General features: G+C 41.3%; 2 long non-coding RNA genes across 2 annotated transcripts; both read left to right on the forward strand.

The window, feature by feature from the left end:
- Positions 1-21,632: 21,632 nt before the first annotated feature.
- On the forward strand, positions 21,633-37,740 carry LOC308473412. The gene is made up of 3 exons (XR_013984078.1): positions 21,633-21,773; positions 32,194-32,258; positions 37,723-37,740. It is a non-coding gene; the product is annotated as an uncharacterized lncRNA (long non-coding RNA).
- Positions 37,741-45,550: 7,810 nt separating this feature from the next.
- On the forward strand, positions 45,551-53,888 carry LOC308474079. The gene is made up of 3 exons (XR_013984495.1): positions 45,551-45,635; positions 48,929-49,231; positions 53,855-53,888. It is a non-coding gene; the product is annotated as an uncharacterized lncRNA (long non-coding RNA).
- Positions 53,889-72,089: the final 18,201 nt, after the last annotated feature.

The raw sequence follows: 72,089 nt of genomic DNA on the forward strand, positions 1-72,089 counted from the left end.
ATTACTTTAATGTACTGAACCCCTGGTGAATGGTACATGTTTTAGTTCTACTTTGGAGAAATGTATATATTTGTTTTAGCATCTCGGCTATTCGTTGTGCAGAGATCCTGGAAGTAAGACACAATAATAATAATAATAATGCACCTGAAAGTTTCTAATCATTGTTGGTGCTGTTGTGCACCTCACAGGGAAGCTTTTCGTTAAGGTATTGTACAATTGCAAGTTGATTCATAACTTCGGAAACAAAATAAGCAAAATGATTACTGCAGGGTGTCCCCAGCCTTCTGGGGACTGTGGGCATATCTGAAACTTTGTGGAAGTCATGAGGGCACCATTACAAAAATAAATTTAGTACAAGACAGAGGTGGAGCCAGAGCCCCAAAACACAAACCCACAGATTTTTTTTTTTCACAGAAGATAAACCTCAGAATGATTAACCAGGCAAGATGCTACAGAAAGCAGGAGGTAAGAGGGACGAGGGGGAAAGAAAAATAAAAAGTTCCAAAATGAGGTTGTGAAACTAAGGAGGTCATTTTGCCAAAGATTATCTAGGTGAGAACTGAAATTCTCCAACAGTTCAGGAGCAGCTGGGGGAAAAGGAACAAAAAACCATTTTTTTGGTATTTCAAAAAAACCACTTTTTAAAAAGCAATTTCAGTCCTACTCTAGATGAGTAAATACCCGAGCTGCTAATCGTGCTAGATTAAACAGATCAATAGTATAACGCATCATAAGGTAGCTTCATGTGTCCATTTGAAAATGGAGAACTTCGTGCAAATGTTGGAGAAGAGGAAACTGAGTTGGTCTACCAGACAATTCATAGGAGGATCTCTTTTCTTGTATACCTGTTTTGCTTTTTGGCTGTTTGTTCTCTTGGCTCTCTTTCCTTGTAGTTGTGCTAACTTTTTGATGGTAAAAACCAAAAAAGGCTGATAGAAAACAAGTTCAAATGCTTGGACAAGAAGATTGATTTTCAATATAACACTAGGGGCCTCTTGTTTACTGGATAAAAATGGGGTCAGCTTCTTTATTTAAGGCAGATCAAAAGTATGTACCTTGGTTGAAATGTCAGTGCAACACTAATTCCCTGCTGTTCCTCATCCCTCCAGCTAGCTGTGTTTGAGGAGTGTGCTGAGGCAATCTGTTGCTGATGCTGCAGTGAGAATGTGGTCTGCAGGAGGAAGTGTTGGATTTGCACCTCAGAAAGCGCGGTTCAAATTCTTCCTCAGAGAGGAACCCACTGCATGGCCTCAGGCAAGGCACCGTTGCTCAGTTTCAAGGGCTGTATCCAAAACAGGAGGGGGGGGAATGTTGCAAGGTTTAAGAGGAGACAGTGCTATGGATGAATTGCATTCTAGAGACATTTACTTATAATGTTTGTACACAGAAGAAGCAATTTCTGTGAAGTTTCCTCCCCAAGTAGTTTCTATCCCATCGATATATGTTTAGGGATGGTTCTCCCCCCAAAAATTCTCATCTAAATTTCTCTTGAGGTTTTGTAACTCCAAATTATTTGTTCTTGTAGAATCAGTAAAGGTAAAGGTAAAGGGACCCCTGACCATTAGGTCCGGTCATGACCGACTCTGGGGTTGCAGCGCTCATCTTGCTTTATTGGCCAACGGAGCCGGCGTATAGCTTCTCGGTCATGTGGTCAGCATGACTAAGCCACTTCTGGCGAACCAGAGCAGTGCATGGAAACACCGTTTACCTTCCTGCTGGAGCGGTACCTATTTATCTACTTGCACTTTGATGTGTTTTCGAACTGCTAGGTGGGCAGGAGCTGGGACCGAGCAACGGGAGCTCACCCCGTCACGGGGATTCGAACCGCCAACCTTCTGATCGGCAAGCCCAAGAGGCTCAGTGGTTTAACCCACAGCGCCACCCACGTCCTGTAGAATCAGTATGGTATAGTGATTAGAGCGTCAGAGAGTTCAAATCCCCACTCAACCACAAAGCTCACTGGGTGACATTGGGCCATTCATCACCTCTCAGCCTAACTTACCTCACAGGGTTGTGGTGGAGGTTAAATGAGGAGGTGGAGAACCATGTGCAACATTTTGCGCTCCTTAGAGAAAAAGGTGGGATATAGATGCAGCAAATAAATCGTAGTGAAACCCATGTATTAACAACTTTCCATGGGTTTATTTTTTACTTCTGAATTTGTATAGAGCTCGGTGCATGAACAGCTTGCCACAGCTTTTAATTATTTTAGTTCATTTGCTTCTTCCCACACTCAGATTATTACCAAGCTTCATGTGTGCCATGATAATAAACACTGCAACCACCACCCAAATATCTCAGTGGCATAGTGGACTAGGCCTGGAGAGACCCAGGTCTTCACCATCAGCAACAAATGAAAAGGTGTTCAATTACAACTGAACAGCAAGCCTTACACTCACTAATTTTGGGGATATAGTATGTGCATTAACAATCAGGGCTGTCTTTAGCATATGTGCCGCCAGGGTGCAAAGATCCGCCCAGTGCCCCCTAATTTTTTTTGGGGGGGCAGGTCAAAGTTGTTCAGCTTTTAAGGAGGGGAACAGCAAAAACTGTGATGCCCCCCCCAGAATTTGGCACCCGGGTAGTCCGCCCCCCTTGCACCCCTGGGAAAATACAGCCCTGTTAACAATACTGCTATTTTTCAAAGCCATGCTTCAACTGTGCTGTTTTTTGTCACCAGAAGCAGAGTGAGAAATACTCATTCTTCTCCTGTAATTACTGGTGTGTGGTGACCAATGGATGTCTAAATTAAACAAATGTTTTGTTTTGTTTTCAGCCATGGGTTTTGGGCTATTAAAGGAATTTATCATGGATAGCACTAACCTGGAAAATGATTTAGGGATCAGTGACAACTGATAACACAGTGCAAATATAGCAGAGGGCGATTCAGTTAAGCCTTCAAATAAAACAGATAATTAAAACAGAGTGTAATCATTAGGAACTCTGCTGCCAGCCTGCTTTCATTTGGCATAATTAAACGAAGGCTATATATTACCTTTGGATTTGTTGCTGGCAGTACCTTTCATTCTCTCGCATGCTGCTTCCTAGCAGTGGCAAAATAAAACTGAAATAGTATAATTAAATGCATCCCAGGAAGCTTAGGAATTAGGCAGCTTTAAATTTTCAGGTTACACATGGATTACATTTATGCATGCCACTGAAACGTCAATATTATGAGAAGAAAAGAAGTAGGTGAACAGTCACATCACAGTTTTGTAATTATCAAGTTCTGCCACTAGGGGCAGCCAAAGACATTTTGTGTCATATGATGCTGGGTGATTCAAATTCAAAGGAAGAATGCACAAAAAGTACCCCTTTCCAGATGTTTTGAATAGGGGACAGTAAAGTTGCAAAGGGCACAGCAGACAGAGAAGTGTGCTAGCATTGTCCCCCTCACTGTCTCCCAACTCTTTCTCTGTACACTGACCTTCCTCTCCACCTTCCTGCAGAGAGGGAGATTTACAAGCTTCAATACCCGCTTAACTGCTCTTCCTAGGAGTACGGATGGAAGCCAGCTATATTCATCTCAGTGCTCCTGAATATATTTATATTGCAAAAAAGAGAGGAAGACATTTCAAAGAATTCAACCACCCTTATGTGAGAGGAGTACATGTGGCTGTCAATTTGATGCAGCCGTTTTTCCTGAAATAAACCTTCAATCATAGCCTTTCAAACTTCCCTTGTTTGGAAAAGACCAGGCTGTTGCTTATTTCATTCTCCTGCCCACACATTGCAAAGGAACTCTCAATTAGGGTGGTAATTCGACTGATTTTACCTCTGGAGGAAAAACTATTATTGAAGCCCACTTTTCAAGGAGTCACTTACGCTGACTTGGTTTATGTAGAAATATGTTAGCGAGAAATTAAAGTACAATTCTGCCGAATAACAAAATTGTTCCATTACAGATCTGCTACACATCAGATATGTATTTTTTAAAAACAATCGAACGACCAAAAAAATTGTTTTATTCAACTTCTCTAGTCCACATGGACCTTGGCTAGGAAGATATATCTACAACAGTGGTAAATGACCAAGAAGCAAATTGGTCTTTAGTTTTCCACTATTCTGTTGATGTGATGTAATTTTTAACACTGAGGTTTATTGCATTTGTGATTGTTCTGTTGCTTTATGATTGTGTAAGCAGCTCTTCATTTTTTTTTTTTCATTTTTAAGTGAAGGATGAGGTGTAAGTATTTCAACTAGTAAATAAATGAATAACTATCCTCTTATGATACTAAAATGGATGTGAAAATAGTCCTTGGTCCAAACTCTGTATGAAGTTATTTTTTGCATTTATACATGGTGATTCCCACCAGTGCAGAAACCGAACATGTGATGCGCATGCAATTGCAGCCATTTTCAGTGTGGCATAGAGCCGTTTTGCAGGTGGAAATGGAAGCAGTGTTGCAGCCGGAATTAGTATTAGCCCTTTGTGCAAAACAAAACCAAAAAAAAAAGGGGTGGGGGAGGACTTAATCACCTAAATCACACAGATGCTTCTCATTTTAAAACTCATTAAAAACCTCTTAAGGGAGTGAGAAGCGGGAAGAAAGTGGAAGTATTGCCTCAGTTAATAACTCTGATAAAAATGAATATTTTCTCTGTGAAAGGGAAATAGGCAAAAATATTCTGTTGGTGATGAGATTAATTGCAGCGCCATTGAAGCAGCTTTGTAGCTAAGGTATGTTGCAGTTTCTATTCAAACCACAGGATTTATGTTTCTTATAACATTGCTATGATCTAGTCACTATCATATTTGATGCAGAGAACCTCCATTGGCAAGGAGTAAAAAGCTGCTTAAATTTCCAAGAATTTCAATGAAAGTGGGATGAATAACATCAGTTTGAAAATTATTAGCAACAAAATCCTCCCTCTGGATGTTGGCCACTGCTTTCAACACAGTAACAATTCCGCAGCATGAGTTGAATTTTTGTCCAGACCCATAACTAAAGCTGGATTTACCACATATCCACCTAATTCTGCTTCACTGCGGTTGTAGAGACCTGAGATGGTAGAACAGACTACTTCAGACTGCAGGAATAAAGGTTTGTGTTTTTGAACTGTATTAGAAAAACCAAAATCTCTCGTCTACCCTGACCATTGGCTACGCTTCCCAGAGGATGGTAGAGTTGGGTGTCCAACAACATATGGTGGCTTAGCAATGACTGGGTGAGATAGATAGAGCAGAGCAGGGTAAAAGAAGCCTTTGGGAGGCTGAAGAGGATGAAAGCCTAGCCTAGGTTGAAGGGAAATGGAATTTTCATAGATGGATGGATGTTCACAGAAGAAAGGGTGGGAAGTGGGTTCTTCTGGGAAGGGGAGATATTAGATTTGCATGCGTTGTCCCTGTCTTGCTCTTTTATTGTTCTGCCATTCCAATGATCTTTGGGTTCCACGCCACTTATCTTCTGGCAGGCTGAGAAGAATTATGCTCAAATTGAAAGGAGCTGTTGGCAACTGCGTTTGCCATGACCGAGTTCCATCAGTATGCGCTCAGCATGCCTCTGAAGGTTCAGTCTGACCACAAGCTGCTGGAAACCATCTGCACAAAAGCCTACAGGCAAAGCCCCGGGGAGGCTACAAGAAATGGCAGCACAGCACAGAAAATGTTCACATTTGAGGCAAGGGCATGTTCCAACACTGAGATGGCTCACTTTCAAGATCCCACTTTGCCCAAATCCAGTGGTGGTGTTTCTGCAGCCTGAGAGGAGGAGCTGAAGGACTAATGAGAAATAATTCCACTTGCTTCAGGCAGGGGGAGTTTAGGGTTGGTGCTTGTGGCACTACTGCATCTTTTATTTTACTTTAAAATTCATGCTTGTGGTGGCAACGACTTTCTTTTTTTAATTGGAGGAACACCACTTGCATTCAAGGAGGTTCAGGGAGCAGCTGGAGCTCTCTTCCAGATTCTGGTGCTGCCACAACCAGCGTTTTTAAATTGGTTGAAAAGAACGACAGCTGTCACCACCGCTGTAAGCATTTTTAAAAGAAAAGAAAGGGCTGCAGCTGCCAGTAGTAGTGTTTTAAAAAGAAAAGAAGAAAAGAGTCACTGTCACCAACACAACTGCCTGCCACAACCACCACAGTAAACCTCCCCCAGCGCTTCTTTCCCCCAGTCTTAGCCAGCAAAGGGAAGCCATGTCTCCCAATTCACTAGTGACTGGGAGTAAAGATATTGGGTCCTCACTTAAAGCGGGCACGTGTTGCAGTGAGATCTGGCAACCAAACCCTGTGCTGTGGGTGGGTACGTTTGGATAGCCACAACACCCGATTGGTAGGTCCCTTGATGCTGGGTTTAATCAGGCCAATGGGACGCAGGCTAAACAGATCAAGGGACCTATATATACCCATGCATGTGACCCAGAGCTTGCACGCTTGACCTTGCTATGCCGTCGTGTGTCGTCTGTCGTTGGGACAGGGGCACGGCAGGAATTTTCCGCACTTGGCTGATTGGCTGTTGCCATTTGGGTTTCACCAGCCACGTAGCAAATCGTCACAACTTGTAAGGTTGCGGATAGGCTCTGGTTCAGGTGATAGGGATGGGAGAACGCTCTCGCCATCCCTATGTGAAGGGTATTCCGTTAAAGGAATCCAGGGACTCAATGGTTTGGTCAACCCCTGTGAGGGGGTTGTGCCGTTACCTGAGTCCAGGGGGGCATTTGGATGGCGGAGATAGCCTGTTCCCAGCTTTCCGCTTATCCAGGTGTTCACCCTAGGCTGACCTATGCTGGTGCCGTGGATCAGCACTACCTGCAATGGTGCAGGGAGCTAGTTGAACCAGAGCCTATGCAACCACTCACTTGCTGTAATCAATAAAGTTGTGGCCTAAATTCTGCCAAAAACCAAACCAAAATTTGAGTCTGAATTTATTTAAGGGAGAGGTTTAAAGGTCTGAACATGCAAATGCAAAAACCACTTCCTGTCCCTTCTAAATCTCTCTGGATGTGCTTCTCTAACACTGTTTCATACCCTCCAACATTTCTCTGATGAAAATAGGGACATCCATTCTCATGGCTAAATTATCTGTAATGTTATTGAGATAGGTTGCATTCAATGTGGTGTTAAGGTGAACCAGCATGCAAGGGTTTTGCCTTCCATAACAGAATGTTCTCTCCCTCACCTCCTAAATCTGTTCTGGGGGTTCCCCCAAATCTCTGGAGCAGGTTTGGGGATGCCGTGGGGCATGCATGGGCAGAGGAGAAATCCCCTTGTAGCACAAAAAAAATTGAATGTTACCCATGAAGCACATATTTGAAAAGCATAAAAGAAAGTTCTTAGAACCACCATATCCAATAGGGAAATTAAAATTTCAAGGTTCTTTAAAGGGCATTTAGCTAGATTATGCTCCAAATTACACTGGAGAAGTGAGGTTTGTTGAGAGGATCAGTGTCTAAGAGTAGCAATAGGATGTGATGCTTCTCCCCCCCCCCCAAAAAAAATTAAACCAGAGGCTGGTGCCGAGATATTGCTGTTCCAGTTGCCAAGGGAAGCTTACAACTAAATCGTTTCATACCTTGTGCAGAGCTCTGAGGATCCCGAATGAATCATGTTTATTCTGATGATTCACACAGGCCCTGAAAGAAGGTCTGTCTCTGAATGGAATAGCTCTTCCCTTTGGCTTGTCTGAATAAGGGCTTGGTGTTTCTTTTTCTTTCTTTTAATATACGGCTAAGTTTCACTACACATATGCTAGTTAGATATCCTCACCCCTCCCCTTTTTGTTTAATTCGACACTGTAAAAATGCAGGCATGAGTACATTTTGTACTGTGCTGCAAAGCAAGGCGTGTGGGATTTATTCCTTTGTGGCTGCTTCCTTATTAGCCTTTTTATCAGCAGTTTCAGCAATGGATGTCATGGTCAAATTTCCCTGGAAGGATTCCCTCCTCCATGCAGAGGGCAGCAAGGCTGGGAGACTGAATGAACAGCACATTAGCAGCGGTCAATAAGAGTAATATATAAAGAGCCTCAGGAAACCTGATTACTGAAGGGCCCAGTGTTTGAAATTCTTTCCCTCTATTTGCACTCTAGACTCAATTCCTGACTCGGTTATTTTTCTGTTTATCTCATGGGTGCCAGACTGTTGCTGGAAACATTGGTAGTCTGCTGTAACCCACGGGGAAAATATTTTGATGAATCTGATATAGTGTGATCTGATAAAATGAATGTTCACTAAAGGTAGTTTGTAACAGCACACACACACACACACACACACACACACACACACGAAGAGAGAGTTTAACAGGGACCAGAAAGAGATAAACACATGCCATCGTTTCTGAGCAGGTTGTATATCGCATTTATGTACACATTTGTATGCAATGCTGAAACACAGAGCAACATTCAGTGGCCAGTTTGCAGTTCTCTGACAGGGCTCAAAACTTGGAACTGGAAACACTCTGGTATTCCGGGGATGTGTCAAAAAAGCTCTGAGGTCGCAGAATCCAGTAAGCTAGATTTGCTAAATCTGTCAAGTAACCACTTCAGGAAAAGGAAAGGAAATCCACCTCCCTCCACCCACCGCCTAGCTCCATCATAGCTCTCTAGGAACTACAGAAGAAAAACCCACAGCTAGATTTGCTGGGTATTCAGGCTTCAGTGCCTATGAGATGACTGGCTAAAAAACACATTGCATCCCTCTTGGCACTAACCGACAAATCAGTTGAATCAACAGGTTGCTAAGCAACCACAAAGATCGAAACTTCAGCTTAACCATTTCACATCTGCAGCACAAATGGGAGGGGGCAGATTTGGAAAGAACTGCAGCAGCACATCAGGGAGCGGGAATCTGTTAGGACCACAAAATCTAGGCAAAGCAGGTGCCTTAGGAAGGAGTGTGCAAGAAGCATAGGGCAAAGGATAGAGAATCAGGGGTAGGAGGACGAGGCCTAGGAAGACTCCTAGGAGGAGAAAGCAGAGGAGAAGCAGGTAGAAAGACGTGATGGGAATAGAAAGTAGTGAGTGATCAAAGAACCTGCCAGAGGAAAGAGAGGCTGTGTACACACCATATATTTAAAGCATATTCCCCCTCCCCAAAGCACTAGTGCTGGGAATAATAATAATAGTAATAATAATAATTTATTATTTGTACCCCGCCCATCTGGCTGGGTTTCCCCAGCCACTCTGGGCGGCTTCCACAAAGACCAAAAATACACTAATATGTCATACATTAAAAACTTCCCTGAACAGGGCTGTCTTAAGATGTCTTCTGAATGTCAGGTAGTTGTTTATCTCTTTGACATCTGATAGGAGGGCGTTGTAGCACTGTGAGGAATAAGCTACAGTTCCCAGGATTCTTCTTCTTCTTCTTCTTCTTCTTCTTCTTCTTCTTCTTCTTCGGGTGCTTAATGTATGGTATATATGCAGCCTGAGTCTGTCAAATGTCAGATCCTGTCAAATATCAAACATCAGATTCCAAATATATATGTGAAAAATGCTGCTTGTCAAACACTGCAATTTAAATCCATGCATTTAATATTTGATTATTCTCCTGCCTCAGAGTGTTCAGGAGATGATTCTGAGAATTTTGTGGTAAAGGCAGTTTCCCCCCCCCCCTTAGCTCTAGACTACTTGTATGAGTTCTTCTAGGAATTCCTTGGGGAAATCTGTGAATATAAAGTAGATACATTCTGAATAAACACATTTATTTCTGTGTGGTGCTCACTAGGGATGAACGCCATACATAAATAAAACTGTGGAGAATTTTAAACTTAGTAAATAACTCTCAGCACCAGAAAACTCAGAAGATATTTGTGGCCAGCAACTGTGTGCAATGTGGCTTCCTTTTTATTATTATTTACCTTTATTTGTAAATGGTATGTCTTGTTAAAATGTTTTTTTTTTCTTTTTTTAAAGGTACATCAGCTTTGTTTTCCTGATTTGTAGGCAGAGGAAAGTTCTTTTCATTTTTTACCAATAAATTTAGGCTTTATTTAGTAGTGGTCACAATTTAGGTTGCAACAAATTGTTTTAATTAAGCTGTTCTTATTCAGGACACAAGCAGACAGTATAGTTTTAAAAAACAGACAGATTCTACACAGTGGTGGTGAAATAACCAACAATGCTATGCCAGGATTAACAATTTCTGAAGGCAAAAGCCAGGTGGCTTAACACACAATGATGATTTATGTCCAAATTAGAGGGCCATGGCAAATGACACGAGACTTAGGGCTAAACTTACCAAATAATCAAGCGTTTTGGGGCCAGGTCCACCAAATTCAGACTCAAATGGTGTGTGTGTGTGTACACACCCACCCACCATATTTTTCCATGCATAGCACGCCCCTGTGTATAAGACGCCCCCTATTTTGGGGGAGTCAAAATTAAGAAAATGGGGGGAGATTGCACCCATGTATAAGACTACCCCCCTTTTTAACATTATTTTTTAGTAAAAAAACCTAGTCTTATACACGGAAAAGTACTGCCTGTCTGTCTATCTATCTATCTATCTATCTATCTATCTATCTATCTATCTATCTTATTCAGTTTTACACTGCACATTTAAATTCAAACATCAAACATCAACATCATCATCATCATTTAGGATTCCCTGAATCCTTACACTCCCCTCCACCCTTCCATGGTTACCATTTTCAATCTTTTTCAACTGCTGAGCATATGTATATTTAATGGATGCATGGAGGGAAGGTTGAAAGCTGTGTCACTGATGCTCACTGTAAACAAGGGAGCAAGTAGATATACTTCTCATTTTAGTGTGAACCTACCTAACTAATTCACACTTCCTGAAACAATGCATGAGCTGAAATGCAACTATCCTTCATAATTTGCATTTTCTCTGATGAAGCTTTTCAACCAAATGTCAAAATAATCCATGCAATTCAAAATGTATATACTCGCTGCTGCTGCTGCTGCTGCTGCTGCTGCTGTTGTTGTTTTAATGCCTTTAGTAGTATGGCATGGGGGCACATCCTGAAGAGAAATTGATAGGCAACATAGCAATAAAACATGGAAACATGGTTAGCTGGAGGTTTGGCTGTTTAAGAGAGAGTTCACCAAATCATAAAACACTGACATTTTAAGAAAAATACCAACAGCAACATAAACCTGTCACACTAATGAGTTGTGAACAACTGTGTGAATAGACTGTAGGGGCAGAAGTCTAATTCTTAAGCAACATTTCTCTCTCTCTCAATTCTAGAGATTTGCAGATTGCATTTGTTTTTCCATAAAAACCCTTAAACAATGAAAAAAAGAAAAAGAAATACTGAGTGATTTATGGGTGTTTAACTGTGTTTACAAAACGATGCGCTTGAGGTTTCCAAGGAATCCCAGCAGACCAACCCTGGATGTTACACACCCCAAATTAATTAAAGCATTTACAAGATAAGCCTTCTTATCATCAGAAACCATTGCCAAACTTACAGTTTTCACAAAGCCTTGTGTTTAAATTTGCTTTTATATCTCGAATCAAAGCTCAACTCAAGGACAAACCTTATTGTTTTATCAACAACAGAAAGGGGAAAGCTCACATTCTGTTTGCGTGACATATCACTTGGACTAGAACTGCGTCTGTTCCTTCTTCATTCCCCTTCCCCCCATCAGACAACAGACACACACAAACATTTCCTTCATGTAATTGCTCCTTTTCTGCTCTTGCAGTGTCATTTCTCAGAGCAAGATGTCTTCAGGTGCCAGAAAATGGAAACAAGTGAATGATTCCTTCCCTCGTTCACACACCATGCACCCAAAATATAAAACAAAAACAAATCCCTGGCAAATAAATTTGGCCAAGTTCCCTAATGCTAGCCAGACGTTTATATTTCCATTAGAGAAACAGTACAAAACTCTGAAATATTCTCAGGATGTTCAATTATGATAGATAAGATTTTCTTTTCTTTTTTTTTAAACAGGAACACAGGAAGCTGCCTTATTACTGAGTAAGACCATTGGCCCATCTAACTTAGTGTTGTCAGCATGGGCAAAAGCTCTCCAATGTTTCAGATGTGGTTTTTCCAGCCCTACTGGGGAATGCTGGAATCACACCTGTCCCCTAGCCACACCAGCCCCTCCACATATTCCCTCTTGGACAGTTCTAGCCTGAAGCTCAAACTCTACCAGTTTTGAATCATTTGTGTTAAGTCTGTGGGAGTTTCTGCGTGGTATTTCTCTATCTCAGACTCATATGGGTGAGATGCGAAAACGGCGTAAGCATAAAAACGTATACCCCACAAGCAACTTGTCAGTACTCTTGGCACATCTTGCGGGGTTGGGAAACTGATAGGAAATTGGATAAACAAAACCCCAGAATATGGAAGTGCTGACCTGGGTCTTCCTTGCCCTTTAACATTTGGAACAAGGTTCTCTGAAGGAGTGCCTTCTCCTCCTGTATTGTGCGTTCTCCTTCTGCTAAGGCCTTCAGTGGAGGCCCTCTCAAGTCTCCTACCCAATCCCAACTGTCAGCTGAGATGAGGGCACAAAGGAGAGAGTCTTTTCAGTTATGGAACTCCAAAGAGCTGTCAGTGGGTGTACAACCCATGGAATATCTATTATTTCACTAGTTCTGTGCTGTTTAGTCGAATGTTACTGTGAATTGAATTTTTATTGCTGTTATTGTTTCCTCTGAAGTTTGTAGAATTACTTTTAGGAAAGGCAGGACACTTCGTTTAAAAAAAGAAAAGAAAGAAAGCTAATAAATAGGAATAATTCTCTTCTCATTTGAAAATACTGGTGCCAAAATCTCATCTCAAATAGCTGTAATTTGCGCACAACGAGTGAGGTCTGTCCTAGAAAATGTGCTCATCAACACATAATATGGTTTTAAGAATTGTTCCCTTGGGGAGCATTTGTCCAGCTGGAGTCATGATGGGGAAAGTTACTGTTCTACTACAAATAGATGTCAGCTCCATTGTCCAAGCAATGACTTGTGCTCTCAGAACCGAAGAGCTGATCTACACTTCACTTGCGATCCATTATAATTTCTTAGGTTGGTGCCCATGTCAAAGTAAAGGTGTCCAAACAAACGTATGGGATTATGTACAACACATCAAAGGGGGGTAAGTGTGATGCTCCCCCCTTTTTACAGACCTGGAGAAAGTAGGGTAAATGAGATTATAGTTATGCATGTAAGAAGGTACTGATCTCAGTTCATCCTCATATTCATTGCAAGCAGACCGTTTCCACTCCACTGCAGTTTCACCTATGATAAAAACATTATTTGTCTCCACTATAGCAAAATTTGACCTAATAAACTACATAGTCAGTTACATAATCAATGACATTATCAGTACATTATTCGACACCATTCACTTCTCTGCAAAGGAAACACATATTGGGGGAAGGAAGAATACAGTGGTACCTCGGGTTACATACGCTTCAGGTTACAGACTCCACTAACCCAGAAATATTACCTCAGGTTAAGAACTTTGCTTCAGGATGAGAACAGAAATTGTGCAGCACCGGCGTGGCAGCAGCAGGAGGCCCCATTAGCTAAAGTGGTGCTTCAGGTTAAGAATAGTTTTAGGTTAAGAACAGACCTCCGGAACGAATTATATTAACCCGAGGTACCACTGTATTCAACAAGATATGTATTGTTTGTGAACTGAAAACAACAACAGTGAATACTGATTGTGTTCGCTGGATTGATTTCTGTTCTGGGCATTGGATGAAAATGCAGACTCCAGTAATTTCTGCTCCCATTTCAGCAGGATTCACCAACATCCCCACCTGTGGTATATAGCAGGAGTGGAGGACCTCTGGCATCAAGACCAAAGGTGGCCAATCAAGACCCTCCCCAGCATCTACCCCTCCCAGGCACTGTTCCATATTCTTGTCAAGTGTTTTTCCTGGCTGGAATATGTCCTTGAGTTGTTGTGGCATGGCTTTTTGCTTGCTAGGATGAAGAGATGTAGGAGAGAGTTGTAGAAACCTCGGGCTTTTGTGTGGATGGAATGTAGCTTAATGTACAGATGCAATCGTCTCATCCGTTGCTGTGCCCAGTCTTGGCTCTGATCCTGGCTAGCATTGGTGTGCGGCTCCTGGGAGGCTGCCCACAAGAGAATGTGGTCCTCAGGCTGATACCATCCATGATAGAAAAGAGGATGATTTCAAGCCCCAATGCCTGTTTATTCTACAATCTTGAAAATAAATGTTCTAGTTGTTTATGCAAAGTTTGTCTTAAAATTAAGTCACTAATTAAAACTTTTATTGTTAATCTGCAAGATGTGTTCTAAAATGCACAGACTTGGATATTTCAGGGAGCAGTCAAACATTCTACTGAGAGAGAGAGATAGAGGAAATAAGTTTTTTCCCCATTACAGAGAAAGACAGCTGGTAATCATTTTAAAGATATAACTACTAGAACATGTTGTTGATGCTAGTCAGCACATTCTAACAATCTAACATATACTGGAAATTTGGCCATATAAATGCTAGGCAGTTATTAAAGCGAAAATGACATACAATCCAACCTGCTTCAGAAGTTCAAACCTGCATTTGATAATCATAAATTTGTTAGTTATTTTCTCACTGTTAAGATAGCAAGTTGTCTAAAGGGCAATTACTTCAGATCTTCATCTAGCGCCTACTAGTATTTATTTATTTAATAACCAAATGTATGTCCTACCTTAGAAGATTTATCATAAACATGCATATAACAATAATGTGTACAATTCCAGGATAATGTGCAACTAAACAGCTTGCTGTAAATTATGTAACAGATCCTGAGAAAGCCTCCTCCCTTTTTGTTCTTTTCTCTCATATAAAACATGGAATTTGCTGCATTCCCCCCCTACAAAAAATATTAATTTTTCTTACATTATGGATTCAGCCAAATAACTGCAAGCAAATAATTAGGTTATTGTTTTGTTTGTTATTATGTTATGTATTTTTCTGTTTTTATACTGTAAACAGCCCTGCAAGCCTCAGATGAAAGATGGTACATGAATTTAATAAATAATAAAAACAACCCAATAAATGTCTCCTTGATCACATAACTGAAATAATTGCACATCATTTTCATACGTGCCCTTGCCTCTACTTACCTCCCCTTCCTCTGTTCTTTCTCCTGTATCATATTTTAGATTGTAAGCTTGTTCTCCATAAAACTCACTGAACACTAATGGTGGCATATAAACCATTGTTATCATCATGTAAATCAGGGATTGGTTGGCGAGGGATAATGGAAGTTGGAGCCCAACCTTATATGGGCAGCACTACTTTCGCTGTCCCTAATGTTACAAAAAGTCAAGTATTTTAGAAAATGATTGTCCAGGCCAGTGGTTCTCAAACTTTTTTCTCTGGGCCACATTTTCAGAATAAAAATTTGCTCATTCCACACCATTTTTTAAAAAATATATATGGCAAGAAGTACATTGGGAAACAAACAAAAAAACAACTCCTAGTGGTTCTTGATTTATAAATAGAACAGGCTTCCTCAACCTTGGCCCTCCAGATGCTTTTGGCCTGCAACTCCCATGATCCCTAGCTAGTAGGACCAGTGGTCAGGGAGGATGGGAACTGTAGTCTCAAAACATCTGGAGGGTCGAGTTTGAGGAAACCTGACATAGAACACACCTGCTTTATAATATGATCATGGGACAGCCAGAAAGTATAAAACAATGCAGCTACATAATAACATGAATCATTCCCAAAATGACTGAATCTTCCTGCCACACTTGCCATCCTCTCCTGCCACACCCGTTGAGAACCACTGGTCCAGGCTAAGCAGAAACAGACTTTCCTAACATTAGCATACCTACAGATCCACTGGTTTGTTTGCTCAACTTTATGCCAGATTTAATTCCTAGAATGAAACACAAAGTTGCACTGAATGCACTTATGATTGCTAGAATTGTTTATCTTTGGCAGCATAAGGAGATGCCTTCAAAATTAGAGTGATGGGGGGGGGGTTATTAGTAAAAACAGCAACATATATTATATCCTGAAATGCATTTGATCATATTGATGAACTACGGAGTTCAGTAGCTGGGCATATAAAGAACTTTTTGTCACTTGAATGGTTAACTCCCATATATAGTTTCATATTCTGCTCATTGTAAAGGCATTGTATTTAACATAATTCAATTAACGAAAAACCCCTCTTTTGTTAAACATGAAGCTTAAAAATGCCAGGAAATTGCAACTGTTAAGGGCCGCACCCTTAAGAGACCTATTATTTAGGCAATAAAGATATGGTATGTTATCCTTTTTGTGGTTAGTTCCAGCTTCATCACTACTTTGGAGCTGGATGGCTGTCAACAGCAGAGTGTTGGACCCAAGTCCCAGATTTGTCCAGTGACTCAAACCAACTCCTGGAGCCTATGCTTGTAAACACACACAGAAATTACCACGATTCACATGTTCACCTGAGATCAGAAATGGAAATATGCCAGTAAATACAAGTGGTATTCTGTATCATTGGGTTCTTCTTGTTTTTTAGGTTGCGTGTTCAGACCTTTAAACCTCCCCCTTAAATAAATTCAGACAAGACTCAAATTCTGGTTTGGTTTTTGGCAGAATTTAGGCCACAACTTTATTGATTACAGCAACTGGATGGTTGCATAGGCTCTGGTTCGACTAGCTCCCTGCACCGTTACAGGTAGCGCTGACCCACGGCACCAGCATAGGTCAGCCTAGGGTGAACACCTGGATAAGCGGAAAGCCGGGAGCATGCTATCTCCGCCACCCAAATGCCCCCCTGGACTCAGGCACGGGCACAACCCCCTCACAGGGGTTGCCCAAACCATCAAGTCCCTGGATTCCTTTAAAGGAATACCCTTCACATAGGGATGGTGAGAGCATTCTCCCATCCCTATCACCTGAACCAAAGCCTATCCGCAACCTTACAAGTTGTGATGATTTGCTACACAGCTGGCAAAACCCAAATGGCACCAGCCAATCAGCCAAGTGGGGAAAATTCCTGCCGTGCCCCTGTCCCAACGACAGACGACACATGATGGCATAACAAGGTCTAGCGTGCAAGCCCTAAATATAGGGAGAGGTGGGCGGGTGTTCCGATGCACTCACCGTAAGAGGAAGCTCTGGGTCACGTGCATAGGTATATATAGGTCCCTTGATCCATTTAGCTTGCGTCCCATTGGCCTGATTAAACCCAGCATCAAGGGACCTACCAATTGGGTGTTGTGGCTAATCAATCAACCCACCCACAACACAGGGTATGGTTGCCAGGTCTCACTGCAACACGTGCCCTCTTTAAGGGAGGACCCGATTTCTCAAATGTTACTTACATAATTGTGTAATTTTCTGTATCTTTTAATATTTACCTTCCACTGAAATTGACTATGTAATTAATTATATTAGTTTCAGCCGCAGTGGATAGTGAGATGAACAACAGCGGTTTTAGTGGAAGTTGAACTGTAGTGGAATCGAAACAGCACTGATTGCAGCAAACATAGCAGGATGCAAATCACTACCTAGTCATTGGTTCCCCACCTATGGTTTAAATGGAAAAAAGGTTACCTTACCCTTTTTGGTACTTCTGCTAGTAAATTCATAATGCCAGTCTGCTTCCCATAGCTGAAATAGTAGAAATTCCAAAGCACAGCTGACCCTGGGCAAGAATTTTTGAGCTGACTGGAGCTTACACTCACCTAAGAGTGACTCATTAACATTGAGAATAACATTGCAAACATACCTGAATTTCTATGGTGTCAAATGTTCAGCCATATGACTAAACATTCTTTAATTTCATTAATGCACATTAGCAGGATAAGGTTGAGTGGATGAACAGAAGGACATACAAAAGCAGGTATAAAGTTCTCCACACATAGATAAAGTTTATTAAATGACTGCTTTCTACTACAACCTCTTTGAAAAAAAAAATAAAAGCTCAGTTTGCTAGTTTCTCTGAATATATATATATATATATATATGCGTGCAACAACACAGAATCGTTTGTAGCAAATCCATTTAAAGGCAGTGAAACTGTAAGCAGCATGCAGTATATTTTTTAAAAAGCAGCTCATTCCCATTACCAAGCATTTTGGGGGCACAAATCAGCTATTGGCAGGGCAACCCTAAGTATATTTGATCAGAAGCTGAGTGCAACTGACTCCCTAGTAAGTATGTTAAGGACTGCAGCCAAAGAGTGCCTCCAGGCAGGCCACCACTATTTTGCAAGAGGAATTTGAGCGCAAACTGGAAATACATATGTGCAGTTAGAATGGATTAAAGTGCTCTGTTATCCTAGAGCAGGTGTAGGCAAACTCGGCCCTCCAGAAGTTTTGGGACTACTGGTCCTGACCACTGGTCCTGTTAGCTAGGGTTGATGGGAGTTGTAGTCCCAAAACATCTGGAGGGCCGAGTTTGCCTATGCCTGTCCTAGAGCAATACATCCAATTTTTGAAAAAGCCTAACAGACCAAAAGGAGGTTCATTTAGAAAGAGGAGGAGCTCCCCTGTTAGACTACTTGCAATGTATCAATCACTCATAAGTTCCTTGAAGTAGCACCCCACACAGCCCATTTCAAGCTTTCTCTCCCACTCCTGCAAAGGCCTTTCCAAATAACCCAGGTCAGGGGAAGGAGAGGCAGAGGTGGCAGGGGTTGCAATGATGAATTCAGCTTCTCAGCTGTTATGTACTAAGCTTGGATCCTAGAACAATAGGCAGGAAGGATCCTAGAATGCAATAGCTGATTGGCTTGCAGGAAAAGACCAATCAGGCTCCAGGAGGAAGTTAATCAGCCTATTAGGCTGGTAGGATCGTAGAATGCAACAACTGATTGGCCTGCAGGAGAAGACCAATCAGCCTCCAGCAGGGAAGCAGAATCAGCCAATCAGACAGGACTCATTGTATAAATTATGTATATAAAAGCCTGAGGTTTGGGGAAAAATTAAATCACTGTTTTACAAGCTGCAATAAAGAGCATGAAATCACTGCAGAACTCTGAGTATATTTCATCAGCAAAGCTTGCTTTCCCGCTGGTTTCACTCGTTATAATGCTAGTGCTCCTGTCCCAGTTTCTGACATTCATTCTACACTGCTTTACCTACAGTGTTAGGGAATTGTGGTTTTTTTAATCAATATCACATTATATAATGTCAAATTTCATTCACACCAGTGGCCATGGTGTGACACAACAGTAGAGGTCACTGAACATGTATCCACACTTTATGCACATGTGTGCTTCTGTTTCCCCATGTTCCCCCATGTTAGGGATGCCAAGTATCATGTCTTGTCATCTGCACTTTTAAAAATACAGTAATGATCACTGGGTGTTAACTATAAAAGCAAAAGAGGGAAATAATGTATTGATTATAAGATGCGGTTCCTTACTGAACGTATTCTACTTCTTTTGCTTATTTTCTCTTTATCAATATTGTTATTTTGTGAGATAATGGTGGGAAATTGTGTGTGCGCCACCCTTCAAATTAGTGAGTTTATGCTGGTGTTACTCCCAGTTTTATTTTTTTTCTGGTATTAGCAAACTTATAAATGTGCATTATCAGTACAGTGGTACCTCGGGTTACAGATGCTTCAGGTTACAGACACTTCAGGTTACAGACTCCGCTAACCCAGAAATAGTACCTCGGGTTAAGAACTTTGCTTCAGGATGAGAACAGAAATCGTGCTCCAGAGGCGTGGCGGCAGAGGGAGGCCCCATTATCTAAGGTGGTGCTTCAGGTTAAGAACAGTTTCAGGTTAAGAACGGACCTCCGGAATAAATTAAGTTCTTAAGCTGAGGTACCACTGTACCAATGATCTGTTCTACTAAGATTCTTGCTTAAAGTTTCCACAATAAAAAATGGGAGTGGGTGGGAACCTATATGCAGAAGCGCTAAAATAACTGCCCAGGCCTGTTTCAGTCATCATCACAAAATTTTTTAACAACAAGAACAAAACATGTTTTCTTAATGTGTTGGGGGGGGGGGGAGATTGAATATTTATTAGAAGAGACACAGAATGAGCCAAAGAAGCAGACCTGCATCAGGCAAGCTAGATTTTTTCTCAGGAGCAAGCTGATGTCCCCAACCAAAGAGGTCAGGAAACAGTAGGCTTCTTTGTCTGGGAATCGCTCTGCTAAGCAAACTTCTGTACTCTGTAAGCACTGCTGGGTGACAACCACAAGTGAATGGCTACTTAGAGAGTTTTGCTTGTTGTGCCATGGAAAATGAGGTTCAGCACTTGTCTGTACTCAGAGTTAAACACAGGTAAATCCTTTGCTGACTGTGTTTGGTTGGTTCCAGAAACAGAACTGTTTGTATTCATTGTAAAATAATTTCAACCCTCAAAAGCCCCCTTACAATGAAACAAAAACAAATAAAATCTAACAAGGCCCCTGAAGTTGAACAGAGTGGGCAAGCAGGATCATATGGAGAGAGGCATTTCTAATCCCAAAACCATTATGGCTTTATCGATAAGAACTAGCACATTTAGTTGTGTCCAGAAATGAACTAGAAGCCTAGGCAGGTGGAGTCAGAACTGCAGTGATCTGTTCGAAAAGGTGGGCTCCATAAAACAGTCCAGCTGCCGCATTTTGCATGAGCTGAAGCTTCCAAATTCTTTTCAAAGGCAGTTCTATAGTGGTACCTCAGGTTAAGTACTTAATTCGTTCCGGAGGTCCGTACTTAACCTGAAACTGTTCTTAACCTGAATCACCACTTTAGCTAATGGGGTCTCCTGCTGCTGCCGCGCTGCTGTTCTCATCCTGAAGCAACGTTCTTAACCTGAAGCACTATTTCTGGGTTAGCGGAGTCTGTAACCTGAAGCCTATGTAACCTGAAGCGTATGTAACCTGAGGTACCACTGTACATATATTGCATGTGGATGTGTAGGAAGGCACCATTTCCCATTCTGCCTTCTATTGTTTCTGTTCCACTGCTGTTCATCTTCTGTCCCAAACTACATTATCCGTTTTGGTGTCCGACATGGCGAAATTAGTATAAAAGTTTTTTCTAAAGCTTGCATTGTTCCAGGTTTTGAAACGAGTGTTCCTTCTAATTCCACACATGCATGGATAAATGAACTTGGAGTGGATTCCATGGTGAATAATGAATACAGCTCTGATTTCCTCCACCTGAAATGCTAAACTGAACTGAAGTCGCAAACTAAGCAACATGGCATAACCGAGTCTAAAAAAAAAAAAAGGTGCTGCAGACCTATGTAAATAAATATTGCAATCATCTTTACTGCAAGAAGCCTGCTTCGTTAGCAGGTGCAAATGGGGTTGTTTCAAATGGAAACAAAACTCAGTCAAAAGCTGAGCTCTGACCAAACATGTCACTTTCTCCATTGTGAGCTATTGTTAAAAGTTGCTGAACGCTTAGCTGATTTAATCCATTGCTGAGTATATGGCCATACCCTGAGTGAGCAGTATGCTGTGAATACTGAGGGCATGCTCTGTGGAATTTAGTTATCTCAGCAGGATTAAGTGGCAGGCTAGAGCGCTTGTATTGGGGCAGTTTTCTTCTTACATCACAAGTGTTATAAATGTCCATTCAGACACCATATAAATGCCCCTACAATGTAATAACTAACTAGAATATTACATTCTGACTACTGTGTGTGTGTGTGTGTGTGTGTTGTGTGTATAGGCCTTATTCTGGCTTCATGCTTTTTTACGCCACCATTTAAGAAAATGTAAGCACCGAAAAAGCCAATGACTGACAATCTAGATATGCTGGTTTAAAGTCCCATTTCTGTTTCTTCAGGGATGGGGAAAATCCCGTCATCCCTGAAAATGGACCATGGTTGCTGGAACTGATGAGTGTTGGAGTCCACTACCACCTGGAGAGCTACAGGTTCCCCATTTGACAAGTCACTGCTTATAAAATGAAAACAACAGTGACCTAGATTGAAGGTAAAAACATGACTGGGAAATTTCATTTGTGTTGTAAAAACTCTTTTAGGGTGTATGGAGCCTTCCTTAAAAACTTTACTGATCTTATCAAGTCTGTCTTTCGATTGCCCCTGAAAAAAATGTCAACTGTTTCCCAGGCAAGAGCCAACAAATTCACCTTGGTTTTCACATGAAGCAAATTTTGGCTGCCAGTTCTACTTATGGGGAGAAATGCAATAAATACAGAAAGTCACATCACATTGGGCTGCTGGGCCTGAGATTCTCCACTGCTGAGGTGAATGAAGGGAATGCAGAATTTTGTTGGGTAGGAAGCAGACAGGCTATTGGAGATGATTAGGACTTCGGGGAATTGGTGAAAATTAGCAGGGTGTAAATTATTCTCTGGCTTGGATTTTGAATTTGAATTAGTCAAGCCCCCAGTTCACATAGAACCCTTATTTTGGAAAACTTTAAAGTCATCTGCCGTAATGAATTCAGTTTTGCACGTGGTTGGTAATCCAGGAAAAGTCGCAAACACTAGCATTAAAGTTTATCATCAGAATGCATTGACTTACTCCTAGTAAGAAAACTAAACTTATTTGTGAGCACTGGGTATCTTGTAACAGATCCATTGGTCTGATAGGTTAACTTCGTATTAGTTGAGAACGAAAGGGATAAAAGAGTTAGTGACATTTAAGTCTGTTTTTATGTTATTATTATATTTTGGAGAACATAGCAGGAATGCCTTCAGGCTTTCCAGATCTTGTTATCTTATAGCAGATCTTGCAGGACACAGAAGCAAGTTGTTGATTAAAATCTCCAGCATTCAACTTCTATTATTCTGAACTTATTTCCAAACAGTTTATTGTTTTGAGCCTGACAGATAGCATTTAACCGTGACAACAGATGTTAATGAAAAGTGCTCAAAGGAGTTTTTTATGCTAAAAAAAATACGTATGCCAAACTATACAAAGAGGGGAAAATGCCAAAGTTGGAGTGGAGACGTTGAAAACAAATGAATAGTTTAGAAATGAAACAGCAGTCTTTCTCCAATTATTTTCAGTCAAGCTTTCCTTGGCAATATGCCCTGGGAAATCGACTCTGGAACAAATTCCACTGTGTATTATCTGTTATGGATGTGAAACATAAATATTAAAGTGGTACATTTTATCATCATGTCCTGTACATGAGTAACACAACCACAACATGTTTGTGTGTAAAAATGTCTCCAGTAGTAGGGCATGGTGATATTCTGCTATTATGATCAAAGAAACAAACAAACAAACAAACAAAAAACGTTGACCATAATACTGAACTTTACACCTAACAGATGTCATCTCCTACATACCCAACTGATCACTAAATTCTTCTATGTAGTGGCACCTTCTCTTTGGAGATCCCTCCCATTATATATCAAAGAGCCTTCTCTGTTGTTTTTCTGGTACCCGCTAAAGCTGTTCTCTCTAATGGGAGATCCAGTTATCTCAGTTGGTATCTATATAGGATTTGAATTGATGTTATGCCTGCATTGTGTTGTTGTTTTTAAACTCTCTCTCTCTAATTATATGGTTTTATGTATCTTTATTGTAAACCTATTTGATATTGTGAACCACTTTGATATTTTTATGAGATAGCAGTATAAAATATATTTTTTATAAATAAATAAAATATATGTAACTGTTTTATATATTTTAAACCACAATGAAATCACTTTGGGATTCTTCATAGGAAGCATTTCATGCATGAAATTAATAATGAAATGATAATAATAACTTCAGGCACTTGATGAATACCTTTTTGTTTCAGAAGTCACTTTAACTTCAGTTGTGCCATGCCTATTTATTGAACCTATGTTTCTCCCTGTGGTTTTGTTTGTTATAAACACTGTATTATTTGATTGATGGTTGCATAACCCACTTTGTGACCATCTATGGTGAATCACAGTCTATAAATATTGGAAATAAATAAGAAAATAGATCCATAGTTTTCCTATATCTGGCAGAGTAGCTGTGATATATGCATAGCTGTAAGATATTTTTGGCATCTCTTAAATATCAAAAGCACATTCCTGTGTACCATAAAGGCATGTACTAGCATTTGTACCTTTTGAAAGCAGGTAAGTAGTAGGGGCATCCATTTGAAAGTCAACCCATCTATAAAGGAATCACTTACCCAAGGCATATGATAGGAATTTCCTAGCCAAAGAACATTTCTTCTTTCTTTCCCTTTCCCAAGTTCGGCAACAACACACAGAAGGTCTATAAAGCAAGAGATATTGAAGTCACATTTTTTAGGGTTAACAATTGATTACAAGTCTCATTGAGAAAAAAGGCAAACAACCAGAATCCTGCCTTTGAATTATTGTTTCTGAAACTCTCGTCTTTCAAAAATGATTTGCCATGCAGTGCAGGTCAAAAGAAAAGATCAATATCTCTGTTGAACAATCTGTCCATTTCTGTCCAATTACGGTGCCGCAATGAAATTATCTTTGATTTAGTATATCTGTTCATACCACTTAGTTCAGCATTCTCTTTACCACAATACACATTTATAATTGGAAATAAGTACACTTGATTTCATTAGATCTTTCTTTCAAGTAAATATTTTGAGAAAGTCTATTTTCCCTTTCTTAAAAGCTGGGTAGATGGATTTGCTTGACTCAGGGCCAAACTAGACAATATCTGTGCGCATTTAACATGTCTGATGCTTGTTATAGCAACTGTGATAGGGAAGAATGACAAGCTGGACCACCCTACATGGGCAGAGGGAGCTAACTAATTCACCCATGAAATGTTCCTGCTGAAAACTGTTCTGTAACAGACTGCTATTAGCCCTGGGATGGAACTTCTCATTAATGCCAATGAAGAAGTAAGTGCAAATTGGGCCTGCAAAACCCAGGGTAGAGCTACAATGCCAGCTTGTGTGTCACTACCACTTATGGGCAGTGAGAGCCCCAGATTGGCTACCAGTGAACCTGCACAAATACTGATCTTCCCAGCCCCTACCCTTCTCAGTAAACAGCAACTGCACATTTACTGAAAGGCTAGCAATCGCAGCCATAGATGGCTTTCGGACGGACCGTTAGCTACTTCATTAACTTTGAAAGGGAACAATCAGGGAAAGTAATTGATTTGAAAATATCTGGCTGAGGTTTGTGTGTCTGCTGTGTGCTATGTAAAAAAAATAAAAATATATTTTACAATACGTATATTTCCAAATCAGCACACAACAAAATGGAACACAGACTTGTTCAAAATAAACCAATTGCAGCAGAATGGAAAATAACAGATGAAAGTGCAAATGAATACTAGACTGGATTGAGGTACGTTCATATGTTCCTAATAACAACCATATTTCAGTCTTTCATATATAAATGTTTGTGCTTTTATCAGTGCTCTTTCGTAGAATAAATGAAGTGGTGACACTCATATTATCAAAGTGCTGTTGGCGCCAGCACAAAATGGCTCCCAGGAGCAGCGGAAAAAGAGAGCTGCCTGTGCTCTTTATCAGGGAGTACTGCTACACACACACACACACACACACACACACACACACACAAAAAGCTTTGGCTTCTATCGCAATAGCACAAAGCATATTCTTTGTGCACATAATCATTATGGCATAATGAAACACTAACCAGCCTTTCCTATGGTATGTTTACCTGGCTTAAAGAACCCCCCAGTTTCAACCAGTGATGGGAAGTATTCTGTGGCTTCTGAATCTCACAATGGAAACAGTACAATGTCACCCCTCCCTGGTCTTCCTGCTAATTTTTTACAGCTGCTGATTTATTTCAAACATCTGGCTCCGGACCAGTTCCACAGTTCTCCTTCTAATTTCCATAACATCTCATCATTCCCAAAGATGTCCTCATATAACCTTACCAACATATGCTTTCTGTGCTGGAACTTGACCCCACATAATTGTAGTGGAGGCTAACTGAGTTGTGTCACTTTAAGTAGCCCTTGATCGCTCCGATGTGGCTCATTTTACCAATACATAGAAAGAAGAAGTGTGCTCATTTGACAGATATTTTATGAAAACTGTGACTGCATATCATAAACCTTATAGCCCGAGTAAGCGGGTGGCACTGTGGTCTAAGCCACTGCGATGGGGTGCGACAAATCCCCGCAACAGGGTGAGCTCCCGTTGCTCAGTCCCAGCTCCTGCCAACCTAGCAGTTCCAAAGCACATCAAAGTGCAAGTAGATAAATAGGTACCGCTCCGGCGGGAAGGTAAACGGCATTTCCGTGCGCTGCTCTGGTTTCACTTAGTCATGCTGGCCACATGACCCAGAAAAACTGTCTGCGGACAAACGTCGGCTCCCTTGGCCAATAAAGCAAGATGAGCACTGCAACCCCAGAATCGTTCGCAACTGGACTTAACTGTCAGGGGTCCTTTACCTTTTTAAAGCAGAACTCATGCAGAGAAACAGGTTTGCACGTGTCAATCCCCTCATGGATTGCGAAAATAAATTAAAAGCAAATTAGAGAAAAACACTGTGAATTCTGTGATCTAAAAAGAAGTGGACTGAGGTGTGTCAGGAAGAACCTCAGATGCATTTTTATATCAGGAACCTTAAGGCAGCTGAAACTGGCAGCTGATTTGGAGGTAATTTTACAGCATTGCTTAACTATGTATTATGAATAAACTTTATATTTCTGCCACTTTATTAAAGGAAAAATGATTATGAAGGAAAATTGTAGAGGTATTCACAGTGGCTGCGAGATATAATGTTTTTTTTGGGGGGGGGGTTGTATAAAGGAAATCTGACTACATATCAACAGGTAGATGGTATCTGAGCTACAGGTAGTAGTATGTAGTCAAGTAATTCACCCTCTCCTCTGAGAAATCTGCCCTATAGTCTGTGGGAGAGCCATAGAATTTCCAGATCAAGTTTGGAATTTGTTGGGTTCAATCTTGCACCTGAACATTTATATCAAATCCACATATTCCATTTGTAATGTTCATCTCAAGTTCAAACTCTTAAAGCAGTCTTGGTATCAAAAGTGATATTTCAAGAGTTGATGGAAAAGTTAAATCACTACTGCAAGAAAACAAGCACTGGAAGAAAATGTGAGGTGTCAAACCAATGAAATTTCCCATTTACTTCCATATGAATGTGAAGCAGATTCCATGAAAATATGGTATTCTTTGATATAGCTGCCACAATTTTTAGAACAATATTATGTGTTTTGGAAACTGCAGCATTCCATCCAAATTGTGCTTCTGGCAAATTTCAGCCACAGCTCTAGTAATGACTGGTGGCCTGTTAAGTTGTAATGATCTCTGGTCCTTATTTTAAAATTGAGCAATGTTGTCTAGCAGTAAGAATGAGAAACAAGCTCTTTGACATGATTGTGTTGGCTTTGGTGCGGGAGCTATGGCAAGTTCACAGGGTTCCTTAAAACCTGCAAAAGATGGACTCCAGGGAAGGATTACATATGTAAAAATAGGATAAAATAGAAGTCACCCATGTACAAAATCCAAAGGAGATGCGTATAAGCTCAATTCATAACAGAATTCAGAGAAACCAAATTCCCCAAGGAAACATCTTGATTTTCTCTAGCCTATCCAATAGGCCAGTAGATGTGATTGTTTTCTGAACTAAAACTCAGTAGACCTGGTAAGTTAGAACTGTTAGGAAAGCATGGTTTGATTCCCCTACATTGCAAGCAGGAGACTTGTTCACTGGAGTTTAGTGTTATCTTTCCATATAAATCAGGAATGATAGAGCTGATGCTATATTTTGCCCTGTCCTATTAGTAATGACAGGCTCTGTTAGCTTTTAAATCATATTAAAGCAGTGGTTCTTTCATAATTATATATACTGTAACTGTGAGCTGAAGGAGACTACAATTGTTCTTCCTCCTGGCACAGCTGAATAATTGCGTACAAAGATTCCTGAAGTGTTACATAATTTTTTTGTTCATCCTCATAAATTCAGCTTTATGGGGAAAAGAAATGAAATTTTAAGAAACTGAAGTTGGCCTATTCAATATAATTATTGCATCTGTATTATTAGATTCATTTTTTAAAGGGAATCGTCCAACAACATTATCTCATTTCCAGTTCATTTGCAAAAATCAGCACAGAATATTTAATTTACTTGCCCGTTGAGAGATTTTTTTTTATCCTTTCCTTCAAGCACAGTTTTCCCCTAGGGTGGATTTACAAAAGTATAAGATGAAATGCTGGCCATAAGAAGAGATTGGCGATAGCAAATGTTAACTACAGTAACAATAGGAGATAAAAACAAAAATAATCCAAAAAGAGATTGGCAGTTATGTCAATTTCAATTTCTCTCAGTTGTCCTTTTTCCAGTCTTAAATTTGTTTTTTCATATTTTCACATCAGCTTGCAATCTCAAAGTTTAAAAAATCCTCATGAAAATTCATCAGTGCAATTTCACCCTGAGTGTACATATTTTAAATGATTTTTTCCTAACATACACATTTTTTGCAAAGCAACTTTCTCTCATAAAAAGAGTTTTCGTGTCTTATTTTCATTTATACCATAGTATATGTATTCTTGTACCTATGACTCAGCTGTACAAAATTCAGATAAGTGCAAATTTCAAAGGGTGGCTGTGTTTTGGTCTGCATGGTGTGTGTTTTTTAAATGCAGATTAGGCAAATTCACCTTTAAATGCAAACTGAACTGAATTTATCCCTCATTCCTAAATCCATAGATACCCTTGATAACTGGCTGACTGACCGAACCCAAAGGGTGCTCATCCATGGTTCCTCTTCATCCTGGAGAAGAGTGACTAGTGGGGTGCCACAGGGTTCTGTCTTGGGCCCGGTCTTATTCAACATCTTTATCAACGACTTGGATGATGGACTCAAGGGCATCCTGATCAAATTTGCAGATGACACCAAATTGGGAGGGGTGGCTAACACCCCAGAGGACAGGATCACACTTCAAAACGACCTTGACAGATTAGAGAACTGGGCCAAAACAAACAAGATGAATTTTAACAGGGAGAAATGTAAAGTATTGCACTTGGGCAAAAAAAATGAGAGGCACAAATACAAGATGGGGGACACCTGGCTTGAGAGCAGTACATGTGAAAAGGATCTAGGAGTCTTGGTTGACCACAAACTTGACATGAGCCAACAGTGTGACGCGGCAGATAAAAAAGCCAATGCAATTCTGGGCTGCATCAATAGGAGTATAGCATCTAGATCAAGGGAAGTAATAGTGCCACTGTATTCTGCTCTGGTCAGACCTCACCTGGAGTACTGTGTCCAGTTCTGGGCACCACAGTTCAAGAAGGACACTGACAAACTGGAACGTGTCCAGAGGAGGGCAACCAAAATGGTCAAAGGCCTGGAAACGATGCCTTATGAGGAACGGCTAAGAGAGCTGGGCATGTTTAGCCTGGAGAAGAGGAGGTTAAGGGGTGATATGATAGCCATGTTCAAATATATAAAAGGATGTCACATAGAGGAGGGAGAAAGGTTGTTTTCTGCTGCTCCAGAGAAGCGGACACGGAGCAATGGATCCAAACTACAAGAAAGAAGATTCCACCTAAACATTAGGAAGAACTTCCTGACAGTAAGAGCTGTTCGACAGTGGAATTTGCTGCCAAGGAGTGTGGTGGAGTCTCCTTCTTTGGAGGTCTTTAAGCAGAGGCTTGACAACCATATGTCAGGAGTGCTCTGATGGTGTTTCCTGCTTGGCAGGGGGTTGGACTCGATGGCCCTTGTGGTCTCTTCCAACTCTATGATTCTATGATTCTATGATTCTTTTCATATTAAATTTCTACACAGTTCTCTGGAGCAGATCACATGAAAGGGAAAGAATTATATAGACTCTTTGCTCACCCAGATGCTTCTATGCCTACAATGAACATTTTGGAAGCTAGGACCAGTCCTTAAAAGGTAAAGGGACCCCTGACCATTAGGTGCAGTTGTGACCGACTCTGGGGTTGCGGCACTCATCTTGCTTTATTGGCCGAGGGAGCCGGCGTACAGCTTCCGGGTCATGTGGCCAGCATGACTAAGCCACTTCTGGTGAACCAGAGCAGCACACGGAAACGCTGTTTACCTTCCCGCCAGAGCGGTACCTATTCATCTACTTTCACTTTGACGTGCTTTTGAACTGCTAGGTTGGCAGGAGCAGGGACTGAGCAATGGGAGCTGACCCCGTCACGGGGATTCGAACCGCTGACCTTCTGATTGGCAAGTCCTAGGCTCTGTGGTTTAACCCACAGCGCCACCCCCATCCTAGGACCAGTCCTTACATTATAGTATAGGCCATGTACTCACTTCCATTGCCTCTTGACTACTACTGATCTTGCATTATCATGGGTACCTCTGACAGAAGCCAGTGTGGTGTAGTGGTTAAGAGCGGTAGTCTCGTAATCTGGGGAACCGGGTTCGCGTCTCCGCTCCTCCACATGCAGCTGCTGGGTGACCTTGGGCCAGTCACACTTCTTTGAAGTCTCTCAGCCTCACTCACCTCACAGAGTGTTTGTTGTGGGGGAGGAAGGGAAAGGAGAATGTTAGCCGCTTTGAGACTCCTTAAAGGGAGTGAAAGGCGGGATATCAAATCCAAACTCTTCTTCTTCTTCTTCTTCTTCTTCTTCTTCTTCTTCTTCTTCTTCAGAAATGGAGTACCAAGTTGTCTGACTGGAGTTATGCCAGCGTCAACACCAACATGGAGAGAAAATGTAGCCAGTGTTCCAAATTGCGTATTCTTTTAAAACAAACTACACAAATCTCACCCCGTTGATCCCCTAAGCAAACATGAACAAACATCAGCTTTGGCTTGGTAGATTAAGCCTTCATTTGCAATGAATCCTAGCTTCTTTCCAAGTTTCAACAAAACCAAACCCAGTGTGTTGGCATAGTCGAGATGTGCAGGTTAAGTGAACAAGCATGATGTGAGCTATTTTCACTTTCCCAGCTAAACAGTTTGTTGGAGCTCAAAGGCTAGATCTATTTTGAAATAAGGCATTGCAGTGGGAGGGAAACAATGGGAAACATTTTAAATATTTGGGGGGAACAAATTCTGCATCAACCGAAGTTGGATCTAGGCCGCATCAACAGAAGTATAATGTCAAGAGCAAGGGAGATAATAGTACCACTCTATTCTGCCTTGGCCAGACCACACCTGCAATACTGTGTCTAGTTCTGGGTGCCACAATTTAAAAAGGAGATTGACAAGCTGGAACACGTGCAGAGGAGGGCAACCAAGATGATAAAGGCTCTGGAAACCAAGTCTTATGGGGAATGGTTGAAGGAGTTGGGTATGTTTTTCCAAAGATGAGACTGAACTAGGGAAGGGGGGTCAGGTATGTAAGCATGGGGGAGGGGGGACACCAACCTAACTATCAAATAAAAAAGTATCAGAACCGGGATATTGAGGCCAACAAAAGTTGGGCTTAATATGTAGATTTCTGGCAAAGTTAATATATGGCTGTCTGCTGCGGGGTGTACAGGCAGGGTGAAATCCATGGTCCTATACTGCACATAGGGTCTGTACCAGCCTTATTTTTCTAATGGCATTTTAGGTTTGTCAAAGGGCTGCATCAGGGGAATGAAATGGTAGTGAAGTCCGGGCTACATGAACACACCAATTGGGATGCAAGTCTGGCTCTACTGGGGCCTCCATGTATTCAGACCTCCCAGTTGCCTCACCCCTCCTTCCACTAAGCAGCAGTGACTCTGCTGCTAGAAGGTTATTGCTCCTGAATGAAACAAGCTCAACCCCACAGCCCCTGAAATTCTAAAGAAAGGACCCTGAGAGATGCAGAAAAATGGAAGCCTCAGCACTCATTTGGCACAGCACTCATCGGAAGGCTTCCTAAATGGGACTGAAAAAAATCAGATATTAGTTGAAATGGAAGTGCTTGTACTGTGCTTCTTTACGTATTTTCCTTCTGCACTCACAAGGCAAATTGGAATAGCTGGGACCGTGGAAAATGGGAGTAATTTCAACAAAAAGTATGAGCTGAAGTAATGCTGCTTTTACCAGAAGTTGAAAATACTATTACTATTTGCATTAGGTCTACATTTTATTTTTGTCTCTTCTGCTTCTGTTTTTCAAATTTTATTGCTTGTCTCAACCCTCTGACATTTTAAAAGTGTGAAGAATATTTAAAATAGTTTCCTATATCCTTGACCACTCCTAATATCATTTCATGTCTCTGTCAGACACTAATTAAGACCATCTTCTTTTATATTGCATTTAGAAGCATATAAATCCAAATAAATTTCATTTCTTTAGTATGGTTTATATTATTTTGGCAAAGGAACTTTCCACCCCACCCCCGTCAAGTGGGGATATTTAGGTTTTACTTAGTAAGGGTTTGAAATAAGACCAGTTTAAATTTAGCCTGAGGTGACAGACATTTATTTTATTTACTTGACCTACAAATGTCCTTTTAAGATTTATTTTAATTATAACTTCTCTTTTCTATTATTTTTGGTAGATACTATCATCAGACCAAACATGAAGATGCCTCTTTTTCCCTCCCCTATGGAAAAGCGGCGCCAGGTACTCTGAACCTAGTCACATTTATTTGAAAGTAAATCCCATTAATTTCATCAACACAATTCAAGACAACTGAATTTTATCAGGTCATATGCTTGGGTTGCTTTAACTGAAAATACAGTGGTACCTCAGGTTACATACGCTTCAGGTTACATACACTTCAGGTTACAGACTCCGCTAACCCAGAAATATTACCTCAGGTTAAGAACTTTGCTTCAGGATGAGAACAGAAATTGTGCTCCGGTGGCGCGGCGGAAGTGGTGCTAAAGCTAAAGTGGTGCTTCAGGTTAAGAACAGTTTCAGGTTAAGAACGGACCTCCGGAACAAATTAAGTACTTAACCCGAGGTACCACTGTACATTGCTGCTGGTTTTAATGAGTCTCTGTGTGGTTAGCTGTTAGGATTACATATGTCCTCAAGTAGATTAGACTACTAATGCCAAGCCTCTTGAGCACTACCATAACCAGCTGTTGGGTTTAGATGCTCTTCTCACCAGCAAAGACTTGACTGAACCTGTCCAAATTCTGAGGCTGCGCTTGAGCCTGAGATGAAAATTGCTGCAATCAACTTGCACTGCGGCCACCACAATAGCACATGGTGGATCCCAGCATGATCCAGTAAGGATAATGAAAAGCTGCAGAACTCGAGTGACTTAACTTGCAAGATGTAAGGAGGGTGTTTGTGATGTGGGTATCTCCCATCAGACATCGCTCCTCTACTCAGAGGCGAAGCTGCATGCTCCGTTACTGGGGGCAGAGAGCAGGCGGGGGCGTGGCTGGCGCCCCTGGGGGACGTGGCATGCATGGGTGTGGCACACCTCCTGCGAGGACGTGGCGCGCAGCCTGCAGGAGTGTGACACACATTCCGGGGCCCGACATGCCACCTGTGGGGGTGTGGCGCCCAGCGTGCGGGGGTGTGTGTGTGCGGTGCATGTCCAGGGGGTGCCGCGATGGCACCCTACCGGAATAGTGGTGCCGGGAGTGATCCGCTCCCTCCGCACCCCTGTTCATCCACCAGTGCCTCTACTACTGGGATGTGTCCTTGCCTCTTTGACAATTAGTGGTTTCAAATAATAGACTAAGCAGGAGTCCAATGATCTACCTCAAGCACAGGCTTCCTTAACCTTGGCCCTCCAGATGTTTGAGACTACATTTCCCATTATTCCTGACCACTGGTCCTGCTAGCTAGGGATCATGGGAGTTGTAGGCCAAAAACATCTGGAGAGCCGAGGTTGAGGAAGCCTGCTCTAGCACTATGTTCCTCCTAAGTAGCCTTGTCTTCATAATATATATTGGCTTTATATTTATTGCATTATACTTCATGACACTGCCCTGACACCCAAGGAGGTCCGCCATGTAAGTACTGAACTTATCTGATAATCAGTCAGTTTGTAACACAGCCTTAACTAGCATGGCACCCTCCAGACTACAACTGGAACTGATAGGACTTGCACTCCAAAATACAGTGGTACCTCGGGTTAAGTACTTAATTCATTCCGGAGGTCTGTTCTTAACCTGAAACTGTTCTTAACCTGAAGTACCACTTTAGCTAATGGGGCCTCCCACTGTCGCCACACGATTTCTGTTCTCATCATGAAGCAAAGTTCTTAACCCAAGGTACTATTTCTGGGTTAGCGGAGTCTGTCACCTGAAGTGTATGTAACCTGAAGCATATGTAACCTGAGGTACCACTGTATATGGAAAGCAACAGTTTGGCAAAGGCTGGAGGTGGGGATGTGGATGCTTGGGCCCAAAGGCCATCTTTATCTGGTCCTCAGGGCTCTTGCTAGGCCAGTGCTCTTCAACAGGAGGCATCCATTCTCCCCAGGCTGCACCCTCTTCCTGCCATTGGTCCATATCTTCTTCAACTGTTTTTCCCTGGCTGGGATGTCTCTTTTGTTTTCTTATAATGGCAATGGCGACCACCTGAGAGGTGCTGGAACTGAGTTCCAGCTGAAAAAAAGCCCTGGCCCTTCGGCTGGACAAGGTTACCCACGCCACCTGGAAGCCTTGTTTGAGAAACACTTTTCACCCTGACCCTAGAGATCTTTAGCTGGAAATAGATTTAACTGAGGAACCCAATGCTGTGTAAGCTTCTTTAGGAATGTACCTTTTGTTCATACCACCTTATCCTTCATCCCAGTAAAATTCTAAGCTGACTCTTTAAATAAATATGTGTAATGAAAGCTTTGGCTCCTGATACAAAAGCAGCCTCACCTTCGAAACTGGCACATTTTCACTTAAAGTGAATAAGGTATGTACCAGATGAACATTTAAGAATTATATTTTTAGGTACTTTTGCCAATGGTAGGTAGGCAGAGAATGTGAGTGGTTAATGCCGTTATGTAGTTTAGTTATTTGGTGGCACTGGGTTCACTTGTATATGGATGGAGTGAAGAGTTTCCTGTCCTCCTCCTGTTCTTCTTGGAGTGAGAAACAATAAAGTTTTTGCCTAGATTCCTGCCTGGGGTGTCCTTCCGTGACAGGCTGAAAAAAGAAAAGTTTTTAGAAGCTTAAGCACTCTTGAAATGTTACGCTTCATTCCTAGTTTTCTGAATAGATTTGAATATTTATCTTGGTTCAAAAATGCTTCTTCCTTCTGATATTACTTGCCTCTGGGCATGTTTGCTGTTTTCTCCCATTACAAGAGCTGTACTATTTAGTCGGGGAGTAGAAAGATGCTTAAGAATATTGGAGCTAAATGCTCCATTTGCATCTTTCTCCAGTCTTCTTATGTAACCTGAAATATTTTTTAGTGCCCAGGACTTCAAAGCTGTTAAAAGTGTTGTGTTTCTGACTGACAAATAGAACGCTCTAGAAAAGCAATTAAATGTTTTTCTAAGAACCGGAGAAATTCATGCAGCTCTTAAGTGGAACTCTGCATTTCCTCCAGTATTTCCTGACTTGTACGAGGCCTGAATGATTCATTATGCCCCTGTTTTCTGCTCACCAGTAGCTACAAAGTGAGCTGTAATGAGAGAAAGTCGCAGCCAGCAAAACAGAAGCACTTCTTAGTCTGAAACGCACCTACCAGCAAGCCATGGGAAGGATACATACATTCCTTCATCTGATTTATTGGTCACACTAAGTTAAAGGACTGCCAGACACGATGCCCATTTAGCATTCTAATGGTTTTTATCTAGATTTGGATCCTCATCATGCAATTTCTGCCTGGAGTTGCACAATGGAAAAAAGAGGTGAAAGGATCCTGGACTGGGGACAATTTTATGAAGCTGAGGCTGATATTAATAGGGGAAATTCTTCTGAAAATTAGAACACAGGATGCAAATGATTCTTTCTTTTTTTCTATTTGCTTCTCCATTTCCTGTGGCCATATCCCAAGTTATTAGAATGTGTGGAGGTCATAATTATTTTCCATGCCATGTGAATCACTTACTGTAGAGGACCAATACTTACATAACGGTGGAAGGCAATGTAAATGTTCCAAACAGTGGAGGCTGCTGCAAATGCTTTGTGGTGGTGGTGGCACACCACAGAAGAATAGCACAACAATTGGTAATGTGTGTTGAGTCCAAGTTTTGGAGGGCCCACCATCCATGTAACCTCTGACAATGAATTCACCTCCATCCTGCCATTATCACAGCCTTCATTTGTAGCTCTTCCTCTTCCTCATGATTGCTGCCACCTGCTTGCTTGCTGATCAGTCAGGTGGTGGTACATCTGTTGCTCCACCTTCTTCAAGCTAAAGCAGATCCAGCTGGGATGTGGGACCTTGGTAGATGCTCCACCATGTTGATGTTGGGTGCCAGTTCTGTTTACAAATGGAGGAGGAGAATGACGGGGGCTGCTGCCTTCACACCCTGTTTGTAGCCCCTTGTAAGCATTTGGTTGGCCACTGCTGGAAACTGGATTCTGAGCTATATGGGATCTGGAATGACATAACAGGTCTCTCATTCTTTTATTATTTTCAAATATAATGCTTCCACAACGCTCATGGTCTGTTTTGTGCGAGAGCTTCCACATGAAAATTGTGACTGAACATAAGAACGTTAAGAAAAGTCTTGATGAATCAGACCACGGGTCTACCTACTTAGCACAACCTCTTATTTTTAAATGTGTCTGGCAGCCCCTGCTCAGAGTATGAAGGCACACTTGAACCTCTTATTAGCTATGATGTAGGGTGAGTAGCTTTTAATACAGACCTTTTAATCCATGAGACCATTCGCCAGCACCACATCTTGTGTCAGCAAATTCCATGAGTTAATCATGTGTCATTTGAAGAAGTACATTCTCTGCTCTGTCCTGAATCCACTGACCATCTTTTACTAATCTCTAATATCATGGGGAAAGAAGAAGAAATTATTGACTTTCTTCACTTCGGGCATAAAAGTTTTAATCTGTATTAAATGCCCTCTCACTGCACTTAGCCATTTTCTAGCTTTACAATATTATTTTTGATGGTTGATTCCAGAGTTTGGGAGCTGACAAATCTGTGCTGAGCCAAACCTGGGGGCGGGGAATGTATTCTCCCAATATGCTGCTTTTGTGGCATGCACATAATGGAATGGCATTCTGGTTTCAGCAAAGTGATAGCAAACCACAATGTGAAAAGAGACCTGAACTACCATGTTAACTGTCTTGTGCAATTACATTTATTTCTTCTGTGCTTCCCAACAATTTGTCCAGTACAGTAATTTAACATTTTGATAAATCAGGATCACCCAGCGCATCTTCTTCAGTCAGTTTTGCTGGATTGTAAGATTGGGACACCACTAAGTGAGCACCACCAGGACTGGACACCACTAACTAGACACAACAAAGACTGGAATGTGAGGTTAGGAGAAAAGGAGTCTCGTCTGTGCTTGGCTATCTTAATTTATGGCACCAGTTCTTTGAGTGTATTGTGAGGGCTGCATTCCTGCTTCTTCCTTGACTCAGTATACTAGAGGCCTGTGGGGGAAGTTTAGATCTTGACAACAGTGCACAATTAAGTAGTACTATGGACCTTTGAGGCACACTTACCCCAAAACATGGCCACTATTGGTCTGTTAGATCATGGGAATACATTCTTCTGGTCACGTTTAAAGCTGAAATTCCTTAATTCACACTTTCTCTGATTTTTTCCAGTGCATTTCTCCAGCCAAGTACTTCGTAGGAAAATGCGCATACTAGGGTAAAATGTACATACAGATGCATATATTACTTTAAATAACATAAATTGGGTTATATTGGGGAGGCAATGCTTAGTAAAAAATGTGTATATAGGCAAAATTACATACAAATAGGAGAAAATGCTGATAAATTTCCATGAGAGCTTTTTTTTAAAAAAAAAACTTTAAAAAACTGAAGTGCTAATGTGTAGATGTGGAAAAAATGAAATTGACAGATTTGCATATCTCTATATAAACATTAGCCTATGAACAACTTATGAGTAACGACATGTGTCTATAAGTTGTTCACTCTTCTATATTTGGTGACTAGGTAAAGTCATTAATTTTGGTGACTAGGTAAAGATCAAACGCATCAAACGCATCCATTCTTAAGGAAATCAGCCCTGAGTGCTCACTGGAAGGAGAGATCATGAAGCTGAGGCTCCAATACTTTGGCCACCTCATGAGAAGAGAAGACTCCCTGGAAAAGACCCTGATGTTGGGAAAGATGGAGGGCACAAGGAGGAGGGGACGACAGAGGACAAGATGGTTGGACAGTGTTCTCGAAGCTACAAACATGAGTCTGACCAAACTGCGGGAGGCAGTGGAAGACAGGAGTGCCTGGCGTGCTCAGGTCCATGGGGTCACGAAGAGTCGGACACGACTAAATGACTAAACAACAACAAAGTCATTAATTTAAGATATTTACAATGTGGCTCAAAGCTCATGAATTTCACCCAACACTAATTGAATCCACCTGGTTCACTTCAGTTTGTGGAATGTTCTTCATCTGCAGAGGATTTCTTAAAACTTGACATAGTGGGGCGGATTCTGCAGTCTGGAAATCATGAACATATTTCAATAAAAAATGTAACAGAAAGAAATAAAATGGCATGATATAAATGGGAAGGGAAACTGGAAGAGGACAAAGTCCATCTGCAAAGCTTATCTATCCATTAAAAAAACCGAACCTTTCTATAATTGTTGTATGAAATCTTCTCCATCAATGATACTGTAATATTTTGTCATCTAAGAGTTTTTAAGCCCTGTAATAGCTTAGGGATTTGGTTCTCTGTCCCAAAGCACACACTTCTGTACAACCACTCTGGTGCTTGAGTCTCCATGTTTGTAACCCAGGGAAGTGGAAACCTTTTAAACCTGGGGGGCACATTCCCTTGTGGGCAAACATCCAAAGGCCACATGCCAATGGTGGTGGGGGGGAGGATAAGGCCAGTAGCAAAAGTGAGTGGAGCAATGGGTGACCTTTGGACAATAGGCTTCAGCAATGCAATAGTCACACACATTTTTTACATATATATCCTCCTTCATCCAAGTAAGCAAGAGGCATTATCCCTGTTCAATGATAAATTTCAGGCAGGCCAGAGCACTCAAAGTTGGTAAGAGATGTGGTGAAGGGGCAGAACCCAGGGCAAGTCCCGAGCAGCCTGGAGGGCTGCATTTGAGCCCTGGGCCTGGGGTTCCCCCACCTCTGATATGACCTTTCAATTTTGTCCAAGATTCATAGGAAAGTGTATGTTGCTGTATGAATCACATGTCCCTACAGCTCTAGTAACATTCTACCTTCTCCCCCTTCAACCATTATGTACAGAATAAGTGACCCCTAACAGATCTTTGCAAATTATGTATTGGTATAGAGATTATGCCAGCTACTGTATTCTTGGGGGCTGAATCTACAGAACATTCTTGGTCTGGAAATGTATTTTGCTGAACAAACTGACTCCCTTCTGGGTAGTAAAGTTCCATAACACAGTTGGAACCATCTAGCAGTCAGGGCTTCCAGTTACGGTGCACATGGGATCCAGAACAGCATTCTCCACAAGGAAGTGCATTCCTGTCTCTTCGTGCATGTTGTATACAAAATCCAAAGGACATATATGACACAGAAGTGTGGAATATATTTATTACTTAAAGCTTGAGCACATTCTGCCCCCCCCCCCCCGGACCAGAGTTAAAACTGTAGACAAATATGTTATCATCCCATTATTAAATTTTGGTGGCCCTTCTGGGGGCTACATAGAATTATCTCAGGAGTTGTATGGAGCCTCTGGGCCACCAATTGGCTATCCTCGCATTCAAGGGTTACATAAGTCCACAGTGAGACATCGAAAGCAGGATTCCCATGGAGCAGACACAAATACTGTATTCGCAGCCACACTGTGAATAGTGTTCTATGTTCTCAGCTGTTATTTGACTTACTGAGCAATGGCCAATATGCAAGCTCTTGCTCCAGCAGATGAATTTGGAGCCAGCTATTACTCAGGTTGGGCTGAAGTAAAAAAACTCCCAACCCTCACAGAGCATATGAGAGCCAGAGATCTGGTAGCGCCGAGTTAACTCTTTGTCCTCTTTTCCATTTCCCAAGCGATTGCCATTAGCTCTTTATTTTACCTTAAATATTCATGCTACAGATCTGCAGGTGTGTTCCTGTATATGCAGCAGTGGCTCACAAATATTTCAGTGGCCACACCCAAACACTGGGAATCTGCAAAAACTACAGAGCACCCTACCTCCCACCCCGATTTACCCAAGTAGCTATTAATGAAGCAATAAGGTTATGTTGCAATAAGCCACTTGCTCTGTAGCAAGAGACGGTTGACAGATCCACACCACACATTTAAAGCACATTCAGCACACAACTTTGTCCAAGGAATCCTGGGGAACTATACTTTCTCTCTCACCAAGCTACAATTCCTAGTTCCCTTGGACCAACGTTCCCAGCATTCTCTGGCAAAGTCATGTGCTTTAAATTATTAGCATTCCAAGTTTCTTTGGGATTAATATGTTCCCAGAAAGGTTCTTGCTTTGGAGTTCTTTGAAGAAAGGATTTTTTTCTATGAAAATGAAGAATAGCAAAATGAGGCATACTTGAGATGAGATGAAAGTGCATTCAAGAAGATAATGTGGCAAATGACCCCCAACTCCTCCTCCACAGTGACAGAATTCTCTGTCCCAAATAACACTGTGAACTCTACCTACTATTACAGTAGAAAAAAAGGTCTGAAACCTCAAGGAAATGAAAGCTTTCTTGAGTCACTGCCAATTTAATAGTTCCAGATACAATCTGAACTGATATGTGAACTTCAAATAAGGGGGGGGGGGGAGATTCTTTTAGTCCTGATAACTGCAAGATCATGTTTACTGTTACATGTTTACTTCCTACTCTCATTTTAGCTAAGAAGGTGTTAATTCTTGAAATAATACCATATTTCCATACATCCTATCTCTCCTCCCAGGCACAATCTGTTTCAGCGCCACAGAAACAAAACTTTGGAACATAGGAAACGGTTAGCAATGGACCTTTTTTAAAGTTTAGAAGATCGGTTGTTCCTGTCACACAGCGACAGTTCGGTCAGTTAGTCATCATGCTTGTTCAGAATCCTATATTAGCAGACTGCCACAGTATTTTTAATCTTAAAAGCTAGAGATGGGGGGGGGGGAACTGGTGGTTTGAGGGGGAAAGTTTCAAGTGAAGTGTGAAAAGAAAAGGGAAGAAGATTACACAAGATTAATCAAGTATACTTTGAGAGGCATACGGAGCAGGAAAATATAAAAGTAGAAAGTCTTCTCCACTAAGGTGTTCTAGATCAGCAAATTCTGATAGGGAGGTTGAGTCATAATTCCAATGTCTGTCCATAGCTCAAGGAAAGCTGAACTGTGGGATTCCTTACCACAAGGAAATTGCTACCGCAAATATTTCACCAGTCTCCCAAAATGGATTACATATCAGCGGAAAATTCGGCTGAAATTGCCAGCTGATTGTGCCAAACTCTGTCTTCTGCCACCATTTTGTGACTGGTGGGCCTCAATAGTTTTCAGCCCTCGGCCTAATCCCACCTCATCAGTGACCTACTATAGCCAATATATGTGGTGATTTCAGCTCACCTAAAAATAAAAAATAAAAAAAAGATACACAGCGTTCTGCATATTTTGGAAATGTGTGCTCTTTAATACTGTGGCACAGTTTCTCCAAATAAAAATAACTCCAGATGGGAGCCCAGCTATCTGATTTATAACTGGGGGAGTGAAAGGAAATGGAACAAAAAGAAATAAATGTGCTTTGTTTATATGCTTTCCCCTCATAGTCTGCTTTAAAACAATAACAGGAAAAAAATTGCCATATTGGCTATACTAGAATAGGCAGTGTGCAAATCAAATCAATGCAAGCTGTGCTCTCTCTGTTTCTTACAGAGCTGTTTCTAAATAGCATTTTTTAAAAGATGTAGTTTATTTCACTCAGACACATACTAGAGCTTTCATCCAAACAACTGAGGCTTTTAAAATTTGTGTTGTTGCCTCATGTCAATGTTACTCTGTGTATATAACATTTCCATTTATACATCACTACAAATACTTTTGTCCCCCCGCTATGCAGTAGAATTTTGATAAGTGCAAGCTGCAAGTCCCTTTCACATGTTAATTGTCTGAAGGGCAAAAGTGTGCAGGAAAAGGTTGTGGGGCTGTGCCTTTGACCCTGCTCTGATTGCAGGCCATTCCTACCAGCCCACGCCATCCACACATTGGCATGAACATGTGACCTCGAGGTGTATAGCTTGTGCCCACATCCTAGACCCTTGCAGAACAGTCTCAGTCAAAGCCTAATTCACACTTCCCCAAACCATTTGTGAGCTGAAAATGCAGCTCTCCTTCAAAATTCACACTTCTCCAAATTGTCCAATGGAACTTTCCAACAATAGCAAAAAAAAAATGTGTATGACGATGTGTATTAATGAAAAATGAGCATTAAAAAGGCCATATGCTATTTACGCTAGAGTGTAAACATGCATACCTTATTGAAATGCATTATACAAGCATAAGGAGCAACTGCTTGCAAAGATGTGTCTATGGGACAATGACAATAAAGATATCGTATATCGTATATATGAGGTAAAACCATATGTGAAAATTTGTGTGTTATGAGAAATACTGAAATGCTGAAATACTGGAAATATTGAATTTTCATGAGGATTAATAATAATAGTCACAAAATGATACAGAAATTTGGTGAACTGAAGGGTGGAAAAATGAGAAACCGAGAGAAAGCAAAATCAACAGATTCCTCCACTCCTACTCCCAGGCCAGTGGGGCAAAGGATATCAGCCTTACTTTCTGAGAGGAGAATAGGAAGCTGCCTTTGGTTTACCTAACTCATAGAGGCTCTTTGGGGCTTCAGGTGGCGTTTTCTCCAGTCTATGTGGGGACAGGATAATTACAGAGATTGAACCTAGGGTCTTCTGAATGCAATGTTTGTGCACCTGCACTGAGCTGTGGCCATTTCCATGGCTTGAGCCTGTCCTAAAGGGCAGCTTTCTGCCATGCAAGTTCTTTCTTCTAATTTCATAAGCACAATTGGTGACTGTGGTTACTCAGAAGTTCTATTTTGCCATTTTAGAGCTTAGCTCCGGTGGTCCCGAATTCACAGCCCATGAGCCATGTATGGAAGGGGTTCAATTCACTTTCTGGTTTTGTTCCTCAGCTTGTACTTCAGCAGCTACAAAAAGCTGGTCGGTTTTCAGCCACCTGGCAGGTCACAGTATGCTTAGCTTAGTAGGTCACAAGTTGTGCAAGGACCATTCTATGTTCCTGTTTATACACTTTTGGAGGTGGGGACTGGGGTAAGAAATCCCCTTTCCGCACAGCATTTTACTTTTCATTTTAAGTACAGAAAATTTGCCATTCAACAGACCACCTAAAGAAGTTGATGTCACTTTTTTCATCTGCCTTTAATATATTCACCAGCTTATCTAACTCCATTAGGAGCACTATGGACGGGTGGCAGGTGGGTCAGAATGACACAAAGAATGCCACTGAAACCAGTTTATCAAATAATGAGCAGTTTATGTGTCATCTTATAGGTTCATCCTTCTCTGGAGAAACTGACAGAAGAACATTTGTCTACCCCTTCATCGGACAAACCAGGTTAGCATGACTCTGGCTTAGCTGCATCAGCGATTCGTTGCTTCCCCATATGTTGAGATTTCCTGATGCAAAGCTTAGTCTGAGTATAATTACACTTCCCCCAGGGCAGAATGCTCTTTCTTCGCTTAGACTGATAACATAATTGCATCAGATTGGCCCCAGGAACTAAGCTGCGTAGGAATGTACACGACTCTGATTTTAGAGCAACTTCACTATCTAAAGCCCTTTAACCAGGGAGCCTGGAGTTTGAGCCTGATGTTTTGACCTGCACTGCTGCTGTGTGGATGGCCCCTGCATAACTACTGATATTTTGTCAAAAAGACAAAGCAGAAGCAAATCTGAGTATTCCTCCACAGTTGAGACATCTTATTTTTTAATAAAATAAAATCCAAGAATTAGTGCAAGGCATACCTGGGGGGGGGGGTGTCTTTCCCACACATCCCTTAATTCATTGCACAAAATAATATTAGTGTTTTACGTGAAAGGGCAAAGCGGTCTGGTAAAAGTAGTGCAGAACTGTAGATAGATATAGATGATAGATTAGATAGATAGATGATAGATAGATGATAGATAGATAGATAGATAGATAGATAGATAGATATAGATATAGATAGGTGATAGATGATGATAGATAGTTAGATAGAGAGATAGATAGATAGATGATAGATAGATGATAGATAGATAGATAGATAGATGATAGATATTAATGACCTCCGGCAGCTAATATGGTTTCTTTCTTTATTCTCACAGTACCCTTAAGAAGTAGGTTAGACGATGACTTTCCCAAGTTCACCCAACCAGGCGGAAGGCTGAGTGTGGGTTCATGTTGAAGTTTCCCTGGTCTAAATCAACACTCTGGACATTATGGTTTCTTTTGCACCTAATCAATAGGCATTTATGTAGGTTAGGTGCAGCTAATTGAGCATTTGGCTCATATTCAGCAGAACATAAACAGAGCCAAATGGATTATACGTGTATAAGCCCTTTTAAGATTCCACCCTTCAGCTGTTTGGCAAGGAAGGGCAGAAATGTGTGGACCTTGATCTCCTGCTACTCTGGATGCGGCACCATGGCTACAACATTCATTTGTGGTCAGGGGTACCAACTTGAACAAAATATGGGAGCAGGCAGGTAAGCTCCGCCCCACATAACTGATCACAAGACATGACACAGGCAGACCATTTGAATGGCAATGCTCATCAATATTGGAGGGCCTTGGATCCCTCAAATATTTATTGGGAGGGGCAAAGGGGCCTCAGCCCCTGGGAGTTGGCTTCTGTGTAATGTAAGTGCGGCTGCCAACCTAGCTAAAAAGTCTGTGGAAGCTGAATAGTGAAAGGAAGGGACACTGCCGCCCCAAGACACTTTGCTGGCTCAGGCAAAGGCCAAAATGGTGCCTCCTCCCATTCCATGTACAAAGATTGACCAGAATAGCAATGGAATCTTTCTTTGGCACTGGTTATGGGAACAGGGCTTCCCAATGCACCTAAGGGAAGAGACTGGCTTAGGGGGTGCAGGGCAGGCTGTATGGCAACATCTTGCTGTCATCTAATATCTCTGTTCCCAGCACATGCCTCCAGAGGTGGTTGCCTCACTCCACCTAATGATAGGGCTGGCTCTGGAGAACATCCTTTATCAGGTTGTCAGCTATTTCAGGCTTGGTCACTTGATGGGAAGGGTGGAAAGGGCCCAGCCACACTTCCCCCCACTTCTGGCCACCTGACAGTACAGATGATTTATTTGCCATTGAGAGACAAGCTTTCCTGCATACAACAAAAAATACACAGCATGCTGCAGGGCATGAGTTACTTTGGACCTAGGCCAAAGGCAGACATCTAGGCATATTACTATAAGCTCAGGAGCCATTTCCCTGGTTCTGGGTGCAGTTTCTGCATCTGGAAGCAAGCAGATTTCCCCGGCTCAATAAACTTCTCAGTACAGCAGATCTCCCTTCTGTGAAAATAATTGCTTGCTCATGTATGGCTCTCCTAAGCAGCAATGTGCAGAAGACCTGAACAATTGGTTCAATCACTTTCTTCTCATTAAGCGCCTTTACCTTGTATACAATCCATTAATTAAGCATTGTTCCCCCTGAGGGAGCTGCATCTGGCCTGCTTGAAATATCAAAGCCAAGAGAACGAAAATGACATGTTTCTGATCACTGTTAATTTCATAATCATCACAGTCTCTGCACATTCAGTGTTTCATTTCTCTCTGACCTCACAGTTTACAATCCCTCCACAGCCCATGTGAATACCTAGAACACATGATAGCATTTCCTGCATCTGATGAAGTGGACTGTAATCCACAAAGTTTTATACTACATTAAGTAGGTAGGTATGATGCCTTGTAACCCCCTCACCTGGCTGGTAGTGAGGGTTAGTATTTCACGCCTCCAATGCTGCAGATGAGATTGGTGTAAATCACATGCCTGTCTGGGAAGAGTGTGGGAATGGAAGACAGTCTTCTCTCTTCTGCTGTATGTACTGTACTTATGTTTTTACTTGTCTCTGTTCTTCTCTCAGAGCTGGATAGAGAGGACACCATGACTCCTTTGTCTGTACATAGTGTGTAAATAAATACATAGATTAGTTCTACGATGTCTCATGCTTCTTGCTGTGTTATGCTAGAAGACTAGTGTGCAAATATCATTTGATATATGTCGCTGAAGCGCACTGGAGGAGAAGGGAAATGCCATTTCCAGAGCTGTGCATACTGGAGGACGCTCGGAGTTCAGGGCTGCAGTGAAGACAATAGCCTGTGTGCAACAGCTTGGCTAGAGGCAGGTAGAAGCCAGAGAGACAGAGCCATGCTTGATTTCTGTTTGATTCTAAGGCTGTGATTATGGGAGAAGCAAGACCTTCTGGGGTGTTGATGCTGTGAATCTTTCCATCTTCAGCTCAGGTTGTATATATGTGTAAATAAACCACATACACTAAAGACACCACAGTCCCTGCTGTCTCTCATTCCAAGGAAACCAAAGCCTGGGTAAGCCCTGTAATCTTGCACTGGTAACTGCTCAGAGTTTGGAGTGGTGTGCAACATTGGAAGCCACCCAGAGTGGCTGGAGAAACCCAGCCAGATGGGCGGGGTACAAATAATTTATCATTATCATTATTATTATTATTATTATCCATGAAAACTCGTTGGTAAAACTATCTGGATAAAGTTTTGATGTATTCTGTGGTGGCTGATCTGATACCTGTTAGCACTGGGAGGTCAGAAAGCAGGGAGTAGATGGAGCTAGAGCCATGACAGGCTGTAAGAAAGATGGCGGGCAGGTGGTGGGCAGTTGGCTGGCTGGCTGGCTGAGGTTGGTGCTGCAGTGTTCCATTTGCCCTAATGGATCAGCCTCCACTTGTTGTATCCAATTGTCGTGTGAACAGAAGGTAGCTTGCCTGAGGAACTACTTGAAACTGGGCATTTGGCACCAGTAGTGGAGCACTGCTTACACAAATTTCCTTCACCTGATTACAGGTGATTCCATTCTCTCACTGCAACCCCATGCAACACAGCCCACACAGCTCAGGAGGGCTCCTCAACCACCTGGAGAAGGTTTTTAGGAAGTGAAGGGCTGAGTGGAGGAGCAGGGGATGGAAGATCAGTTGGGCCAGCCGCCTTCCTCTCGTACAACCCTATATAAATAGGCTTTGCTTGCCTCAGGAGGCTCTTGAGCAAGGTGTTTGAAAAGAGAGAGTAGCTTTTACATTCATGAAAGGTTAGAGTGGAAATCAAAGCCATAAATTGTGTTGACTGGTTTATTCAACAGCTTTACACCAACAATTATGCTTAATTCCTCACGATAGCAAAAACACATGGAAAATAAAATACGACCCATTTTTCCATTAGGCTGACCCCAGCGTTCATAAAACATGCACTTTGTTAAATGAAAGGCATTTAAAGCTGTAAAATGAGAGGGCTTGTTTTGCTGTGTGTGAGAGTGTGCTTTTTGTTTTATTTTTTAAAAAACACACTCTACCTTTTAAAGTGCTCTGAAAAAGATGATAAAAGGTGTCAGGTGACAAGTGCTAAGTGTTTATGACTTAGCAAACATCCTGAGCAAATGTCACAAACCTGAAAAAAACACCACCACCACCCACCATTTGTTAGATGAACTATTCTCAGAAGCCTGAATGCAGAAGACAAATAAAGTCCTGACACTTCACTGATATCTGTATGGCACAATGGTGTCAAATGGAAGCAGCGTTAAATGGGAGTAAAATTTGCTGTACCGTAACAGTGTGGGCAGTTAGACGTCACCTGGGTTACTACTGGTCCGAGGTTGCAGTGTAAATATATGTCTTTCAAAGAAGCTCAGTGACCTGCTGTATCTGTCATAATGTGAAGCAGTGCCTATTTTGTAGCTGTCATCATGGAAAACATTCCGTTTATCTGATTCTCCGACGAAGCCCTATTTGTTTCATTACCTGTGATCCCTCTTCAGCTGCAAATTTCCATACCTGAGTCGGTTCAAAATAAGAGGAACGCCTGGATAATGGTACCATAGCCAGAAATATTTTTGCATTTCAATGCAAAACAGCAACACCCTTCTCACACCTACCTAACTAACAGACAGCAACCAACCACAATGAACTGAGAGTGACTTGAGAGAGTAGGGTGAGGAGCCATGCTTCTGTTGCTTCCTGGCAAAATTTCACATCAAATTTCACATTCTCATCCCCCCTCTCTACAAATGTTCCTGTGAAAGTTGCTCCATATGTTGCAACTGTTCCGAAATTGACATATAATAGATTGTTTTCTTCCTTTCCTGCCATTGCTCCATATCATTCTAAGCATATGTTTGCAGCATTGAAGGCTTCTGGGTCACCAAAGCACTCTGCAGAAGGTTAAAAGGTTAAGCAAAGCAGTGTAGATTTGGCCTCTGGCCAAATGTGGTGTTACAGACACAACATAGCACAAGCTGCCAAGTTTGTTGAAGCTGAAGGCTCTGACATATTGTCCTGGAGAGATGCCAGAATGCCATGTGTTCAAGGGAGAGAGCCTCTCCCTGTGACTTTTAAGAATCTGAAGTATTCTTAGCCTTACTGTGGAAGGATTTCTTTTTTCCTTCTTCTTCTTCATTGGAGTAGAGCATGCTTGCAGCCCTCACCAGGTAGCACTAAGTAAAGGGACTCATGAAAAAAGGTAGACAAAGAGAGGCTGAGTTGAAAACCATGGGTGTGAACAATCATAGGCAAATGTTCAAGTCCACAGGCATGTTTGGAAGGATGTATGGCCAGAATTGAAGGAAGCATGAAACTAGTTTCATAAACCATTTTTCTCGCACTACAACCCCCTGCGCTGAATGGCAAAAATAATCTGGGTGCTTTCCCACCTTTCAATGGCTTTGTATTTACAGTGTCCCAGGCAATTTTAGTTTTGTTTGGTTTGGGGGGGTGGAGCATCCACATGTAGGGGAGGGGAAAATCTGTCATTTCCATTTCTCTCAGTTTCTACTTTTTCCAACCTTAAATTCAATTCTTCACATTTTGATATTGGTTTGCATTTATTTATTTTTAGTATGAACTTATTCTGATATACATATTTTGCATGCAAAGTTGCCTAATACAGACATTTTGTGAGTAATATAATTCATTTTTGTATGCTGTTTTTGTTGGCGTGCAAGGCCCAGGGCTGTTCAGAAGAAGAAATAAACCTCTGCCAATTTCAAAGACCTACTGGGTCATTTGACAAGCTTGCATTGAAGCAGACGAAGCAATTAAAGTCCTTGGAGTAAAATGGGATGCCCCTACAACTTCCTCTCTTCTCATGAACCTTGTGGAAACAAAGGCTGGCTAGCTGTTCTTCTCCCGTGCAACTGGAGGAATGATAGTGCCACCAAGAAGATGCTGGTGGGAGGATTGTGTATTAAATCTTTAGCTTATTGTTGCCCAGGAGAAGAATCCTCACCCCCCAGTTGGGCTTCCATGTGAGTAGACTTAGTAGGATATAGGCTTGTGCTCTTAAACACTTATCCCTCTTGGTCAGAATTGGGTAGAGTGGACATAAGGATCCATTTGACAGTTAGGGATGTCAATGCATTTATTCAATGCAACCTGATTCCTATTCTCTCTCTTCCTGTATTTGCTTAACACACAAGTGCTTAATGCTGGCTGTATTGTGTTCATTCTTTGAAGTCTGCCCAGCATCAGAATAACAAAAATATGTTTCAAAAACCTTACTCGGAACATTGACAAACGCAAAAAGATCAAAATCGTTTGAAGGCAGGCACATTTGCAGAAATTAAAATAAACCTTCTATTTTAACAAATGTACATCAGGTCATAAGGACATGTGAAGAATATGTCTTCTCTCCAGTGCATTCAGGTTGGGCACAATCGAGCTCACCTCTGCCTCTTCTCCTCCTCTCAGCATTATGATAAAGCGTAGTCAATGAACTGTGAACCTCAGTTTAGAAATCCAGTGCTACCAAATGTGTACAAAACACTCTAGAGTGCTTTATTTTTATCTTGCAGAATAATCCACTGCATTATGTATCCCCCTTGCTGCTTATATAAGACAAGAACATTTCCATTACAAGCACTGGATCGTGCAGTTACCAATATCATTTTACAGTAATCACCTGGTGAAGAAGGCATTTAGCCATGAGTAACACCTTAATGTTTCACTAAAATTATGTCAGGAAAAATATCACCCATATGGCAGCTTACATCTGTAGCCTTGAACAAATAGCAGGCTTAAAAACATTTATAACAGCCTTCTGTGTTACTCAGGACAGCTCTGAAAAAGCAGAGATAATAAATAGCTGGGTGTAATAGGTGTAAAATGCCTGTGGCAACCAGCAGGTAACTCAACACTTTTGGCTCATTTTCTCTCATCCTTCTTCTCCCATTTTGTGTAAATGACAAAGTGTTCTCTTCTAAGGATCAATGCCTATATTATTTTATATCCCCTCTTCTGCTTCTTTTCTTTAAAAGCATGCCAGAAAATGGCTGTAGATATTTACATCTATTGCATTGTATCAAGCACCCCATAAGCAGAACTCTGCTTGGGCAACAGGACTTCCTCTTCCTCTCCTCTCCCCATTGCACACCCCTGAAATCTGCTCCCCCAAACCTTTGGAGCTGATTTTGAGAGTGTGAAGAAGGCTACAAGGAAGAGGAAGGGAAAGTTCCAGTCTGCAAGTAAAAACTTTTTGTGCTAGTGGAAGATGAGCATTGGATACCACCCATAATGTCTGAATGTTTGGGCAGGTACACCTATCTGCTAGTGGGTGACTTTGGGGAGCTTTGCTGGAAGTAGGTTTGTAGCCTGATCATATGAACATTCAGTCACGAGTATGTCTAATTCAACACAATGGGACTTACTCCCTGTCAAGCATGCACAGGATTTAGGAATAGGGTATAAATTATATTCAGTTCACATTTAAAAGCAAACCTACCCAATATGCAATTTCCAAAACAATATGCAGTTCTCCAGTCAAATAAGCCAGGTTATCTGTACAAAATGCATATACTGGGGCTAAGAAAGCGTAAGATAGCTAATATTAGTGAAAATAATGTTCAAAAATGAATTATATTGGCTAAAATTGCATTAAAATGGGTACATTAGGAGAATCCTTTTAATTCATTGTGTGAATGTAGCCTGAAACATGATGTAGCATTTTTCTGGGGTGGTAGTAGGTTATGGCTGTGCCCTGAAGGCCTCTCTGTCCCCTGAGGCACTGTGCAGAGGAAAATTCTGAAGGGCACTAGGAAATTGGTTTCTTATATTTTTATCCATCTTGACAACAACAACTTTATCATCAACATAATGTTAACTTGATGTATTAGTCATCCAATGCAAAAAAAAGTGGTCTCTAGGCAACTTGCAAACTAAATAAAAATACATTTTTTAATTAAAAGAAAAGCAGTACAACAACCTTGAGCATATTATATCAGCTACAGCAACAGTAAAGGATATATCAAGAACTCTGGCCAAAAGTTTCAATATAAGGAATAATTCCTACTCAAGAGTTGAAATGAAAAACGTGTGTATTCTGCTAAGAATAACAGTTTGAAGCTAGTAGTAGATTTAAACACAACGTATAAGTATGATAGTTTTAAAGTAATGGTAAGTTTGGATACAACGTTTAAGTGCAGAAATAATGTCGTTTCAAATATACAATGATATAGTACAAAGGTACATGAAATACCAGTGCACAACAATTGTTTTATACAAGTCTCAATAGCAGTCAAAACGAGTCCACATTATATAAAATTAGAATAAAGAATAAAGAATGAAGGATCAAATGGGGCCAAAAAGGACTATCCGGAGTGTGAATCAGATGTACGGTTCAGTGGTGGTAACCAGGACAGGGCCCTGTTTCGGAGTACACGCCTTCTTCAGCTGGTAATATCAAAAAATATGTCAAGATAGATCAAGGTGCTTCAATCCATAGATAATAAATATAATAAATTATATACATTCTAAAGTATGTTAACACATATTATGATATTTGGTTCCATACCTCGGTTTTTTGGCGACTATAAATCTGTTGGAAGTCTGTATCATTTAGTTCTTTTATGTTTCTATTTCGACATGCGTCTAGAAATAAGGATTTCCAAGAGTTATTATTTCCAGTCAAATTATTTGTGAAAAACGGACATCAGTTCAGTGTTTTCTCACCTTAGATAATTGCATCCAAGTTTTCTTGCGTTTCTCTGTGCGTTTTCTATTAGGGAGTGAAATCATTGTCTTATATGTGTGTCTGTGGGAGAGGGAGGATAGGCTCTCCCTTCTTAAAGGTGTAAACAGAGAAGGGATTTAAAGTCCAAGGCCATCTATGGTGGTTTATTAGAGAAAAGAACTGTAGTCTTGATGTTCATTCAAGCCCTTGGGGGACATCGTTTCAAACAAATGAATATATCGTGCTTCCTGTTGTAACAATAGTCTATCAATATTTCTCCTGGTATATAGATCTACTTTTGGTTTCCAAATAATAAAGAAGACAAAATCCTCTTCCGTGTGTTTTTGTTGTATATAATGTTCCACCATTGGGGCTTCTCGTATTCTGTTACGGATCCGTGATCGATGTTCATTTATGCGTAGTTTAATTGGTCTGGTGCTTTTGCCTATATATATCTTTTGGCATGGGCATATCCATGCATACACGCTATTCTTCGTGTTACAGTTACTAAAATGTTCAATCTGAAACTTGAAGCCAGTCTGTATGTTGGTGAACTCCTTTACTTGTAGTGCGTATTTGCATACATTGCAGCTACCACATTTGTAATGGCCTTTAGTTGATGCTTCCGGGTATGTAAGTTGGTCCGATTTCACCAAATAATTCCTCAGTGATTTGGTTTTTTTTAGGCCAATTATAGGTGGTTTTTGACATCCTGGGATGTTGGATAACAAATGCCAATGTTTATATATGAGTTTCTTAATGCTAGAAGTATGTGGTGTAAATTGCAGTGATGTGCAAATACGATCCTCTCTAGGTTTATCCGAGGTTTTTATAACAAGAAGATCTTTCCTGTTTTTCATTTCCGCTCTATCTTGAGCCGCAGCAAGAGTCCGTGATGTGTATCCTCGTTGTAATAAGGACTGTGTGAGTTGGTAGGCCGCTATTTTGTAGTCATGTTGGGACGATGCATTTCTTTTTAGTCTTAAGTACTGCCCATACGGTAGATTATTCAATAAATGTGGAGCGTGGAAGGATGAAGCGTGTAATAATGAATTTCGATCAGTCGGTTTATGGTATGGGCGGATCTTAAGTTGTTGGGAATGATCTTTAAAGACTGTAACATCCAGAAAATTAACTGATGTATCATGAATGGTACCAGACAATCGTATATTGATATTTTTTGATATTACCAGCTGAAGAAGGCGTGTACTCCGAAACAGGGCCCTGTCCTGGTTACCACCACTGAACCGTACATCTGATTCACACTCCGGATAGTCCTTTTTGGCCCCATTTGATCCTTCATTCTTTATTCTTTATTCTAATTTTATATAATGTGGACTCGTTTTGACTGCTATTGAGACTTGTATAAAACAATTGTTGTGCACTGGTATTTCATGTACCTTTGTACTATATCATTGTATATTTGAAACGACATTATTTCTGCACTTAAACGTTGTATCCAAACTTACCATTACTTTAAAACTATCATACTTATACGTTGTGTTTAAATCTACTACTAGCTTCAAACTGTTATTCTTAGCAGAATACACACGTTTTTCATTTCAACTCTTGAGTAGGAATTATTCCTTATATTGAAACTTTTGGCCAGAGTTCTTGATATATCCTTTTCAGTGTAGTTTCAACAAGAACTCCAATTTCTTTAACAGCAACAGTAAAAGCATCTGCAATATATGGGCTATCTGAACCTTCCAGAACTGACCAAGTACCTGGGAAAAGGTCAACCTTTTAGTGCAATGGTGAGGTAAAACATTTTTTAAATAAAGCTTGCAATCATTATATGCTAAAGTGGGATTAAGTGTTATGGAACTTCATGGAATTGTCTTCTGAGTGGACTTGTATAAGATTTCACTACAAAATAAATGAACATGTTTATGTCTGTTGCCCCATTTACTACAACGAATAGGGGAACCCCGTGCCCATTCTGAATGTATCACAGCACATCAGAAGATCTTCATAAAATCATAGAATTGTAGAACTTGAAGGGACCCTGGGGGTCATCTAGTCCAAGCTTCTGCAATGCAGGAATCCCAACTAAAGCATCCATGACAGATGGTGGTCATCCAACCTCTGCTTAGACACGTCCAATGAAGAAGAGTCTACCACCTCCCAAGGGATTCTTTTCCACTGTCAAACAGCTCTTACTGTCAGAAAGTTCTTCCTGATGTTTAGTCAGAATCTCATTTCTTGTAAATTTAATCCATTGCTATGGGTCACACCCTCCAGAGCAGGAGAAAACAAGCTAGCTCCATCTTCCAAGTGACAGCCTTTTAAATATTTGAAGCTGGCCTCTCAATCTCCTCTTTTCCAGGCTAAACATGCCCAGCTGCTTCAAGCGCTCCTCATAAGGCTTAGTTTCCAGAGCCTTGATCATCTTGGTTGCCCTCCTCTGTGCACATTTCAGCTTGTCAATATCCTTCTTAAATTGTGGTGCAGTCTTGGCTGTAAGTCCTGGAAAACCTGCTCCCTGATTTGCAGGCCCCCCCGCCCCCCGCCCCCGCCGCCATCCTGATAAGACAGGGCCCTTACTGACTCCAGCTACAAAAGCCGAGCTTGCTGAACAGACTCTGTGGCTCGGGTGTTGTTTGGGGAGGTTTTTTTTGCAGTGTGTGTGTGTGTGTGTGTACACTGTTATTAATTTTTTGTATCTTTATTTTACATTATGATTTATGTGGAAATTGTTGAATGTGGTTGCATATTTTTTGATGTTTTAATTATTGTTTATGACTACTGTTGTTACATTGTAATTATGTATTTTTTCATGCTGTAACTTGCCTTGAGCATGAACTATGGAAAGGTGACATACAAATAAAATTATATATAAGAAGATGAGCCTGTATATTCTGTCATTCCCTTGTCCTGACACTGCAAAGGGAAATCAACAGCGCATGTAAAGGAAAGAATTTAGCACCTGAATTTGTGCTAAAGCCCATATTATCTGGTCTCCCGAATATTCATGTAAAATTGGTGTAAGGCTTTACGTGGGTCATGTAAAATGGGTCTACACTTAAATAACATTCCCCACTGCAATAATCCTGGGAAGTATAGCTCACCCCCACAGAACTGCGCTTCACAGCACACTTTACAAACTACAGTTCCAAAGTTCTTTGGGGGAAGTCATGTGTTTTATGTGTGCCTTAAATTTATGGGGTGTACACAGTCTTCATCCTTCTTTTGTCCTGCCAGATATTGATTTCATGATAAGCTTTATTAGAATTGAAACATTATGTACTGGAGAAAAAGGCTGTATTGTGATGCTTGCTTTCCTGAATTTTCTCCAGAAGCAGGCTTCTACATTGAGAGATAAAAAAATACACCACCCACTTTATACTCATGTTACTAGATGCTTAGGGTTTTCCCCACCTTGAGCTAATGAAGTGTTATGAGACAGCTTCACAGTCTCACATTCTGAGCGATATGGAACTGTGCCCGCATTCTCAGGGAAAAAAATCCCTTTAAACACCTAAACTTGTTTAAAGAAAGTCTGAGGCTTCAGGCAACACGGTTGATAACTGATAATTCATTAAAATATCAAGCAGTCAACCTGCAAGAGGGTGGGAGAAGAAAAAACTCACAGGCCACCTGGGATTGCTTGCATAATAAAACCACCGAGTTTTTCAGAAGCTACCAAACGTTTACAGTAAGCTACAGATAGATTTTTCTAAAGCTCATCTTCTTCTGTTTCTTTTGTGAGTACTTTTAAACTGTGATTCTGAGTTAGTGATTCAGTGATAAAATGGGGAATGTTGTAAGATGCAACCATTTTGCTGCAAGGATGAAGGCCAGAAAAATTGCAAAATAAAATGGATGGTTCCTGAGTTGTATTGGAAATGTGTTGCTCTCTTTTTATCTCTCTCTGTGTGTGTGTATATATATAAACACATGAAAAATAATACAGCCGTACCTCTGCTTATGTACTTAATTCGTTCCAGAGGTCCGCCCTTAACCTGAAACTATTCTTAACCTGAGGCCTCCCGCTGCTGCCGCACCGCCAGAGCACAATTTCTGTTCTCATCCTGAAGCAAAGTTCTTAACCCGAGGTACTTTTTCTGGGTTAGCGGAGTCTGTAACCTGAAGCGTATGTAACCTGAAGCATATGTAACCCGAGGCACCACTGTACTGTGAAATCTCAGAAAATTTGGATAAGGCCTGCACAACTTGTAACTCACAAAGATTAGTGGGTCATAACATGCATATGGTGGAACCTCGGGTTGCGGACGTAATCTGTGACGGAGGCATGTCCGCAACCCGCAGCGTTCGTAATCTGCAGCACTGCATATGCGCTTGATGCAATTTGGCGCTTCTGCGCATGCACGGGCGGTGAAACCCAGAAGTAACCCTTTCTGGTACTTCCAGGTTTCCCACGGTCCGCAACCTGAAAACACATACTGTAACCCGAAGCATTTGTAACCCGAGGTACCACTGTACTGTAGGATACATCTATTTGCCGGTTCCTCTGCTATTATTTTTCCTGTCAAGAGAAGGCACTTCAACATATACCCCAGAGCATGTTTCATGACAAGAGTTCCTTTGTGTATGTGCAGAATTACTTTCTTTCATCACTCATGGGATAATGGAGAAGGGCTTCCCAGAAAGAAGGTGTCAGAAAAAGCAGTGATTTTGAAGTAGGTTTTATCCTCGGTACCTCTTAATTAAGAAATTAAGCACTAACCACATCCATGATAGTAACCACCTGCACCCACCATACAACGGGAAGATACAACCATAAAACCAGAAGCCCCACAGGAATAGGCCTGGCCACTAACACTCAACATTTGCCCATTGGGCCTACAAAAACATTTCATTCTTAAGCTTGAGATCATAAGAAGAGCTGTACTGGATCAGACCAAAGGCCTATCTGTCCAGCATTTTCTTTGTAACAGTCAGCAGTCATATGTGCCAGAGAAATCCAGAAGGAGGACATGAAGGCAAATACTATTCCGATGCATGCTGTCTCCCAAGCTGGAGGCAAAATATACCCATTGTAGCTAGTTGCCAGTGATGGTTCCATAATATAACACTAAGTATAGAGAGAACTATCATTGACTCAGTGGTTTGTTTTAGTGTGGCAAATGTGCCGTTTCTATTCTTCATAATGGGCTCCTTTTAATACTCCCTGTCACTCAGAAAGTGTGATTCAGGAACTCTGTTGGCTTCAAATATATATAACAAGGCATCATGTACACGATTTTGGCTGCTGGAGATGACTGGCATGGCATATAGGGCAGTATCTGGGTACTTTAAAAGACTTTTAAAATGTAAGAAAAATCAAATATAATGGAGTAAATAATCTTACTATTCAGCTAGTTCCATATTACTTTTATAACCACTGTTTCCAGTAAAGCTTTCATCACTAGTAGGAACCATACATATATAAAATATTAGTTGTTGGTTGTTGGTTTTTTTAAAAAATTGTAATGCCATCATGCAGGCATCAAATATGAAGTAATGTAAGTCAAATGTCAAAACATTAAAAGCTATTGCATATTATTTTCCCAACACCGAGAGATGCTAAACAGTATTTCACATCTCCTGTCAAATATGCTCAAATACTAGACATTGCTCCATTTCTACTGTCACACACAATACAAATTTTAAGAGGCAAATATCATTAGATGCTACATAGACATTCAATATTTGGCAAACATTTGGTGAATACTTAGAGAATACCCAACACTGCAAAATTTCAGAGAACAATTCAGATGGAAATTTTGGGGCGCAAATTCACTGCTGCTGTCATTTTGTTGATTAAAGTCAGTCCTTTTTTTTTTTCAAGGAGAAAAATCCATGTTTAATGGCTAAACCTTATGGGAAAAATTGTGTTTGTGATTGAACCATATTGACTTTATTAGCATGATTTTTTTTAAAAAAAAAAAAACACCACTAAAATGCCTATCTCAACAGTTGTTTCTTACATGTGAAAAGAGCATTGTGCAATTACGTGGGTGTAGAGTCGGACTCCACTCCTGGCCTTACCTATGTTGTCAACCATGTTGTCTGACCCCACCTCCAAATGGCCACACACATTAGCATGGCTGTCTGCAGTGAAGAAGTGTATGTGTGAGAATGTGCTGGCATGTATATTCCATGTGATCTTGACACACAATAATTCTAGCCTTCCGATGGTGCAAAACCCTACTTGTGAGCAGTTGCATGTGTATTGAGTTATACACTGCAGAAAACCAGGCTAACAAGTGGATCTCTGGAGGCAGGGACAGGCAAAATACCTTGTTATTCAGGAATCACATGGTGCACCCTTTGATGCAAGTAACATATGAGTGGCGCTCTTTGAATACTTTTGACATTGCACACCATAACAAAACAGATTTTTTTTTGTGAGAAGTTCATTAAAAGAACCTGGTCTAAAGTTTAGTTTACATCAATTAAAGCTTTGGTGCACATTCTTACAGCTAAGTTCAAACCCATGAAGAATGGATTTTATAATGGAAAAACTGATGCTGCCTTAACTATAGTATAGCCAGCAGGCCCGTTTCATAACGAATAGGCAGATGCATTTCAATTTACAAAAGATTAAAACACACACAAAGCAATATTTAAATAGCTGTTCAGACAACAACATGGCAGGCTAAACCAGATTGCGCCATAAATTTCTATGGGGTGGGGAAAGAGAATTAAACACATTCATCTGGATGACTTTCTATACTAATACTTTGGCAACATGAGTCATCATTCAAATCCCTGATTTATGCAATGAATTGTGTCGTTCATGATGTAGTCCCCATGTGTGAATAGCATTTCATATAACACATAGACTGGCTCATGAGACATAGAAGACGGTAAATCAGCAACACTGTTCAAAACTGTGTTATTCATGTCTGGTACTTAACAGACCACATGTAAGAACACAAGATGCAAACTTAATTTATTTGAAAGTTCAGTTTGCTTCCTTCAAGTGTACCCAGCTTTTTCTATGATTCCTCACCAACTTCACTGAAAACCATCAATGTGATAACCTTTTAATATTTGTGTCCTTAAAATAGTATAAGCAATCAACACCATTATATAAACAAAAGACTAATTTTCCCTATGTTATACCACAACCTGTTAATTTCAGTGGATGAAATCCAATGCTGCCATATTGTTTGCAAAATGGCCTGAGATACAGCAGAGATGTAAGAGAAGGGGTAATTTTACTTTAGCTTATTTGCTGGATTTTGCCTTCCCACTTCAGTCTCCTCACTCCCATGCCACCTAAAACCTGTTCTAGAAGGTTGAGAGACCCTCAAGGAAAGCATGGAAGGTGGTGTAGGGGCTGTAGGAGGAAGTGGAGGAAATCACCCACCTTTCCCTGCTTAGCAGATGCCACCACTGGATTAAAAGCCATTCTGCAAGCAGAACGCCATCACTGAATTTCAGCCACTACAAAAACATTAAAATAGGTCAAATTTGTTGAGATAAGGTGCCTCTTAATTCTAAAAGTACACATACTCTATGAATAAAAGTGAGATATGCCAATGGAAAGTGTCTCTATTGTGCAAGTATGGGTATGACCTCAGCCCATGACCTTTATCTTATTGTTGGTTAAGAAATGGAAAGTTAAACAGCTGTGCCTTGAAAATTTAAGTCAACGGCCTTGCAAATATTTACATACATGATTAACCTTCACTCCCAAGTAGCCCTGGGGCAATCCCATAGACTTGGGTCATAGAAGGATATTGTTAGCCTAAGATGATCTGAGTGAAAGATCCAGTCAGCCAAATGTAATTTATGCATCTCCCCACTATCACCAGAAAAAAATATCAAGTTCATAACCCAAAAACAATCAAAGACTTAAGGTCTTTATAACTTCAATAGACCTATTGGGGTCATTAGGATTTTTCTCCATCTGGACTTAGAACCTTCTAATTTTTGCCACAGTTTTACAACTGTGTAAACAAAGACTCCTTTGCTAATGATACTCTGGACAGCTCCATGTAGGCTGGAGACTCCATAAGAGCAGAATTCAAATGTTGCTTCAGTAGCAGTCCTCTTCTGGCTCAGTCTTAAATAGGAGCTGCAGCTTGAAATAGGAGCTGTCGACTTTTGTAACAATATAATAAGACAGCTAGAGGTGTTAGTATAATGTTTGTCACATCAGCCTGTGATTCAAGACAATTCTTCCCCCTTTCAGTAATTTGAGATTAAAAATAATGCTGAGCATCAGTAGTACCATACCTCTAGAGCAAGGTTAATCAACATGGTGCCCTCCAAAAGTTGTCGGACTGCAACTCCAATTGGCCATGCTGGCTGGGGCTGATAGGAGCTGAGATTCAACAACATCTGGGAGGCCACAGGTTCTTCACCCTGGCTGTAGAGCAAATACTTTATAGTATGAGCTGGTTTCTCCTTTTAAACCTAATAGGTTTCTGCCTAAAATATTCTGTTTATCGTCACTACATACAATGCATACAATACATTTCCAGTGATCTATTTGCTAGTTCATTTCCTTTGTAGTCACTGGGTGCAAAAACTGTCCATGGGGTTGAGTCTATAGTACTACATTCTTGTTTCAGCATGCATTCTGTCAGGGATGGGGAACCTGTGGCTCCCCAGATGTTCCTGAACTACCAATCCCATCAGGCACAGGTAGGGTTGCCTTATTTCAAAAAGTGAAAATCCGGACACAAAAGCTGTTGAGGTTTTTACTTTTCTTTTGTGTGTGTGTGTGTATGTGACCAAAGTTGTTCAGATTTTTTGTTTTGCTTGTTTTGGCTAAAGTTCTTGAGCTCCCCCCCCCTTTCCTTTCCTTTTTTTAAAAAAGGAAATTGGCCAAAAAACCAACACTTCCAATATGGGCTGCCATACCCCCGGATTTTCCTGGATATTTTAATGGATTTCTGAAAATTCTGCCCAGATGCTATTTTTAGCAGACAAATGTTGGTAATGTCCGGATGTATGGCAGCCCTAACCACAAGCCAACATAATCAATTGTCAGGGGGATGTGAGTTATAGTTTACTTGCTACCTGGACAGCCACCAGTTCCCCATCCATGGTCTAAGTAGTGTGGAATAGTGTATGCTCTGCTTTGTTCTGAAGACTTGGGAGACTTGGAGCTGGGCTATAAGAACTCTGTATTACTCTGAGTCTTTTTCGGCTGATGAGGTCAAAAGCCATCTTCAGGTCTGTGAAGGTGATGTACAGGGGACATCTTTGCTCTCAGCATTTCTCCTGCACCTGATGCAGTGAGCAAATGATGTCAGTTGTTGACCTCTGAGTTTTAAAGCCCCATTGTGACTTGGGATAGACCCTGTCAAAGAGTGGCTGTAAAGTAACATGCAAAGGTATTTCCTAGGCTGCAATTCTTGCTACCTTTCCCTTTATCACTTTACTTGAGGAAGGAAACAATATAATGAACTTGATTTAACGTAAGATAACCTAGCAAAGGCCACAGCAACAAACAGAAACCAAGAAACTAGAGCAAATTTGCATTGGATCGTATAACCTTCTCGATGCCAGTCTTGAATGTATTCAAGGCTGTTTGACATTTCGTTTGGTGGGGGTCATCCATCTGATGTTTCCCTCACGCAGCACCTCACATTTTTTAAATTGTCCATCTGGATTTTTCTGATCCTGGAAAAGTCTGAAAAGAAGAGGAAAATCAAATCCCAGTTTGCAGTTATCTGCTTACTGGATGTGCTCCTATGGTTTTCTTTCCTTTTCAAATTTACACATTCCCCCACCCACCCACATACCCTGCATCAACCCCTTGCTTCTCAGTTTTTTTAATTTCTCTTCCACACACTGTTGCATCGACTTCTGGTAGTGGTCTACTCATTATGTGCAGGGATTGCACAACCCCATTCCTGCTTACTGCCCTTAGGCCCACAAAGTTTTAAAAGAAACAAAGAAGATTCCTAGAGAGGAAGGAAATTTGAGGTGGGGAAAGGGTGCTCTCCAGAGCCAAGTCCCCTCTCCATACAGCTTTGGTGAGATGCCTGCTGTGTGATGGGGGCAAAGATCTTAGAACACGGCTAGTTTCCCCACCTTCTCTGTGTGTCAGGAAACTAAGATTTGTGTTTCCTTGGTGGTGGTAAAGCACACAAAATGGTGGCTGTGCCTGGGAAAGCATTCCCACACAATTTGGGTGTGTGGGTGTGTATGGCAGCTCTTTCCTTTGCACAGGTGTGAAGAAGGAGGCAGAGGGACAGGAGTAACGGTAAAGTTACTCCTCAGAATGAGGTCAGTATGGAGGCAATCAAGAAAAGGCAGCGGTTTGGGATTAAAAGCACCCTCCTGCAGTTCATGTAGCTATGGACTGTTAGAAGAAAGTCAGAAATGTGGTTTTAAGGCTGCTTAACTTGGGATCCTGCCCACTTGTGGACCTGTACATGGTAGAGCCACAGCTACCCAGCCACATTGTATAGCCTGCCTATGGAAACCTACCGGTTATATAAAAAGAGCTTCTCTGGGAGAGTAATTAAAGGGAAAACTACTTCAATATCTCCTGGGAGCAGAAGCAAAGCAGAACTAACATATTAGAAATATTTCTCTGGCTTCTACAAACTGGGGAATAATGAGTGCCATCCTTTATATAACATCTCCGATGTATTTGACACAAGAAACTTCAAATTAAATTAAAATGGTACAAGGCTTCTGAAATGTCTCCTGTTATGCTATGGTAAATTTGTTAAGATAAACTGCATCTTATTAAAATACTTAATTCCAGGATAAAGAAAGAGATATCATTTTCAAATATTTGTAAATAAATATTTATTTGCATTGTTTGTTTTTACCTCTGTGAAAATGCAATGGGGTTCCCAGGGGTAATTTTAAACCCCATAAACACATCAAAGGTTTTAGGATGTTAATTAAAAGTTAAAACTCAACCCAGAGAAGATGAAGCTGGTGATAGCAGCCTGCAGATATACCTGTTATAAACAATACCAGACACTCGCAGGCCCAGGCTCCCCTCCCACCTCACTTTCTGGGATAAAATAAAGGACACCACACAATCAGAATGGGGTCAAATCAGGCCACAACTTTATTGGCTACAGATGCAGAGGTTTTGGCACAGGCAGGCAGCAGATAGGATTCCTTCTGACAGTGCAAGGGGCCTGGCCACAATGAAAGTCCCTTCTGCACCCACCTAAAGCACGGGCAGTGGGCTGAGGTGGTGGAGAGCTCAGTGCAGGGCCGCCATGACAGTGGGAGATTTGTGTTTCACCATAGCACCCAAACTCCGCTGTGCTCCCTCCTGTCTCAGAACTCTTCCTCACCCTCTCAGGAACTGGCAGCAATGTCTGGCATTGGGAAGCTAGGTGAGCAACACAACCCTGCCTGCCTCACCCTGCCAGCGACCAATGCTTTATTGATGCCTACATCAGTATCTGTTCATCCATTGCTGTTACCATAGTGCAAACCTGTGCTGCTTGGCAATCTCTTAAAATGAATGCTGCTCACCATGCGTACATTACAGCTGGCCAGAGGTTTGGAAAAGGTCCTGTTTGGCTGTTGGCTTGTATTCTGGTTGAAGGGGTTAAAGTTATCTACAGTTGCTAAGGTACAATATGCCATCTAGGTGCTTTTATTAATTAATTGATGCAAAATCGTTTTAACCTAGAACAGCTGTGCAAACGCAAGAGCACAAAACTTTGCGTCAGAAGGACGCTGTTGTTTGTGATGGTATCACGGCCGCACATGCCCCCATGGAAATAGGGCTGGAGTGCCAGATGCTTGTTTGTTTTTCATAGTGACCAGTGCAAATCGGCATTGCCTAAGTGAATCCTTTCCCTTTGCTTGTCTGGAAGATGTTTCTATGCTTTTTCATGGGAAAAATAATGGGGTATAATTTTATTAATAAAATTAACTTTCTTCACAAAAGATGCCATGATTTTAGATCCCAGTCAGATAATTTTATAAAGAGATGGCCACGGTTAAGGGACTATTGGAAAAATAGGTTTCAGGAGATGATGCAACCTTATATATACATTTTCTCCATGTTCATAGAATCAAAGAATTTCTGGGTTTGGAAGGGGTCCCAAGCATCATCTAGTCCAACCCCCTGTAATGCAGGAATCACAGTGAAAGAATCCCAGACAGATGGCCATCCAACCTCTGTTTGGAAACCTCCAATGAAGGAGAATCCACCACTTTCCAAGATAGCCCATTCCACTGTCAGACAGCTCTTACTGTCAGAATGATCATGTCTTATATCATTTGTGTATGTATAAAAAGTAAAGGGACCCCTGACTGTTAGGTCCAGTGGCGGATGGCTCTGGGGTTGTGGCACTCATCTCGCTTTAATGGCCGAGGGAGCCGGTGTACAGCTTCCGGGTCATGTGGCCAGCATGACTAAGCCCCTTCTGGCAAACCAGAGCAGCGCACGGAAATGCCGCTTACCTTCCCACCAGAGCGATACCTATTTATCTACTATTATTGCACTTTGATGTGCTTTCAAACTGCTAGGTTGGCAGGAGCAGGGACCGAGCAACGGGAGTTCACCCCATTGCAGGGATTCGAACTGCCGACCTTCTGATCAGCAAGCCCAAGAGGCTCAGTGGTTTAGACCACAGCACCACCCGCATCCCTTTGTGTATGTATAAGTGCATCAAATTCTATCTTTTCATTTTACATACTTTCATCTATACATTATTATTTTTAATTTATAAAATTATATATATATACAGCGGTACCTCAGATTAAGAATTTAATTTGTTCTGGAGCTCCGTTCTTAACGTTAAACTGTTCTTAACCTGAGGTACCACTTTAGCTAATGGGGCCCTCGCTGCTCCTGTGCTGCTGCCGCGCAATTTCTGTTCTCATTCTGTAACCTGAAGCATCTGTAACCTGAGGTACCACTGTATATGGGTCAAGTCTTGTTGTGCATCCTAAAACCAAGACCAAAAAATGAATCTTTACCTTTTCAGTTAATTTCTTTCCCATTTCATACCTGTGCACGTTTGTGCATCCATGAAGCAGGATAATCACTCAGTGACTGAGACCATGATTTGCATTCAGAGTACTTAGGCTTAGTCCTTGGCATCTCCAGCTGAAAGGATTAGGGGAAACAGATGGTGTGAAAGGCCTCTGCCAGAGAACGTGGGAAGGATGGGCAATAATGCCAGTTTGGGTTCCTCAACTTTCCAGTCTCCAGTTCAGATATCTACATTTCCACATCAGTTTGTGATGATTTCTTTTTTAAAAGTCCTCACGAAAATTCACCAGCATTTTGCTGTAAATTCCAAAATTAGTTTTATGTAGTTTTGCCAAATATATGCACGTCTGCAACCAATATGCATGTTTGTGTTCCTGTCACTAATAATGTGATGTAATATACACACTTCAGCATAAAATGTGCATTTCTGCAAACAACTGGGCTGCAAAATTCACAGAAGTGTGAATTTCAAAGGATGGTTGTGTTTCCATTTGCATCTTCTTTTGTAAAGGGTGAATTAGGTAAGTTCACATTTAATTGTGGAGGAAATGTATTCATCCCCCACCCCTAGTCACTGTCAGTCAGAGCAGATAAAACTGCTAAGTGGACAAATACTCTGATTTGGAATAAAGTAGCTTACTGTGTTCAAGGTTCCATGACATTGTAATCTCCAGCCAATGAATATAGAGCAATAGAACTGGAGCAGAACTATCCTGGGATTCTGGAGAACTGCTGGCAGAAAGGTTCTCACTGTATAGACCTAGATGTACATGCCTGACATGACTCAAACCAATGCAGAATTGTATTGTGAAATGGCTTCAGGGTGCTTCATAGGAAGAGGTTCATAAATGAATTTAACAAGAAGAATATAGAGCTTTGGTTTTTCCTTCTGAACTTCTAAACCTCTGTGGTTTTAAGGTTTGCTTCTTCATCAGAATCACATTAACTACAGCTGTATGCAGGGAAACTGGCTCAAATACAAGTGAACTACGAAAGCAGCAGGCGGAAGCTAGCAATAAAAAGGGGTTTTCCCAGTTACGGACACATTCCAATAAATGGCTTTCGAGAAGGAAGTAACCTTTAAAACCAAATTTTTAAAACAATGAATAGCCTGTCAACTTAAGAACACAAGAAAAGCCTGCTGGATCAGGCCAATGGCTTATCTGCACCAGCATCCTGTTATCACAGTGGCCAACCAGATGCCTGTGAGTTGGCCACAAGGAGGATGAGTGCATCAGCACTCTGCCCAGCTACAATTTTCAGCAACTGGCATTCAGAGGCATAATACCTCTGGCAGTGGAGGTAGAACGTAGCCATGGTGGCTGGTAGCATTTGGTAGTCCTCTTCTCCATGAACTTGTCTCTTTAAGCCATTCAAGTTGGTGACCATCACTGTGTCCTGTGGGAGCAACTACCACAGGTTAACGATCCAGTTAGGAATGGGGAGAGGGTACATAAATGTTGCACCCCAGTGCATGTAGTGGCCATTACCTCTGATAGTATTTATGACTCCCAGCCCTGAAAACCATCTTCCTAGACCAGCAGTGCCTACAGTAGTGGCAGCAAGGAGCCAGGTGAACTGAGAATAAGACTCTGAAAAATGTTCATCCCCAGTTTCCCTTTGCTACCACCTTTTAGTCACATGAAATCATTCTTTGATACCACTGACAGTGCTGGGTCTTCCAATTTGGCTATTGTGATAGCAGTGTCATCATCTGGTTGAACCACATTGAACTATCATGGTTGACCATGGTATACAGATCATCATCATCACCATCATCATCATCTTGTAAGAAAAAGTAATTATTTGAGGGGAAAGGAGAACATGCCCTTAATTCAAGTATGGGAAAACTTTGGCTCCTCAGATATTGCTGATCTACAACTCCCATCAAGCCCAACACATATAACTGACAGTCAGGGTGGTGGTTCACAACCTGTAGAGGTCCACAGGCTCCCATACCTTCCTTAATTTTTTAAATCTTGTTGATGAGTGTTAAGGCATCAGTTAAGTATCAGCTTACCAAATCAAATATTTTCATACATTTTATTAACTCCTTTCCCAAATTCAAAAGTATATATAAACCTTTGTTAGAACTGATGCATTCCTTTGTGTTGAAAATGACTGAAATTAAAATAAGAAAAATATGTTTTTTAAAAAACAGCAAAGATGGCTAATAAAAGCATAATACATACAACAAAGCTCAGATGATGATGATGATTTTGCCTTCCACATATGTTCCAAGGCAATTCACAAAATAGATAATGTTAACACACTGAGCTAAGACCAATCAAGTCATGGTTATTGTGAAAGAAAATGAAACTTTAAAGGAGGCAGACAGAAGAACAAAATTAAAAACACAGCAGTAATAAAATGGTGGAGTGGGGAATTAAGGGAGTACCTGCTCTTCTGTTCAAAAAATAAAAAGAACACGTAGAAGAGTAAAAAATAATGGTCACACATATTTAAAAGAATTGGAAGCATGTGTGTGCTTCATATTATGATATTCCATTCAACCAGAAAGGTATCGTATAGAATCTTTTTTAATTAAATGTATGAGACATGCCACCTAATCCTGTACAGTGGTACCTCGGGTTACAGATGCTTCAGGTTACAGACGCTTCAGGTTACAGACTCTGCTAACCCAGAAATAGTACCTCGGGTTAAGAACTTTGCTTCAGGATGAGAACAGAAATTGTGCTCCGGCGGCGTGGCAGCAGCGGGAGACCCCATTAGCTAAAGTGGTACTTCATGTTAAGAACAGTTTCAGGTTAAGAACGGACCTCCGGAATGAATTAAGTACTTAACCCGAGGTACCACTGTATATGGTTATCTTCTGGCCTTATGCCTTATTTTAGGCTATTCAGTAGATGGAAAAGCTAAGCCAACATTGTGGAAAGCCTAGACATAAATCTGTTATGTTGTCGTAAGAAGCCAACAGTGATTTTTTTTTTTTTTGCTGACATTGTAATAGTGACTAAGATTGGGATCTAATGAATATTGTATATCATTTCCATTCTTCTTCTTTTTTTATTATAGAATCACACCCCTATGGCTGAAGATGCTGACTAGGTTTCCTGTTTGCCACACTGTTTATTTCCCATGTCTTAACTCATTCTTTTTGTGCCTGCTTTTTGCAATCAACTGTTCAATGACCTCCATACAAATATTTGTGCTGGGGCAGCAATCTCACAAATCAACACACCATTAATAGCTAAGTCTACTCCTTTTACTGAAAATTCTCTGGTGAATTAATGCCTTTATGGTACATCTGAAAAAGAGATGTTTTGGGATTTGCATGGGTCTCTGATTTTCATCAGCCCAGGGCTCCAAAATGGGCTGACCCTGTGCCATTCACACAGGACTGGGCTGATTCTCACACGCACATTCAACACTTGAGCACTTAAAACTTGGATCTCAGCCAAATGGTTTTACCCAATCTCTTGAAAAATATTGTGTTTTGAATTTATATCAAGCAGCATGAAAACTATATATGCTCTATTAACCCGTGAGAGCACATTTGCACATGGAGGCCCTCACTTGATAGATTCACGCAGTCAGTGATGTGAAAGAGATGGTTCATAGATGATGGAGACCAGTGTGAGATGGCTAGTCTTGTTGATAGACTTCCTGGTGTTGATACGGACATTTCCTTATGGGGGAGGACAATTTTCAGCCCTACTTTTATATCATGTTTTCTCACACAAACACAAGGCCCAGTATTTGTAGGAAATAGGAAAGATGTAGAACTTGGTTGCTGGATAAAGCCTCTCCTCCTACCAGAGGGGAGGAGTTGTGAGCGGGAGCCAGTTCCCACGTCTGCAGGGGGGTGTATTCGGCCCCCTGAGTCAGTTCCTGGCTGCCACGCTGTGCCCATTAGCCAGCCAATAGGGCTGGCTTGGGGGCTGGGTTTTGCCACATTCAAGCGGTTGTGGCAGCATTGTGCCCTTATTCTGCTGCCTGGTGACTGAGACACCAGAGAGCTGCTACTGATCTGAGGAAAGTGAGCAAGTAGTCTTAGCACTGAACAAGTATCCTGCAGCTGGTATAAAACAACTTCCTATGATTTCAGATGTTTTGTAGGGTGAGGTTTCAAAATAGCATACAGAATGGTTGAATCCACTAGTCAGCCAAGTGTATAAACTGGAATTGTTTAGTTACCATCAATGACAAATTTTATCATTTTCAAGATTCGAAGAGATCCCCTTATTTATTTATTTATTTATTTATTTATTTATTTGCATTGGTTAATTGCTTCCCATTAAATATCTCAAAGCAATTTCACAACAGCAACATCAGCAATAATACAAAAACTATGATAAATAAAAGGCTTTAGAGGTAAAAACAGTTAAAATAGCTTCATATGTAAAAATGATTTGAATGTTTTGTAGATAGAATGGCAGTATCTTCACCTCAGGGATTTCAAACATTTGTTTGTAACTCTTCCCTGTGGAATGTGTTAGTGTATCCTGTTTTAGTTAGGATCTAGATCTCCTTGAGAAGGAGAAGCCATGGGAATGGCTTGCTGATTGGACCTAACCCCTAACACACCATGAAGCACACTATACTTGGTTAAACATTGGAAGATATGCAAACTAAAGTAATGTTAGCAGGAGAGAGAGAGAGAGAGAGAGAGAGAGAGAGGTTTGGGTGTTTAGGTTCAGATGAAGGGCAGCAACCATCATTGTCAGCGCTCCCTGAAAACAAACTCAGCGGTCCTGAAACATGCAAAAGCAGCGCCGCTAGCAACAGCAAAACTGACACACCCCGTGGGCCACATTTAACACTCGGTAATGGTTCACAGAACCCTCAGGTGTACAAGGCAAATGAGGCATTGCAAAGGAAGGTGATGAAAACATGCCACACTGACATGAAGCAGAACTCCTAGGGAAATTGCAGAAATACCAAATCACTTGGCCAGATTAGATCAGGTTATCAGTACATAACCTAAGCCCCATTACTGACAGATAAATGCCACTGACAAATAGTTGATTATTTATTTGTACTGAGATGGGCTCACAAATGTCTGCTGTAAGAACCAGGCAGCAAATAATTTTTATTTTTATTTTGCAAGCAATGTTTCATTAACCACAAGACAGGAATAACATTTTTCTTTCTTCTTCCCCTCTCTGATTGCCACTCCCCAACCATGAAAATCAAATTATACACATATGGATTGGTTAAGTTGGTGCTTTTCAAACTCTGGTAGCAGCTGGAGTTTAAAAGTTGTCATCATTGTGCCAGACTAGTGGACAGGGCACTGATACTATTCCTTATAGTTTGCATAGACTGAAACACCCTGTTCCTTTGTTGGATGAAATCGAGGATGAATGCATTCGTATCTAACTCATACTTCATGAGATGGATGTCTTCTTTCTCTCCCAGAGTGCCTCTTCAAGGCTGTTTTCCACAGTAATTGGGATGTATCCAGCCAAGTCATAAAAAGAATCCACTGAAATGACCGCTCCCCGCATAAAACGGGGGGCGACCTTTGCGTGGATGCGCGCAGCCCCTGGATCTGGAGCGGCTCCATCAACACAGGCTTGGCTTCGCCTCCCCCCAGGTGGGATACCTGGAGGTCTCCGCCTACCTCAGTCAGTTGTCCAATCCCACCTGGGGGAAGCGTTGCCAAGGAGACCAGGCCAGGTAGGGGAGGGATTACCTGCTCACACAATAGAGGGAGGATCTTACCTGGGAATCCTCACTTGGCTCCAGAGCTTCTCCTACCCTACCCACCCTCAGTTAAGTCTTATTTTGCAGGTTAACTTTTCTTCACAGGTATGTGGGCGCTGCTACGTCAAGGTCGCTGTTGAAGGGCCGGAAAGGAATTCCCCTGCATTGGCAGGTTTTGCCTTTCCCGTAGCAAAACGTCACAACTTTGGCAGTATCAGGCCTTGGGTGGAATCCTTTAGTCTATCTTCCTCTTTGCAGCGGCGATACCAGGGTTCCCCGTTAAAGGGGTTTCTGAGGGGAGGCTTTGACCGTACGGCGAAAGGTTGTCATTGCTCTCCCCTGCGATGGCGGCGTAACAGGGGCGGCTATCTCTGCTTGAACATATGTTCTCCAGAGCTGGCCCATCCCCCCCCCACACTGGATAACCCTGATGTTCCCTAGGTCCCCGGCTGGGGACTGGGGAGGGATAACGCCCAATGCGTGAGCCAAGGTCTACCCACATATGAAATATAATAAAGTTGTGGCCAATTTAATCCCATAGCACGTTGTCTTGAGTCGTTATTCCACATGACGGGGGGGCGCCCGGGGTCAGGGGGACCCCGCCTGTCCACGCAATTAAGATGTCTATTGATTTCAAAGAGTGTACTCTGAATATGACTAGCGCTTAATGCATCTCATGTTTTGGAGGTGATTTATATAATTGGAAGTGGGAAGGACCAGCTCCATGGTAGAGCGTCAGCTTTGCAAGTAGAAGGTCCCTGGTTCAATCCAGGTAGGGCTTGGATATACTTCCTGTTTGAAACCCTGGAGAGTTGCTGCCAGTCATTGTAGAGAAAAGATGGACCATTGGTTTGGTTTGATTCAATGTAAGGCAGCTTCCTATATGTGCAGCATTATTATTGTTGTGACTGGACAACATTTAACTCAGATGACAGCAGTATTTCACACCCACACACACACACACACACACACACCCACACACACACACACCAGACAGTACTATTTGGGGCTCCTCCTCTTTCCTCAATTTGCTACCAAGGGCTGCAGTCCTATTAACCCTTGTGCAATGGGGTAGAACCCCACACAACGCCCCAGTGGTGCTGCAGTCATTAATGTGGTGAGTCGACATGTCAGATCACCCATATTTCCCCCCATAGTACAACAATACAGATATCAGATCATACAATACAACAATGTCAGATCACAGAATCGTAGACTCATACAACTGCATTATTATTATTTCTTAAATGTATATACCCCCTGGATCAAAAGATCTCAGGGCAGTTCACAGAATAAACCACAAGATAAAACACAAGTAAATGATTAAACCAAAACTACTAAACAATACCACCCCCCTTGTAGTATTGGAAGGACCCTGAGGGTCCTTAACCTGTGAGAGCACATTTGCACATGGAGGCCTTCACTTGATAGATTCACACAGTCAGTGGTGTGAAAGAGATGGTTCATAGATGATGGAGACCAGTGTGAGGTGGCTAGTTTTGTGGGTAGACTTTCTGGTGTTGATATGGGCATTTTCTTATGGGGGAGGAAGGTGACTGGCTGCTGTCTGTAGTTTTATTTATCATGCAACCACAAT

This window comes from Podarcis pityusensis (genome assembly GCF_964106645.2).
Source record: "Podarcis pityusensis genome assembly, chromosome: 3".
In the NCBI taxonomy this organism is placed as follows: Eukaryota; Metazoa; Chordata; class Lepidosauria; order Squamata; family Lacertidae; genus Podarcis; species Podarcis pityusensis.